This window comes from Canis lupus, chromosome 13, assembly GCF_003254725.2.
Source record: "Canis lupus dingo isolate Sandy chromosome 13, ASM325472v2, whole genome shotgun sequence".
Lineage (NCBI taxonomy): Eukaryota > Metazoa > Chordata > Mammalia > Carnivora > Canidae > Canis > Canis lupus.
The window spans coordinates 37,204,966-37,272,597 of record NC_064255.1 but is presented as its reverse complement, the minus strand read 5'-3'; the positions used below and the strand labels follow the sequence as shown (position 1 = coordinate 37,272,597).

The following is a 67,632-nucleotide window of genomic DNA, read 5'->3' as shown; positions in this document are numbered from 1 at the left end:
GTGGGAAGGCCTTGTGCCTCAATCACCAGATGGAGGGACCTGCCTGGGTGCCACGCAGGGGACGATGGGAAGCGTTGGAAAACGGGGCTTTGTTATAAGGACATTTATCTGTCGTGTGCCCTGTGGGTCTCCGAACCGTCCACGTGTCTCCTGACTGTGGGTCTGGCCAGGGACAGGGGTTCCCGGGCTCCCCAACACCCCCAGGGCTGGGTGTGAGCTGGGCCGGGGCTGGGGGGATTCTCTGTGGGCCGTGGGGATAGGGTTCAGGCTGGGGGTGCTCAGCCACACTCCTGCCCCTTCTTGGGGGGTCACCAGCGTCTCCCACCCTCCAGGAGGCTCATGCGTTAGTGAGAACACTTCTCCACATTTTTGACCCAAATTCACCGTAAAAAACACATCTGACCTTCTGATCAGTGTATATAAATCCTTACTGTGGTACTCGGGGATTTCTATGCCATCCACTCGTGTCTCGCTCCATTCTACGTTTTACAAGATTTCATTTGAGAGCAGCAGCGTGTGCACATGCAAGTGGGAGCAGGGCAGAGGGAGACCCCGCTGAGCAGGGAGCCCCACTCGGGGCTCAGCCCCGGGACCCCGGGATTATAGCCCAGCTGAAAGCAGCTTAGCTTGACCCACTGAGCCACCCAGGCACCCCCTCCACTCTATTTTTTATTTAAAAAATCTAATCAGCAGCCACTATGCTGTCTTCACCAGCAGTCGGGGGCACCAGAAAGCCCCTAGTGACCCACACTTAATTTTCAGAGGGTTTATTAGGACTTTCTTACAGAAAATAATTACCTAAGTAATTATTTAATAATAATTAATTTTAAAAATAATTATTATTTAATAATAATTACCTAAGTAACAAAACCATGTTCAGGAAAGAAATGGAATGTTAAATGCAGATGAACTTGGTTTGAGCTGTGGGAGCGATGCCTGTCACCCCCTCACCCTGGCCCGTGAAGTGAGGGTGCCCTCACTGATCCCCCACAGCCTGATGGGGGGGTCCGCAGGCACCACCCACCCCCGGGGACCCTCCCGTGTTCACCACTGTGCCCTGGAGCAGGGAGGGTGGTCACAGAGCACCCGGGGTGGGGGTGGGGGTGGGGGTGTAGCAGGGAGCCCCTGAGACACCCCGAGCCTCAGCCCTCCCCAGCTCCTGGCCAGCAGGAGACCGTCGCCCCGCTAGGGGAGCCCAGAGCACTGCTGGCGCACTGACCAGTGTCCACCCAAGATGGGCAGCTGGGGGGTCAGCTCTGGCCAAGAGCGGTCCAGGTCTGCGGCAGGTTGGGGTGGGGAGCCTCATGGAGGGGCGCAGTGAGGCGGGCAGAGGCGAATCCAGGAGGAAGGGGAGTCCAGTGGTGCTGGGGTTGTCCCCCAAGGCAGCAGACCCTGCGGAGTGCGGGGCAGGGGTGGCTGGGCAGCAGGTGCCTGGAGCCGCTGGTAGGGTCTGGCCAGAGGAGCTGGTGACCTGGGGACTGCGGGTGTGCCGCTCCACACCCCCCCAGTGGCCAAGGACAGAGTATCCATCTGGCCCCCCGCCCCTGAGCCTGCATACTGCCCAGGGACAGGTACCCTGCACTTTGCCGTCAACCCCCACCCCGGGCCTGCCGTGGGTGGGGCGCCCAGGACCCGTTGGCCCTGAGCCGTGGGGTGGCCTGCACCCTGGGCAGCGCTCGCGGGGCGGCCTTCTGGGTGGGCCACAGGATTTGGTTCCATGTTTCCCAGGGTGGCTGTTGACCTGGGGGCTGGGTGAGAGCTGCGCGGGAGGCACTAACCTCGGTTCCTGGGGGTCCGGCTCCTACACACGCGCTGGCACCTTCTCCCCGCCCCCCTCCCCCCCACCCCACCCCCGTGCCCCGGGGCCCCGTCCTGCCTGAGTCCGGAGGCCTCTCCTGGGGGAGCCTGGTGCCCCTGTGGGGTCCAGGCCCAGCCAGAGGGGACGTTGGGGGTGGGGGGAGCTTCATCAACCCCCCCCTCCCTGCCCTCAGCCTTAGGCCGGGCAGGGGCAGCTCGTTCAGGAAGGGTGGGCTCCGGCCAGGCCCCCCAAGACCTTGAGGGCTGAGTTCCTGCATTGTTCCTGCAGGGGCTCTCCGGTCCTGGCAGAGATTTTATCTCCTGGCTGGGAAGCCTCCTCCCTGGTGGTGGCGGGAATGGCCAGGGAGGCGGGGGAGGCCTTTAGCCTCTTGGGGTGGGAGCCTGGGGGGCCACCCCTCTGCACGTGGGACACCCAGCTCCTCGTCCTGCTGCCTTCCCGCTGTAGGGGCCCGGAGGGGGTGTGGACAGGGGATTCCTGCCTCATTCCTCCAGGAAGCTGACTGTCAAGTCGATGCCTCGCTGGAGAGAAAAACAACCTTAGCTTGACAATGGCCGGCCTCCGCCTCCTGGCCTCCTGTGAATCTTCTTTAGCAGGAAAGTCCTTTTAAAACCCACCCTTGTTCTTACTTCCCCAACCCCCACCCCTCACGGTCCTGGGGCAGCTGCTCTTCCTGCCCTCAAGTCCTGTCCCCGTGCTTTAATAAAACCAGCATTTTGCACCAAAGACATCTCAAGAATTCTTTCTGGGTCGTTGGGTCCGGACCTCACCCCAGCAAACCTCGCCTAGATTCCAAAGCTACGTCATGACCAGCGGCTGGGCCAGGGAGGCCCGTGAGCCCACCCGCCCATTGCACAGAAAGGGGCGCAGGTGCCAGAAGCGCACCTGTTCTTAATTGTGCAGGAAGTCCAGGCAGGACAGACACAGATTCCAGACAGACAGATGCACTTTGACCCAAGTCAGCCGGCTTTCCTGGGGCCCCTGCCATGCGAGCTCATGCCGCTGGCCTCCCTCCTGCTGGGAACATGCCCGCGTGCACGGGAGGGTGGAGTGGGTGGGGGGCAATGGGGTCGGACCGTGACCTCAGTCTGTGTGGCACCCAGAGGCCCTGGGCATTTCCAGGTCGCACACAGGCAGGGAAGGCCATGTCCGTGTTGACGAGAGCAGGACTAGTTATGATTTATTAAGGTCTCAGATGGAGCTGGAGGGAACACCCTGGAAGTGACCAGGAAAGGCAGGGGAGCGGCCCAGGGCGCGGGCTCCAGGACTAGCCTCTGGCCCCAGAGAGTCCATGTGCTGTCCGCGGCGTGGGCCTTGGCACGGGGGCCGCAGTGCAGATCTGGGAGCGTCGGCACCAACGCTGATTTCCTGCCTTTGACCTTGGTTATGTAAGAAGTTAATGTGGGGTGACGCCGAGTGGAGGGAATAGAGGAACTCGGTGCTATTTTTGAAACTTCTTTGTAAGTGTGAACTGATTTCAGAATGAAGAGCTGAAATGTTTTCAAAGCAGCATGGAGTAGGCTCAGTGGGAGATAAGTGAGTGTGGGGAGCTGCCCCCCCTTTGTCCGCCGCTCCCACCAGCCCTGCCGCAGGTGTTGGGGTGACCCAGGGGCGCAGGGGGCCTGTGGAGTCAGAGAAGGATGAATTCTGCCCCAGACTGTGTTTGGTCTTTGGGTCAGGGGCTGGGGTGTCATGAAGAAAATATTTCCGATGGATCAAAACTCAAATTGGAGGATTTAGGCAGCCTGGGTGGCTCAGCGGTTGAGCGTCTGCCTTGGGCCCGGGGCATGACCCCGGGGTCCCGGGATCGAGTCCCCACAGGGAGCCTACTTCTCCCTCTGCCTGTGTCTCTGCCCCTCTCTGTGCCTCTCATGAATAAATAAATAAAATCTTTAAAAAAAAAAGGAAATGGAGGACTTAGCAATTTTAAGAAGAATATAAGAAAATCTCTTCATATGTTGACAGAAAATATGTTTAGGTAACCCACTAGGACATTTAAGAATATTAACAATGAAAAGAAGTTTGCCCGTTACCATGTTACGATACAGCAATCAAAAAGATAAGACACACGCTAGAGTACCTCAGAGCCTCGTACCGCTCCCCAACATGGGCGGACTATGAAGCCCAAGGAGACGAGTGGCGGTGCGACCCGGGCCGGTGGCTCCGGCTGCTGCCTAGAGCGGCCCCGGGCGGACAGGACCCGCGGAACCCCTTTGGCCTGTGGCCTGCGCACTCGGGAGGGCCTGGTCACCACACAGCGAATTCGCCGGGCAGGCCAGCGGACGTGGGCCCTAGCCCGGGTCCCCCCGGGAGCCAGCATGCTGAGGTCAGGAGGCGGGGGACTGGCCTACCAGCCATGGTTCTTCAAACCCCTGTGCCCACCAAGCCCCCTGCCCCCCCCACATACCCTCACCCTCCAGGAGCCCTCCCCCACACAGGGCATAGTTGGGGTGTGTAGAGTCAGGATGCATGGGATGCACCGCACGAGGGGGGGGGGCGAGTTGGGAGATGCTGGGAGGAGGGGTGGTGGGAAGAGGCTTCGGATTTCCAGACCTCAGAGGCCCTGCTCTGCCCCGGGGCCCTGTCCCTGTGGGCCCCACCTCCCTTCCCCAGGCCCTGTGCTTCCTCCAGCACCCCCAGCCTGGGGAACGGCCACCCCCTTGTTTGGGGGTGAAGCTGGATCTGCCAGTCCTTTCCGCTCGGTAGGTAGTGAGAGGACTCAAGGGAGAACTCACTGGGTCTGCTCCGTGGAGGTGGAAGTCACATGTGAGCCAGTCAACTAACTGATGGGCCAGGGCACCACTTCTGGCTCTCTGTCTTTGCCACAGACTGGCATGAGGCTCCCGGTGCCTCAGTTTCCTTGCTTGTGAAGGGAAGACCCTACCCTGAGAGTCCCGTGGAGTCCTGGAGCCACACTCAGGGGGTTGCTGCACCAGGCAGGGAAGGAGGGGGCTTTTCTTCCTGAAGATGTGACTGGGGGCAACTAGGCAGGAGATGAAGCTCTGGGCTCCATGCCAGGGGGAGGAGCGGGGTCCTGTGGGCTGGGGATCCTGGGGTCGCCTGGGGCGCGGGGGCTCAGAGGGGAAGAATGCATGAAAGATGAACTGGCCCAGACCCTGTCTTCCACTGCTGCGGGCCTCTGCTGAAGCCCCCCCCCAGCACATCAGCCACCTACAGAGGGTGCAGGGCTGGCTCCCGGGAGGGACTTGGGGAGCAGGGAGTGTGCACCGGGGGATATGCTTCATGGGGACGAGGGGGAGCTACCACCCTACTGTGCCTCGCGGGAGGGGGGGGCTCCAGAATTGACCACTGCTCCTAGACCCTGGGGCCATGGGCGCCCCCCCTGGCTGAGGGAAAACCAAGAGGTAGGGAAGTCCCCCTCCCAGGCAGGCCCCAGGCGCCACCCACCCTCCCCTCGTGGGGCAGAACTGCAAGCCAAGAACAGGACGATGTCGAAAGTGTTTATTCTCTCCGGCCCCGGCTGGCACAGTGTTGGCCGTCCCCGGGCTGGGCTGTGGGCTTTGCTGTCCTAGAGGTCACGTCTGGTCAGGGCCAGGGCGCGACAGGCTCTGCATCTTGGGTCAGTGGTTAACTGATGGTGTCTGCAAAGGGGGACAGGCCTGTTGGCCTAGCAGGGCACTGGGTGCCAGGGAGGTTGGGCGGGAGCGGCTGAGGGTCTACAGGGTCTGCAGTGTCCGCGTGTGCGCTTGCGAGTGCGTGAGTGTGCGGGGCAGCGAGCTTGCTTCGTGTGCACGCTGCGTGGAAGTCTGCCCTCTGTGCTGGGGTCAGGGCTGCTCACAGCAGGGCCCAGAGGGAGGCGGGTGCTAGGCTGAGCAGCAGCCCCCCGCAGGGGCCCAGGGCCTGCGCCCCCCTATTACAGAGGTCCTTTTCACAGCACGTCAAACTCTGCAGTTCAGACTTGGGTAGGCTGGGGTCCAGCTGGTCCAGCTGGTCCAGGCTACTCATCCGGAAAATCCACTGCAGGGTCTCCTTAGCTTCCTTGCAGGAGGGAGCACACCCCTTGTACTTTGACCTCACCTGCATTCCTGTGGGCAAGGAGCCCCGGTGTGAGAGGTGCCCTCCCACCCTCCTGGAGTCATCCTGGGTCACCCACTCCCTGGGGCGCATGGCCCCCCAATCCTCTGTGCAGTCCCATCGGCTCCCCAGGAAGGCCAGCCCCTCTGCGTGGATGGGGACACTGAGGCAGGCGGGACCCTAGCCCCTGCCAAACCCACACTCCTCTGATTGGCTGGGGGAGCCTCAAGCACAGCTCCCCGAGCTGCCCCCGGGCTCTGGGTGCTGGGGACTCACCACCGCTCGAGGTCGTGGTTATGTTACTGTCGAAGCAGATGCCAGGCCTCAGGCACTGGGTGGGCGGGCACAGGCTGTCGCTGGGCGCCCCGGGGCAGGTGTAGCACAGCAGGCTCCGCGCTGGGCCGTGGGGAGGGCTGCAGTTAGAGGAGGCCGAAGCCCGCTCCCCCCCCCCCCCCCCCCCCCCCCCCCCCCCCCCGCACAGGTCCCGGCTCACCTCGCTCCTGGCACAGCAGGACGGCCAGCCACAGGACAGGCGCGGCTCTCATGGCTCCTGGGGATGGTGGCCCTGCGGGGTGCCCCAGCCTCAGTCTCTGGCCTGCCCTCCCCAGCCCCTGCCCTCTGAGGCCGACCCCTTTGGTGCCTCCCCGGCCTGGTCCCCCCTCACTCACCCACTAGCGTCAGGTTTCCCTCAGCGAGGTGACATCTGGAGCCACTAACCCCATGGCCACCAGATTCTCCCCCTGCATCCTGTGACCACCGGGCGGGCGGGGGGAGCTGGGGCCGGGCTCTTCTGGCTCCACCCTTTTCCGGGAGTTCTGGCTGTCAGACCCTCAGTGGGATCCTGAATCCCAGGCCGGGAGGGGGGGTCACCTCGCCATCCAGCAGTGGCTTTGGGGAAATGTCAGGAGGAAGCTGGGCGCCCCCAGGTCCTGGCTCCCCCGCGGAGGTCTCTCTGAGGCTGTGGGGCCCTCCCCAGCTGTAGAGCTGAGCCCTGTCAACCTGCTTCCTCCCCTCCTGGCCCCCAGCGCAGTCCCATAAGCCTGTCCTATCCTCCATGCCTTCTCTCCAAAAAGTACCCTCCAACAAGCACAAAAAACAGAAAAAAAAATTTTTTTGAATGTCAAGTTCATCGTTTTTCTGCTGCACTTGACATAAGTAGTCATGAGTACCGAGCAGTAGACTTCTATGGCATCTTCACCTTGTACACCTTCTCAGGCTGAATTTATAGCTTTTATAATCTTAGACATCCGGTAGACGTAACAGTGGCTTATTTGAGTTTGACTAGCAAACTCAAATATAATAAAGATGTGTGCTCTGATTATACTTAATGCTGATAACTCAGGAGACACAGTTGTTTTTATTAAATCAACAGTTTTTTTTTTTTAAGTTTTTTTTTTTTAATTTTTATTTATTTATGATAGTCACACAGAGAGAGAGAGAGAGAGGCAGAGACACAGGCAGAGGGAGAAGCAGGCTCCATGCACCGAGAGCCCGATGTGGGATTCGATCCCGGGTCTCCAGGATTGCGCCCTGGGCCAAAGGCAGGCGCCAAACCGCTGCGCCACCCAGGGATCCCAAATCAACAGTTTTTAAAAAAGATTTTATTCATTTATTCATGAGACACACACAGAGAGAGAGAGAGAGAGAGAGAGAGAGGCAGAGACACAGGAAGTGGGAGAAGCAGGTGCCTCGCAGGAAGCCTGATGCGGGACTCGATCCCAGGACCCTGGATCACCGCCTGGGCTGAAGGCAGACACTCATGCGCTGTGCCACTCATGTGTCCCTAAACCAACAATATTAAACTAGGCTTATTTACCAAAGATTTACCCAAGTCAAATAAACTGGAACAGCATTTGGTTAACTTCTATATTTATAAGAGTGTTAGGGATATTTTACGTGAGCACTGATTTATGGGTAAGTAAATCAGAACAGTCTTCTCTATGGGATTTTATAAGTTGATTTGATAATATTAGCCAGAGGTAGGAGAATGTCCTATATACATAGCTTGGTGCATACACGAACTCCAGAAGGGTCCATGTAGGTACCCTATAGTTTTATTCCAAAATCCTAGCCGGAGGCAGGCAGAAACATGGTAATACAAAATTCCCTAGTTTATAGAAACCAGTTGGTTCTCACTTTTGCCCCAATTTCTATTTTTATCTGAATTTTTCCTGCAGATAAGGCCATGTGACATCACCTGCTGTGCAGGAGGGTGAATGCTTCCCCTCACTGTTTATGGGGGAGACCGCAGGCTCTTCTCTTGCCCTGGTGTGTAGCCTCATGGGGGCTGTGCACCAAGGTCCGGTTGGGGTGCCAGGGTGTGGCCCGCAGCCATCTGGGTGGAAGCTCACCTGAGTGGACAAAACAATGTTTCCAGTGAGCCTCTCGGCCTCAGGGGTGGCTGCCAGGGTCCCCATGTCCCTGGGACGCCGGCCACCACCAGAAGCAGGAGAGGCAGGGCCTGAGCCCCTCGCAGGTTCCACCTGGAGCACAGCTGTGCTGACGTTGATTTTGGATTCAGAGGGATTAAGTCTGGGCTCCCCCCTCCTCGCTCCCTCCAGAGAAGCCCTGAGGCAGGGTTAACCAGGGCCCTGCAAGTTCGGGGCCCAGGTGTGGCAGAGCCGTGGGACTCCTGCACCAGCCCACCCACAGGTAAGCTCCACAAGATGGGACCCCCGGAGCGTGCCAGTGTGTACACTCGTGGGGGAGTGGAGGCAGAGGCCCCAGAAGGCGGCCCAGTCCTGCGGGCTCCGGAAGGTGGAGGGTGTCCATGCCGGAGAGCGGCTTCTCCACCCCCCAACCCCTGCACCTGCTAGGTGGGAGGCCAGCTGCTGGGGGCAGAGGGGAGGGGCTGGGCAGGAGAAAGAGGCCTGGGATTAGGGGAGAGCCAACTGCCCCTTGCCCCTCCAAGAGAACCCCTGTGTGCAAGGTGGGTTGGGGGGGTGAGGGACGGCGTTGCCCAGGGCGGGGGTTGGGGGGTGGTTTCGCTGTCCTCCTGGGACTTCTATAATTAAAATGGGCAAGGAGGGAGAGGGAGGGTATCCTTCAAGCTCAGTAGTGACAATATAAAGGAATTTGAAAAAAAGAAAAGAGTAACAGAAACTAGAAAAATCTGCCTCTCGTAGCCCCAGTAATTACAATCCAGGGATGTTACCTTGGGCGGGTCGCCTCTGCACACCCCATTCGTGCACTTCCTGTTTATTTAGCGCCTGTTCCTAACACGCTGTGCCAGCTACTGGCAGTGCATCAGCGAAAAAAGAATCATTTTATTTATTTATTTGAGAGAGAGAGAGAGAGACAGAGACACAGGCAGCAGGAGAAGCAGGCTCCATGCAGGGAGCTCCATGCGGGGAGTCCAACCCGGGATTCGATCCCAGGACCCTGGGATCATGCCCCAGGCCAAGGCAGGCTCTAAGCCGCTGAGCCACCCGGGGGTCCTGAAAAAAGAAATGTCTTTGCCTTAATGAAACTTGGATTATTATGCACAGTTAAGAAGTGACTTGCCGGGCCTTAAGGTTGCTGGACAGGAAGGGCATCCTGGGGCGGGGACTTTAGTCTGGAGCAATTTTAATTTGGCAGGTTCAAGCTGGAAAAGGCGAGATTTAAGCAAAGACAGAAAAGGGAGAGAGAGCAGTTAGTGGGCCGGCGCCTGGAGTGCTCCCGGAACAGCCCGGGGAGGCGGCGAGGAGGGGCGCAGGCCAGGGTCTGGGGGAGGTAGCCGTGAGCCGAGCAGAGGTCTGCTCTGGGGGCAGAACCCGTGGGATTTCTTTGTGAACAACCGAGAAACTTTGTGAAGGAGGAACAGGACTTCACTGGGGAAGTTCTCAGTTATACAAACAATGGACTATTTTGCACTGGATAAATTATGTGAGAGGTGGTTCCCACTGAGGGGATGAAGTCTCTGCCCTACTCCGTGGGGAGAGTCCTTAGTGCACACACCCGCGTGTCTGTGATGGTGAGACTTTGCAGGTCCGTTTCCCTTGGGGGCTTAGTATTTTTTTCTTTTCTTTTTTTTTTTTTTTTTTAAGATTTTATTTATTCATGAGAGACACAGAGAGAGAGGCAGAGACACAGGCAGAGGGAGAAGCAGGCTTCCTGCGGGGAGCCCAAGGTGGGACTCGATCCTAGGACCCTGGGCTCAAGGCAGGTGCTCAGCCACTGAGCCACCCAGGGATCCCCCCTTTTTCTTTTAAGATTTTTATTTATATATGTAATTTCCATGCCCAGGGAGAGACTTGAACTCACAACCCTGAGACCAAGAATCTTGAGCTGCACGGACTGAGCCCCAGTGTGTGGGGGGCAGTACCTATGAGGGTTAGCTTTTTGAGTCCTCCTGATTGCTGCAGGGTTTGGGGTCTTTCACTCCCTCCAGGGTGACTGAGCCCCCTGCCCGGGAGGAGCCCAGGTGCCCTTAGGTGGGGGAGGGAACTTCCTCTCCAGCTTCCAACTGTAACTGGCCCTAGGGACAGGTGAAGCTCCAGCTGGAGTAGATGCATCATCCCTGGAGAGTAAGGAGGGCTACAGGCCTGCAAAGCCAGGGTCAGGAAACCTTACCTCACCTGGAGACGCTGGGAGCCTGCGACACAAAATGAACAAACCTTTTAGAATCTCTAAAAGTAGGGAAGAGTTTTATTCGAGCCCAAGTTAGGACAACTGCCCTGTAACGTGCTGTTCACAGGAAAGAAAGTGTGATGGTGGGAGACAAAGGCAAGAGAACAATTATTAAATTATTAATAAGTATAAAACTCCCTCCAGCCCACTGATGTCCTGGAAACAGAGTGACCTTCCCCTAGGTTCTCAGCTGCCTCGGTGTTAACACTGCGCGATGGCAACAGGCAATTCCAGCCCGACCCCAGGACCCTGGGGGTCTACTTGAACATACAAAAATTCGTTTAAAAATTTCCTCTAGTCACGCCTGGGGGCTCAGCAGTAGAGCATCTACCTTCGGCCCAGGGCGTGATTGGGGTCCTGGGATCGAGTCTCATGTTGGGCTCCCCGCAGGGAGCCTGCTTCTCCCTCTGCCTGTGTCTCTGTCTCTCTCTGTGTCTCTCAGGAATAAATAAATAAAATCTTTTAAAAAAATGAATAAAATATTTAAAAAAAAAGAAACTTCCTTTATCTCTAAACCCCAAGATACGTGTTGGTGATCCTCCCCCAGCACACGGCCCACGGATACACACCCCAAGGGTCTCCTGACTCAGGCTAACAAAGAGCTTCTCCCAACAACAGGCAGCCCCCTCGGGGCCGGAGACCTTGCTTCCAAAGCACCTGGGAGGCCTGTGCTGGCCCTCACCCCGCCCCAGCCTGAGAGTCCGTGATGGGCGCTCCGGGACCCCCGGAGCAGCCCTTCCCGCCCTCGGGTCCTGCTTCTGCGCTTTAATAAAACCATCTTTTTGCACCAAAGACGCCTCATGAATTTTTTGAGGGGCCTTGGGCTCTGGACCTCACCAACAGTTCAAAACTACAAATGCTCTGGAAAGTGAGCAGTTTTTACAGGGTTTTATATTTTTTTACATCTTGTAAAAGCCCAAAAGATGAAAAATTAACATATAGGCAGGAATCATAAGTTTAATGTCAAGGAATGCAGGCAATAGAATTGGTCCATATGTTAAGGACAAGGTGGTTTTACTTTATTTTTTTTTTAAAAGATTTTATTTATTGATTCATGAGAGACACAGAGAGAGGCAGAGACCCAGGCAGAAGGAGAAGCAGGCTCCCTGCGGGGAGCCCGATGTGGGACTCGATCCCAGAACCCCGGGATCACACCCTGAGCTGAAGGCAGACGCTCAACCACTGAGCCACCCGGGCGTCCCCAAGATGGTGTTACTTTAGACAACTCATTGACAAAGCAGGCGCCCAATGTATGTTTGGTGAGCCATAAATCAGGCTTTTGGTTTAAATAAAATTTCTTTATGGTCATACTTGAGTGAGCAGAAGGCCAGCTGAGGACCAAGCAGGAGCTGACACACACCCAACCCCACCTCCACCTCCACCTCCACCTCCACGGTGCCAGGTGGGGTGTGTGGGACGTGCCTCAGACTCCTGGCTGCCCTAAAGTTAAGGGAGGGAAAAACAAATATTAACTTAGGTCACAGTTCTGCAAGAACGGAGTCTCCCTCAGTTTACAAATGTCTTTGTGATTTACAAGAGCAAAACATTCTTATCAATAATTTAGCTTCGGGCAGCCCGGGTGGGTGGCTCGGTGGTTTAGCGCCGCCTTCAGCCCGGGATCCTGGAGACACAGGATGGAGTCCCACGTCGGGCTCCCTGCATGGAGCCTGCTCCTCCCTCTGCCTGTGTGTCTGCCCCACTCTCTGTGTGTCTCTCATGAATAAATAAATAAATAAAATCTTAAAAAAACCCCAAAACAATAACTTAGCTTCCCCAAGGAAATGTAGATGCAATTAAATTTCCCTACAACCTGCAGCCCACAGACAGAAATCCTCCTCCAGGAAGCTCCCTACTGTGCTAACTTTCAGGCCTGACTAGAGGGAAAAACAGCCTTACCCTGACAATGGCAAGGCCTCCAGCATCCTGCGAGTCTCCTTTAGCAGGAAAGTCCTTCTGAAAGCCTCGGTTTTCCTTACGTCCCCCAGCTCTCAGGTCACCCCTCACTGTGAGCAGGTCTTCCTGCCCTCGGGTCCTGCTCCCAGGCTTTTTTAAAAAAAGTTTATTTATTCATGAGAGACACGGAGAGGGAGAGACACAGGCAGAGGGAGAAGTAGGCTCCCAGCGGGGAGCCCGAGGTGGAACTGGATCCCAGGACCCTGGGGTCACGCCCTGGGCGGAAGGCAGACGCCAAACCGCTGAGCCACCCAGGCGTCCCCTCTCCCCTGGTCGGTCTCTTTAATAAAACCACTATTTTTCACCAAAGACATCTCAAGAATTCTTTTTTGGTGTCAGCTGCGGACCTTACCTATATTCCAAGACTACATCAATACTGACTTGGGAAGTATTGTAAAGTGGCCTCCTTGCATCCCGGGTCTTTAGAGAGCTGCTTTCACCAGCGTCCCAGGCAGGGGCCGCAGCAGTGGGGGACCCTCTGGCACCCAACGCTCTATTCCTGCTGGTAGTAACCCAGGCATCCTCGAGCACCTGCGCTCTCCAGGTGACAGTGCTGCGCCCTTACCCTCCTACACCTACACTCCGACGCGTAACGCTTATCCCCGAGCCGGGCCTTGGCGCCACTCGCCCAGCGCTCCCCCTGCTCCGGGTGGAAGGGCCGAGTGCCCGGAGCCCTGGGCTGGAGGCTGGCGGCCCCCGGCAGATGGGAGGCGGGGAGGCCGGGGGAGGGTGCAGGCTGCGCCCCGGGGCAGAGGGAGGCTGGGTGGGGCTGGGGAGAGGGGGGCGGAGGGGGAGGAGGAGGAGCCCAGGGCCCTGAGTTTCCATTTCCTGCGGCGTGGGGAGCGCAGGTGCGGCGGGGCGGGCGGAAGGGGCCTGGCCGGGGCTGCGCCCCCAGACTCTGGCTCCGCCCTGGCACCTGCCCAGGCTGCCGAGGGGCCAGGCCCCCTAGGTCAGGAGCCCGGACTCCCCGGTCTCAGCGCCAGGTGCCCGGGTGCTGTCGCCTTTCTCAGTGGCCAAAGTCAGCTCTGCGTCCTGGCTCGGGTCTCCGGCCTCCACCCGCGGAGGGGGTCTCCCTCTGGGGAGGGAGTGGGCGTGGGGGGCCCCTGCCCCTGGCCTGCGCCTCCCAGGCTGCTGGGTCTGCCGGGGTCCCGCGGGCCGGGGAGGGAGAAGCCATCCCGCCCCAGGTCTGGGGTCCTGGCAGGGCACTCCTCCAGGTGCTCCTCCCGGTGTCGGGGTGCTCCTCCCGTGGTGCCCGAGGCGCAGGCCGGGCGGGGCCGGCGGGGCTTCGCGTCTCATCCTGGTCCAGAGGAAAAGATCAACTAAGGAGTGACACTGAGGAACACGTGGCTTCTTGACTGCAACTAGGGAAGTTAAGGAAGAAAAAGTAGATAAGGACCTGGAGCCCTCAGTGCAGCCTCGAAAGTATCAGAATAGAATGGCCCGTGGACCCTCCTCCGACAACAGCCCTGAGGGCTCCTCCCCGCTCCGCGCTTTAGCAAAGTGGGAAGTGCTCCTCAGCCAGAAGGAAGTTGATACCCCTTGGGCGTGAGGGATCCAGGAATGAAGAAAGTACAGGAATACGTGGTAAATCGAAAAGCACACTGATTTTATAAGAGGATTAGTGTGTCTTGTGGGAGGCGCCTTTATAGAGCGAGAATTGAAATTCCGGGCACAGAGCTGAACCCGGATCCAGCCCCGGGTTGCGCCCTGCGGGGCGGGGGCGGGGGCGGGGGCTCCCAGCCCGCGACATCTCCGCCTGCCCCATCCCTCTCCGCAGCAGCCCCGCTGGCGTCCAAAGAGAGTCTCAACTTTCAATCTAGTAGAGGGAATGGTGAAAAATACTCAAAATCACCAAGAAAGGGGGCAAGGAGAGAAAGAGAAAGAAGGATCATAGATGCATCAGAGATAGACCATAAATAAAAAATCATAGTTATATGGTAGCTTAAAACCCAAGTGTATCCCTGTAATTTTATTAAATGTAAATGGATTTAATATTCCAATTAAAGATCAAAGTGTGTCTGAGCAGTTTTTAAATACTGGGTAGATGCTGTTCACAGAGATACACTGAACCGTAAGACTAAGTAAAGTTTGAAGCAGAAACAATGGAACGTGGCAGGCCATGAAATCTTCAAAAAAATCTATCTTATGTAATTACATTGTTAACAGACAAATCAGAAATCATACAATGTAGCTTCTCCAATCACCATGCAAATATCTAGAAACTATTAACAAAAATGTAGAAAACTGTCCTCTATTTGGAAATAAAGGAATATTTTTACAAAGGACTCTTAGGTCACAGGAGAAATTAAAATGGGAATCAAAAAAAATTAAAGAAAAATAAAATGGGAATCAGCGGGCGTGCCAACTAAATGATCACAGATGTTGGATGTATCAGGACACATGCAAACATGCGAGCGCACCTGGCGTGAGCTCTCTGGTTTTACCTTCCTACACCAAAAACAAGAAAAGATCCAACATTAATGAATGAAACATACGTGAAAAGTAGTTATAGAACGAAGGGCAAAATGAGTCTCCAACAAATAGAAGAAAAGAGGAAGAAAAGAAAGGAGAAGGAAAACTAATAAAAGAGCAGAAATTAACCGCAGAGAAGCCGAGCCTGCGGTCGCCGGGTTGCCGAGAACAGCGAGTTGTTTGGAAACACTGATGTCAAGGATGGGGGCGGTGCTGGGCCTGGGGAGGCTGGTCAGGACCCAAAGGGGGGATCTCGCAGACTCTGAAATGGGAAGAACCGCTGTGCCGCCGTCCAGTCCTGCCCCGCAGCCTGACCCTCGCTGTCATCCGAGTCCTGAGCTGACTCGAGAATGGGCCTAGAGTCCTTACACAGCCTAGGACAGCATCAACGGGGGTTTAAAACATGACATAGCATTTTTTTTTTTAAGATTTATTTATTTATTCATTCAGAGAGAGCGAGAGAGAGGCAGAGACACAGGCAGAGGGAGAAGCAGGCTCCCTGCAAGGAGCCCGATGTGGGACTCGATCCTGGGTCTCCAGGGTCACACCCCGGGCTGCAGGCGGCGCTAAACCGCTGAGCCACCTGGGCCGCCCGACACAGCATTTCACTAACACCTTTAACACACACACACACACAATTGGAAAATTTAAGTGAATGAGGTAAATAAATTATTCAAAACTAATAAAACCATTATAAGAAACAACAGAACACAAAAAGCTTAGAAACGTCTTTTTAACATTTTACTTAGACAGAACTGTGCACCCACAGGAGGCTGCAGAGCGGCAGGAGGCGGGGGCCCTGGGCTCAGGCGCCCGCAGTGGCCCAGCCCTGGGAGGGAGGGCGTGCGGCCGGGCGTGGGGGGCGCGGGGGACACCGGGGCTGGTGCAGCTCTGGCCTCCTCCGTGCCCCGCTGCACCAGGACCCCTGCGGCCCTGGGCAGGGGCTCCCACTGCGCCCCGCAGGACTAAGCCCTCTGCTCGCCCCCCTCCAGCTCCCGCAGCTGCTCAGCGGCTCCCTGCCCTGCAAATAGGTCACTCTGAGAGGGGTGCTTGGTGCACCCTCATGTGTTTTGCTCTCCTGCGGTTCCATGGAGACGTGACCCACGTGCAGAGGGGGCCAAGCCAGCGTTGGGTGGGCCATGAGCTGACCTCGTCACGTCCGTGGGAACCCACGGCCTTGGCAGGCTCTCGACAGGTGCGAGAGAAGTGTCTTCTCCTCCTCGCTGTCGCCGTGAGAACTCAGGAGCTACTCTCTGGTCGACACCCAGAGGAGCCTCCCAGGCGGGAAGACTGTCCTTGGGACGCCTCTCCCTCCCCCCACCTCCCAACTTCTGGAAAACCCAGATTTGGTCTCTTTTTCCATGAGTATACTTTTTGTTGTCTTTCTTTCTTCTTTCTCTTTTTTTAGGTTCCACATATAAGTGAGATCATAGTGTCTTTGGCAGCCTCTGTCTTTGACTTCTCTCACCAGGTCCATCCACGGTTCCGCGTGGCAGCATTTCCTTCTTCTTCCCCGGGAGTAAGGCTCCGCTGTGTGTACGCCCCGTGTCCTTCATCCACTCGTCCATCCGTGGACACTGAAGTTGCTTCTGGGTCTTGGCTACTGCGATGACACTGCTATGAACGTGGGTGCAGGACGACGTTAGTTAACAAAAGCTGCAGAGCATCATGTCTTGGGGAACCCAGAGGTCGTTCTCCTGAGCCCTTCCTGATGTGGGTTCATCACGAACTGTAACCCTCGGCGAGGGGCAGCTGGATTGTTGCCACTTTTGGGGGTGCTATAGACAAAGCTGCCACCGAACAATCATGAACCGCATTTCCCTCCTCCTGTGTCACAGGACTGTGTCCCCAAATTCACCTGTTGGAGTCCTGACACCCATCACCCTCGAGGGCGACTGTGCTTGGAGATGGGTCCTTGCAGAGGTGATTAGGGTAGAGGAGGTCCCTGGGGGCCCTGGTCCACGCAGACATGCACACCGAGATGCCCACGTGAGGACATGGGGAGGGGACGGTCATCCACAGGCCGGGAGGACCAGCTCTCCCCATGGCTGGAGCCCAGACTTCCAGCCTCCAGGACCAGGAGACAAGGGGTCTCTGTTGCTTGAGCTGCCCCATCTGTGGAGTTGGTTATGGCGATGCTGGCAAACAGCCCAGCCCCAGTGACAAGTGGGGGTCCCACTTCTCTGCGACCTGTCACGGATGCCTGCTGGGTGAGGGGAGGGGTGAGGGGTGGAGGAGGATGAGTGTGAGGGGCCCCGGGGTAGGGGGGCCCAGGCAGCTGCAGGCACTCGGGGAGCAGGGGGGTTCCTTGCTTTGACCACACCTCAGGGGATGAGGCACCTGGGATGGGGAATCGGGAGCGAGGAGGGCTCTAACTGCCCACCCCGGTCACAACTGGATGGAGGCCCTGATTCGGGCCAAGCTTGCCTGCCCACCCGTGTCTGCTCCTGCTGGCTTGGCCAGCTGAGCCGTTGGACGTCCTTGCTCTGGGTCCCCTGGGGTTCCTGGCTGCCCTCCTGGGGCTGCGGGCTGACCTGCTGAAAGGGTCCCTTGCTGCCCAGAGGGGGCAGCGAGGGCACAGAAAGGAAAGGACTTGCGGGAGGCCGCACATCCAATGCAGCAGGCACCCCAGCTCTGCTTCTAGCGCCGACACCCCTACACCCTTCTGCCTGTCTCTAATTCATCCAGAGGTGTCGCTGGGCCGACTGGTGCTTTTGCAGCCCCTGGGGAGTCGCCCTCCATCAGGCTAGCTGCCGTCCCCAGAGATACTGGGAGGGGCCTCCGCCCGCTTAGACTCCCCCTTGGGGGTTTGTGGAACCCTCCCAGGAAGCAGCCACAGACTCTGCAACTCAGTGGCTTCCTGCTTTGAGCCTATGGGTGCGTCCCTGGGAGGCGATGCTCACATGGTCCCCTGAAGGGGGGCGGGAGATGGTCTGGCCGCCTGGTGCTTCCCGGGGAGGGGGAGTGGGTGTGGGCGGCTGCGGCTGAGGAAGGGAGGCAGGCTGGGTAGGGAGAGAGAGGCAGGGGGCTCTGGGATCAGAAATCCCAGAATGCGGAGAGGTAAGGAAACCACAGATAGGGGAACAAACTGGAACACTTGCCCTCGGTGTGGGTGGGGAGGGTTTTTTTTTTTTTTTATGACCGTCTCCTGTGACCAACAAACAATAACCAGACCCAAAAGGGAGCCGTTAAAGATGTTCTCACCAGCTCTCACTCAAACCAAGACGTCACGAGAAGGCCGCAGGTCAGGGGTCAGGTCCGTGGAGCCCGCGTGGGCAGCCCTGTCCAGCCCCTCGCACTCCTGAGAGCTTCTCCGTCTCCTCACTTAATAAAACACTATTGCTTCACTCACTCACTTGCAACGGCAGATTCATCCTTCCCCTCCAGGAGGCAAGAACCTTGCTCTCCCGCTTCCTGCCAGGCTCAGGCCAGGCCCTTGTGAGCGACGGGGTCAGAGGGCAGGGCGGGAGCCACGCTTGACTCTGGCCGTGTCCTCAGCCCCGGAGCTGAGGTATTATGAGCGCTCCTGGGTGACCAGTGTGGCACTTCCAGCCCACATCTTGCAGAGAGAACGCCTCGGCGGGGGCGCCTGGGTGGCACAGTCTGTGAAGCGGGCTGTGGGCCTGGAGGCGGATGGGGGCCTTCGGCTCAGCTCATGATCCTGGGGTCCTGGGATCGAGCTCTGCATCGAGCTCCCTGCTCCGCGAGAAGCCTGCTTCTCCCTCTGCCTCTGCCTCTCGTCCCGCTCATGCACTCCCTCCCATGCCCTCTCTCTCAAATAAATAAAATCTTAAAAAAAAAAAAGAGAGAGAGTGAGAGAATGACAGAGAGAGAGAACACCTGGTCCCCAGACCACATGGACCAGTGAGCACTGCCCCGGTGGAGGGTAAGTAGGCTGGGCGGTGCGGGGTGGAGCACACAGGTCCTCCCGCAGGAGGCTGTGGAGCAGCTGGTGACATTAGAAGAGTCTTTCTTTGCTTTCTTACATTTCTTCCTTCCTTTCTTTCTTCTTCTTCTTCTTTTTTTTAAGCAATCTCTACACCCAAGGTGGGGTTCAACCTTGCAACCTTGAGGTCAAGAGTTGCAGCTTCCCCCGACTGAGCCAGCCTGGCACCCTAAGAAGACCGGTTCCTAATCCAAGTACACGTTTGCCAGGCAAACGGTGTAACTGCTCTAGTCCTCAACCTTTGCTTTCCAAAATGGGAATGAGGCTGCTGTCTCCATCCCAAGGCCCCTAGGATGACTGAAGGAGATGGTCCACGTGGGACACTTCACACAGCATGTAGCACAGGACGTGCTCAGTTTATAAGATATTATTAATTATTGAACAGAGGGTACAGGCTGCACATAAAGGAAGAAGGAGAAGTATGGGGGAGTAGGTGTAAGACTTGACCCTGGTCACCCCTGGGCCCTGACCCTGGTCACACCCTGACCGCTGACCCTGGTCACACCCTGAGCCCTGACCCTGGTCACACCCTGAGTCCTGATCCTGGCCACACTCTGAGCCCTGACCCTGGTCACACCCTGAGCCTTGACCCTGGTCACACCCTTAGCCCTGACCCTGGTCATACTCTGAGCCCTGATCATGGTCACTCTCTGGGTCCTGACCCTGGTCACTCTCTGGGTCCTGACCCTGGTCACACTCTGATCCCTGACCCTGGTCACACCCTGAGCCCTGATCTTGGTCACACACTGAGCCCTGACCCTGGTCACACTCTGAGCCCTGATCCTGGTCACACTCTGAGCCCTGACCCTGGTCATACTCTGATCCCTGACCCTGGTCACACCCTGAGCCCTGATCCTGGTCACACCCTGAGCCCTGACCCTGGTCACATTCTGATCCCTGACCCTGGTCACACCCTGAGCCCTGATCCTGGTCACACTCTGACCCCTGATCCTGGTCACACCCTGACCCTGGTCACACTCTGATCCCTGATCCTGGTCACACACTGAGCCCTGACCCTGGTCACACCCTGAGCCCTGACCCTGGTCACACTCTGATCCCTGACCCTGGTCACACACTGAGCCCTGACCCTGGTCACATTCTGAGCCCTGACCCTGGTCACACTCTGACCCCTGACCCTGGTCACACCGTGAGCCTTGACCCTGGTCACACTCTGACCCCTGATCCTGGTCACACCCTGACCCTGGTCACACTCTGATCCCTGATCCTGGTCACACACTGAGCCCTGACCCTGGTCACACCCTGAGCCCTGATCCTGGTCATACTCTGAGCTCTGACCCTGGGTGCATGCAGAGCCATGACTTCATCTGCCTTTTCCTGTGCATTCCCATAGAATGGGACAGTAATCTGGAAGGGTCAGAACAGGCCATTGGGAGGCCTGGGTTTACTCAGGGGGGTGAGGAGTACGTGCCACGGGTCTCAATCAATAGCCCTCTGTCCTGTGTGTCCCAGGTTCCCCAGGACAGGAAATGATAGCCATAAAATCATGTACTTCCACCTGCCCTGGATTCAAGAGTCTGGTTTTCTCCAAGGCCTCCCATTGGAACACAGCTCTCTGCAACAGTGCGCTGAGCTGTAGCAGCAGCGGGGACGGCTGGCCCTGTGCCCTAGCGTGCACCTCAATAGCTAAGCAGTGGGGCCAGCCTCAGGAATGCTCTAGAGAGGGGCACCTGGGTGGCTCAGTGGCTGAGCATCTGCCTTTTGCTCAGGGCGTGACCCCGGGGTCCTGGGATCAAGTCCCACGTCGGGCTCCCTGCGTGGAGCCTGCTTCTCCCTCTGCTTCTCTCTCTGTGTCTCTGCCTCCCTCTCTGTGTCTCTCATGAATAAATATATAAATAAAATCTTTAAAAAAAAAAAAAAAGGAGTGCTCAACGAGATGTAATAGTAGGAGTCTGGAGCCATTCCCGTTGTATAGCTGACATGCTGTGTGACCTCAGGCATGACACTCCCTGTCTCAGGGCCCCACCTGTGTGCCCAGTTCCTGGCCTGCCCCTGTGTCACCCAGCCCGGCACCTCCATCCTTCAGATTCCAAGAGAGAATGGACACAAACGTGGGACATTACAGGCACCTGTGTGTGTCTGTGTGGGGTCCTTGCTGCTGTCCAGGGTGCGGCTCGGGAACTTGGCCACTGCTGGCCTCCCAGGGCTCCTGTGCTGAGGCCCCCATCCGCCTCCAGGCCCACAGCCCGCGTCAGTCTCCCAATCCTCTGAGAAATGGTTGCCTCTTCTCTGTCCCGCCCTACTCTCTTGTGCTGATTCCTTCCTGCCTTTTCAGATATGAATAATACAGTCATAAACACACATCACATTTTTTATTATTGCCTTTCAATAACTTTCTTTTTTTTTTTTTTTTTTTTTTTTTTAAAGATTTTTATTTTTAATTTATTTATTTATGATAGTCACAGAGAGAGAGAGAGGCAGAGACACAGGCAGAGGGAGAAACAGGCTCCATGCACTGGGAGCCTGATGTGGGATTCGATCCCGGGTCTCCAGGATCGCGCCCTGGGCCAAAGGCAGGCGCCAAACCGCTGCGCCACCCAGGGATCCCTCAATAACTTTCTTAAATTGGGGTGACGAAGTCAGAGGCAGGGAACCATCTGAAGCTTTGGGCACAGATTAGCCTACTTACCACCTTCTGGAAGAAACCACAGCTGTGTGCAGTCTTCCTCAGGGCTCGCTCCTAACTCTGCATCACACTGGGTTTTATGATTGAAAATCAAATAAAACAGCGGAAGCCATGGGCTGAGTGAGACAGGGCCTCATTGTGTGACATTTTTACTGCCAGTGAGGCTGAGCGTTGGCTTCGGTCCCTTTGCTTGGGAGTCGCCAGCCCCTCCTTCCTGTTGTTGGCCTGCACCGCAATTTTAACCATTGCTGATGAATTCAAGATAAAAATCTCCTGTTGTGCATTTTTCACAGCTTTCTATATACTTTCAGTTTCTGTTTGTGCATAAGATGGACATTTTCTTTTTTTTTTTTTTTTTTTTTTTAAAGATTTTATTTATTTATTCATGAGAGACACAGAGAGAGAGAGAGAGAGAGGCAGAGACACAGGCAGAGGGAGAAGCAGGCTCCATGCAGGGAGCCTGACGTGGGACTCGATCCCGGGTCTCCAGGGTCACACCCCGGGCTGAAGGCGGCGCTAAACCGCTGAGCCACCCGGGCTGCCCAGATGGACATTTTCTATCACGGAAACTCTAAAACCTTCCCGTTGTGGCTCAGGACGTCTCTCCCACAACAAAGGCAGAGCTCTCTGAATTGAGTAGTTTCCTCTGAACTTTGATCGGTTTGGGGCCCAATGACATTTGGCACAGGGCCAGTTGTGACAGAGTGAGGGGCCTCCTCTGGGCCCACAGGCAGCGGGGAGGCGAGTGGAAGGCCACAGAACGCGTGGAGTGTCGGGTTTCCCTGCTGTGGACAGGGCTTCTCTGACTTGGAATCCCCTCCTTCCTCTATGCTCCTGATGCTCGGTGAGGGGGTGACAGGGTCCCTGGCCCTGTAGCTCACAGACGGAGGCAGGTCCACACTTTCCTTTATTTTTGTTTTTTAAATTTCTATCTATCTATCTATCTATCTATCTATCTATCTATCTATTTATTTATTGGCCCTCACTTTCCAATCAGCAGCTTGATGCACCTTGCATGTGACATGAAATTGGAAAGATGGGTCCTTATTTATTATTATTTTTATTTTTTAAAGATTTTATTTATTTATTCATGAGAGAGAGAGAAGCAGAGACAGAGGCAGAGGGAGAATCAGCCTCCAAGCAGGGACCCTGATGTGGGACTCCATCCCAGGACCCTGGGATCATGCCCTGAGCCGAAGGCAGACGCTAAACTGCTGAGCCACCCAGGAATCCCCAGGACAGATGAGTCCCTAGAACAAAAGGCTAGAACATGTGAACAGGTACCGACGTAAAAGGATGTGCTCTTGGCACGAACCCTGACTATTCTTTTTTTTTTTTTTAAAGATTTTATTTTTTTATTTATTCATGAGAGGCACACAGAGAGAAAGGGAGGCAGAGACACAAGCAGAGGGAGAAGCAGGCTCCATGCAGGGAGCCCGACGTGGGACTCGATCCCGGGTCTCCAGGATCACACCCTGGGCTGAAGGCGGCACTAAACTGCTGAGCCACCAGGGCTGCCCAAACCTTGACTATTCTGATTGCTGTAAATTTGGTTTAAGTTCTTTTTTTTTTTTTAAGATTTTATTTATTTATTCATGAGACACACACAGAGAGAGAGAGAGAGAGAGAGAGGCAGAGACACAGGCAGAGGGAGAAGCAGGCTCCCTGCAGGGAGCCCGATGCGGGGTTCGATCCCAGGACCCTGGGGTCATGCTCAGGGCCTGAGGCAGACCCTCAACCACTGAGCCACCCAGGTGCTCCCTGATTGCTGTAGATTTGGCAAGCTGGATTTTTCCAATCAATCCACCATCATTTCCTTTCCTAGAACCTGACCGCCAGCCCTACCTGCTGGTGGACCGGAAGGACAGGACCGCTCTGCCCTTGGGAACAGGCACAAGTGGAGGTTGAAGACGTGCCCAGTTTCTGCCCCTGCCCCGACCGGCAGACCTACTTCCACCCGTTCGCACGTTACTCAGTGAAGTCAATGGGGGTTGCGATGTGCCTTGATTTTAAAAATTAACAACACGGCTTAGAGGTGCTTTAATTTCAGGACCAAAAATACATCCGGTTCTTTAAAGGTTGTGACCGGGACTGCGGCTCATCTGCTTCTCCCTCAGTTGGTATTTAACGTGCTGCCAGCTTTTTGTCATCACAGCTCAATGGATCGTCTACATACCCCTTCGCTCCCAAATCAGCATTTCTGTTGGATGATTCCTAAGAGAGCAATTTCTGGAAAAAGGAGAAATGCCTGCATGTTTGAAATTTCGGTTCTACTAACGAATTGCTGCCTTCCCCTTCTCCCAAAGGTTGCATCAGCTCATATGGTGGCATAAGCTCATTTCTCCACAAACACAAACTTTCAGCCAGCATGGACATCTTTGCCACTTTCCAGAATATTCTGGAGATGAGCGGCTTTTCACTCACTCAGTGGTCAGATGCATTTTCTCACCTGTAAACTGCCTCCTCATGTCCTTTGCTCTTTTATATGTTAGGATGTGTCTATTTCATATTAATTTGAAGACATTATAGATCCTAGATATTAACTGTTGCTTGTTACACTATTGTAAATATTTCCTCCTTTTTATCATTTGCTGTTTTTACGTTTTATTCTCAGTTCATGTTTGCTATGCAAATATTTTTACTTTCAAAGAATTTAAGATCTATAAATATTTGTCCAAGCCAGCCTATTCTAAGGGTACCTACAAGAACCTCTTATCTTCTCTAAATTGTTTTAAAATTTCTTTCTCTTGCCCCGCTCTCGGGTCCACCTGCCTCTGTGTGGCTCTCTCTGCCTGTCCCTGCGGATCCCTCTCTTCATGTTCCAAATGGGTAAGATATTGTCCCCACGCTGCAGATTTGGGGCACTGGCTTGAAACCTCATACTTATCCTTGCATTACATCCACACACACACTGGCATCTGTCTTCTGTTTGTCTGTTTGTCCTGCTGCCGGCACTACAAGGTGGAAGTATCTCCAGCATTACTCTAGTTTGGATGCCTGCCGAAGTTCCTTGCTTATTTTCCTTTTCTCTTTTTTCCCTAGGATTACACATTTAATCATCCAGGTGAGTGGGGCCTGCACATAAATCCTGCTGGGAAAGTATTTGGAATGTCTTTCAATTCAAAGGCTGGGGACACGGACAAGTCTGCTGCCAAAAGAACACGCTTGTCATGCAGAAGCTTGAGTGATCGCTTGTTTTTATTTGTCAGGCTCTTCATTAAATGTCATAACGAGTTATTCTAAATAAATCACAACTATTTCTAGCATGACTGGGATTTAAAAGTCTTAGTGTTCAAGTGCTTATTGCTGGTCAGAGGAAAGCTTGGGATTTTTGTTTGCTGTTCCTACTAAGTGAACATGAGGTATACGTTTGGATGACTCTACACCTGTGCGGGTGTCCGGATGCAGATAAGTGCATACGTAGGAATGCACACACGTATGTCTGTGTGTATGCGTGTTTCTGAACAGGAGAGGCTCGGGCACGTTTGCAAGTCAGTGGGAGTTCTCCAGCCCCAGAGGCCAGGGTTAAGTGCACGGGGCATGTTTGCAGCTGTGGAGACCCCGGGAGGCCACACGGCAGGGCAACCTCGCGTCCTTGCGGGCCAGATGGGACTTGGGCTGAATTGCTGAATTGTAGGGTTTGCGGGATTCCAATGGCTACGTCTCACTTACAGAGAGTGTTTCTTGGACTCTTTAATTTTTCAGAGTTCATTGTTCAGAGTTGTAGGTCAGGTAATTAATTTTCAGCTCCCTGAGGGCAAGGTCCACGAGGGAATGAGGCCGTCAGTGGGCTCAGGGCTCTGGAGTGGGATGGGACACTCTCCACTTTCTTTGTTGTTACTTTTACATTCCATTCAGTCTCCAGGTGCATGGTGACAGGCATTCTCCATCTTACTGGCCCTTCACATCCATCTAAGGGAGGTGGACACTAGCTTTATTGCACTATGAAGTTAGGAAGCAGTGCCCGAGACCCCTTGGGGCTCGCTGATTCTCTAGAAGGGCCCCCGGAGCTCACGGAGCCGTCGTGCTCAGGGTGACGACGTACCGCAGGGAGAGGACCCAGACCCCCAGCACCCAGGGGAAGGGCGCCCCGGGGAGAGCTCTGCAGGGTCCGGACCGCCCTCTCCCCGCGGAGTCGTGGGCAGCTTGGGCTCCCCTGGCGGCGCGGTGGCAGTGCGCACCAGTGTGGCCACCCGGGGAGCCCCCAGCCCTGGTGTCCCAGGTCTTTGTGGGGCTTCCCTCACGTGGACCTGGTCGGCTGCCTGCGTGGCTGACCTCAGCGTCCAGCCCCTCGGGAGGCCGAGCCCATGCCGTGCAGCCCAGAGCCCCAGGAAAGCAAGGACACTGGACTCAGGGTGTTCACGGGCTCGGCGGCGACCCCCCCGCAGCCGAGGGCAGAGGCCGGGCCTCCCTGGGACAAGATTAATTTTTTTACTCGCAGGACTGGGCCTTCCTGCTCCTGCCGAGCATAAGCAGCCCCTCGTCCTCATTCTGGCACAGGTGCCCATGAGAACCTGGCAAGTCTTCGCTTGGAGTTCATTGAGACAGTCACTCCTCCTGTATGACGGCCTGGATGTGTCCTTCCCAAATTCAGATACCGAAGTACTAACCCTCAGGACGTCAGAAGCTGACTGTATTTGGAGATGGGCCTTTAAAGAGATGATTACGGTAACTGGGGTCCTATGGGTGGCCCAAACCTATATAATTGGTGTCCTTACAAGAAGGGAAAATGAAAGCACAGACACAGCCAGGAGGACGGCCACATGAGGACATGGGAGGAGACACCAGCCACACATGAGGGAGAGGCCTCGGGGTGCCTCGGACTTTCAGCCTCCAGAACCAGGAGACCATAAATCCGTGTGCAAGCTGCCTGGTCGGCGGTGCTTTGTCACAGCAGCCTGAGCAGACCAGCACTCAGACTCTCCCCGGGTCCCTTCAGCACACAGGACAGTAACAGCGGTGGCTGATTTGCAGAGGCTGTTCCAGGATCAAAGGAGAAAAGGAGGCGAGACCTCCCCTTCCCCATCCCCTGGCTGAGTGACTTCTCCCCCCATGGTTAGTAAGGTCCCTGGGAAGAGCCCCGGCTCTCCTTGCTGTGCAGGGGGCCGTGAAGGATACCCTCCTGCCTCCACAGCCACCCTCTCTGCCGGCCCGACTCTGGGGCCTGGGGACGCAATGTGCCTGGGATTGCAGGTGCTCCCACTGGCTGCCAAGAAACTGCAGCCAAAGCCCTGGGACTTCACCCCCACTGGCTCGAAAGGAGGAGGAGGAGGAGGAGGAGGAGGAGGAGGAGGAGGAGGAGGAGGCTACCAGGCCACTGGGCTCTGGCTGGCCCAAATCCTGGCTCCCTGGACCGTGGCCTTCTTGTCTCCAGAGGGTACAAGTCACTCCTGGCTGAGCCTCCCAAGCACTTCCTGTCTGCCTGCCTTGGTACCACACAAATTGCACACTTTTTGGTTTTGTTTAATGGTTTCATAAGGCGGAAGGAGTTACCCGCCCAGAGACCTTGGAACCCCAGCACAGAAGACACTTCTCCTCCTGTGCTCCGAGGTCGTGGTGGGGCCCGCAGCTGGGTTTCAGGTTTGGTTCCCTTGAAGCAGACGCTGAGGCAGGACTGACATGCATGAACTTTATTCCAGAGCTACTCCTGGGGAAGCGGGGGGCGTGGGCAGGGGGTCGGACAGGGATAAGCAGTGCCGCAGGAAGGGGATGCTGCGGGTGGAGCCCCAGCCTGGCCAGTGGCTCTGGGCTGGAAGACAGGCCTTGGGTTCACACTCCACCCAGGGTGACGGAAAGTCTCTGCACAGCTGGGGGAGCAGCTCCCCGAGGACCGTGGTAGGTCTGGCACCGATGGCTGAAGGCCCCGGGCAGGATACCCAGAAAAAGCCAAAGACTCCAGGAGGTTCTCTGCGTCGGTGTGCTGGGGTGGGGTGCCTCTGTTGGCCTTGAAGATCTGGGGCAAATGGGCGTGGTCCTCTGTGACCACCCCACCAGGCCCTCCACCTCCTCTGTACTCTGTCCTCAATTTACGAGCTCACAGACGGCCTGATGGGGACAGGGGCTTAGGGGTCTGGGTGTCCTGGGTTGTGCTGCCTCACTCATGTCCCACACCTCTGGGTCACAGGGAGGCCCCTAAGAGGGTGACAAGGACACTGGCCACAAGCATCAGGCCCACGGTGGTGGCCCCTGGCCCTTGGCCCCCAGCTCGGTTACACAGGTTGGTGCTGCAACAGTAGATGGAGGCATGTAGATCGCTGACTGAAGCTCTGGATGAAGCACGGGATGGCATGGGATTGAGGGTCTCGCACGATTGCACACAGGTCTTGGCTGCCAGGGCCACCGTCTGGTCTGGCAGTTTGATATCTGTCACATGGAAGAAACATCCAGAAGCTGTGGGTCACTGACTGTGACTGGAACCTTCCTCCTGACCCCAGAATGGACTTATCTTAGAGTCCTGAGAGCCCATGGACCTCTCCGCCTTGGCATCTACCCCAGCAGTGCCCAGGGAACCGTGCTGGCTGCAGCGCCCCTGGCTGGAGCCCTTGCGGCCAGGGTCTGGCTCACACTGTGAAGCCACACTTGGATTCACAGGAAATCCCCCTGGGGATTTTTTCTAACTTCAGGCTTTTTGTGTAGAGTGAGACTTGTCACACCTCTTGGGCTGTGGTAGTAGCCCACCTGTCCTTCGCCCCCACCCCTGCCGAGGTCTTCGAATCCCACTGCACCCTCTTAACTTCTAGGAAGACAGAGCCTGGACTCACTCAGCACTTGTGAAGCGCAGGCGTTCGCGTAGCTGGGGCAGTCTACAGGTCCTGAGCAGGTGTTCCCTTTATCGTTCGTGCAGTTGTGGCATCTTATGGCCCAGGCTGGGGAGGGTAAGAGGTCCGCGTCAGCCCCCGAGTGTGCCGAAGCCCCAGGGCCAGGCCGTGGCAGGAAGGGAGGCAGGTCCCAATCTGCCGTTCGGGGCCCGGGAGCCAGGAGACACTTGGGTGCAGAATCAAGGTGCTCCAGGGAGGAGGGGCAGGTGAGGGAGAGCCAGGGAGGTCAGGAGAGGCCCCTGGAGGAGGAAATTGGGTGGGCCAAGGAAGCGGTCAGAAAGTGAAGCAGAAGACACACGGCAGGGGGTGGGAAAGACAAGGCCGGGAAGAGGTGTGCCCCCCGGCCCCCCGGGTCTCACCTCCACCTGAGCACAGCAGTACCACCAGCAGAGCAGCAGCCTTCATCCTGGCACCTGGCACCTCCCAGAGAGCTCCGGGCTGGGCTGGGCTGGCCCTTATGTAGCTGGCACTCTCCTCAGTGGGCTCCAGCCCGCCTCCCCCTCCCCCGGCCAGTCAGTCACCTCTGTCCTGGACACGCCTCCCAGCTCCCCCTGCCAGCTGCACCCACACCCGAGGAGGCTCAGACAAGTCATGTAGGGAGCACCCGGAGGGCCCCTCAAGTCTCCCACCAAGGGCAGAGGCAAGGGGGCCTGGACTCACTAGGTCCTTCTGGGGTCTTTGGGGCAAAGGTGGTTGAGAGGAGGCAGCAGCCCCGAGCGCCTCTCGGAACGTGGAGGGCGCGAAGTCTCCGTGTTGATCTTACCCCGACAGTCCCACGTCTGTCCAAGAGAAGCACCTGCCGTAGAGCGGGCTCGAGTACGGGTGCTCAGAGAGGTTGCACCCCGCTCTTCGGTGGCTTCGGAGACCAGGGCCCCTTAGGCAGACACCCCGGAGCTCTTGAGGAGCAGAGGCGCCCACGGGGCCTGGGCGCGGAGCTGCCAAGGGGACAGGGCGGAGTGAGGGGGCAGGACCCTCAGGGACGTGGGGCTTCTGGCCCGTGGGCAAATGGAGGGAGCAGCAAGGGGAAGCCGCAGAATGGCAGGTGGCTGCGCGGGGAGAGACGAGCATGCGGAGCATGCCACACCCACTGGGACGACAGCCGAAGGGGATTGAGAGTGACCCTGGGCCCCCGGCAGGGGGCCAGGCTGGAGGTGAGAGCAGCAGAGCAGAGGGACCCCAGGAGAGGCGATTGGGGTAGATTGGCTGATTTTTTTGGCTTAAGAGCCATGAGAGGAAAAAGTGGAGGGGCCACCGTGGGGGCCGCAGGCCAGAGGGCTTTGTTCAAGGACACCTGTGTAATAAGGCCATAACTTGTGTTTATGGAGGCCTCACCTCTGAATATCCTCCTTGTATCTTAAAAAAAAATCATGCTAAAATATACAGGGCGCTTGGGTGGCTCCGCCCACGAAGTGTCTGCCTTGGACTCAGGTCATATGACCCCAGGGTCCTGGGATTGAGGCGCAATCCGGGCTCCTGGCGGGTGGGAGCCTGCTCCTCCCTCCTGCTCTCCCTGTGTCCACAGCTCCCCCTGCTGGTGCTTGCTTGCTCTCTTTCTCTCTCTGTCAAATTAATAAATAAAATCTTTTAAAAAATCGTGTTAAAATACACATAACGTAAAATTGACCATTTTAAGCATTTTGAAGTATGTGGTCTCGGGGCACTAAGCCCATTCACACTGCCGAGCGCCCTTTTCCCTGGCACACCTCCGGACCCTCCCGTCTTGGGCACTGTCCCTCTGTCTCCCTCAAGCACGAACTCCTTGCCCCCCACCCCCAGCCCCTGGCTCCCCTCGTCCACTTTCTGTCCGCCTCTGTGAACGGGACGACAGCTGGTGCTTCACGGAGTGGACTCCTGGAGGATTTGTTTTGTGGTGGATGGCTTATTTTCATTTATTTTTTCAAGGTTCATTCATGTTGAGGCAGGTGTCAGCGTTTCCTTCCTTTATTTAAAAAAATATTTTATTTACTTATCCATGAAAGACACGGGGAGACAGGCAGAGACACAGACAGAGGGAGAAGCAGGCTCCCTGCGGGGAGCCCGATGCGGGACTCGATCCGGGATCATAGGATCAGGACCTGAGCCCAAGACAGATGCCCAACCGCTGAGCCACCCAGGTGTCCTTCCACTTCCTTCCTTTTTAAGGCTGAAGAGTGTCTACGAAATGCACAGACCCCATTTTGCTCCACCATCCGTAGGCCCTGGGGTTGCTTCCGAGTTCGGCTAGGCCGTCGGTGTGCAAATCTCTCTTGGAGACCCCGCTTTCGGCTGTTTCGGGTATGTGCCTGGAAGAGGAATTACTGCAACCTAAGGTCATTCTGTGTCTGATTTTCTTTTCATTTCTTTTATTTTTGTGTGTGTGTGTGTGCGTGTGTCTAGTTTTCTTGAGGAGCCTCCATAGGGTTGTCCACAGCTGCGGGATGGTTTCTCATCCCCACCAGCCCCGCCCTTGGGGCCTGGTTTCTCCACATCCTCGCCAGCACTTGTTATTTTATTTAAGGGCAGCCATCCCAATGGGTGTGGCCGGTCCCTCTTCCTAGCTTGATAGCTCTCCACGCTGTGGGGCGCCTTGTCCCGTGGACTTTAGAAAACTACACTTCCCAGTCCCCCTGCTGCGGTGGGTTGGCCAGGTGACCCTGTTCCACTAGTCAGAAGTGCCGGGTGGGACCTGGACGGAGACGGGGCACCCAAGCCAGCTCCAGGCTGGCTCCAGACGAGAGTGGCGTGCGGCTTTGTCCGAGAGCCCCAAGGGCGCCTGCACATTGTTTCTCGAGACCCCCCGAAGAGCAGCACGGTGACGCAGCCGCACTGAATTTCCTTTGAAAGCAGCCCACGCAGGTTAACCGTGTGCAGTGAAAGGCCGTGGTCTGCGCATGTTTGTCCCGGAGCGGCGCTCAGACCTCCGGGGCCGCCTCTGCTCCCCTCTCCTTCCTGGCTGTGCCGTGTCGCCTCTGGGGACAGGGACAGGCCTGGCTCCCTGTCTTCACAGCTGGCCTCGGGGGCGGTGGAAGTGGGACGCCGTGCCGCGGAGGATGAGCCCTCACTGCCTCTGCCCCCCTGCGCGGCTTCAGAGCTGTCCCAGCAGGAAGTGTGTGCTGGGCTGGGCCTTACCGTCAGCTTCCACTCCATTCCGGAACCTTTCCAGGTGTGTTATATAAAATGACACCTAATTAAGGCTTAATTACCTCATTCTTCTGTACCCGAGGGTGTAGATGTAGATGAGGCCAGTGACTTGCTCAAGATATAAAACCTAATGGTGATAAAGGATTGAACTTTGGGACAATGGCTGACTCATTAACCCCCCCCCCCCCAGGTGAGGTGTGGGTGGGGTCGGGTCTGGAAGGTCAGTCAGGATCCGGTAGGGAGAAAACAATAAAACAAGACAAAACCCAGGGGGCCCAAAGGCTGAACGTGGCTCTGTGGGTGGCATGGGGTGGGGGGCCTAGAGAGATGACGGGGCTTCCTGAGGGCAAGTGGGGTTTGGGGTTTGGGAGAAAAAGATCGGCAGATGGCAGGTTCCCAGATGAGGTCTCCGGACGGGGTTGCTGGATCCCAGCGGAGGGGAGACCATCAGATGAGGTCAGGACCTGGGTGGTGGGGGCCGAGGCTCCTGGGGAAGAGCGATCAGGTGGGAACGCAGTGCACCTGTAGGATGGCACATGCAGGAGCTTCCGGGCGAGGGCTGCCCGTGAGGAGCCTGTCACACGCCTGTATGGACAGCAGCGCGTGACTCCTGTGCCACTGCCTCACTGTGTCAGCCGGAAGCAAAGCACCATCCCACGGGCTCTCGGGCCCCCCAGCTCCTCCCACTGCCCACTAGCCAGATGGCTCCCGTAGAAGTCCCAGAAGCCGAGGGAGTCCCTGAAGCTCCACTCTTCCCGGTTTCCCTGTCCTTGAGGCCCTGAGGGAGGGTGGGTGGGGTGCCCGCCAGGGCTGGTCAGGCAGGCAGGGCCCTTGCCAGCTCTGAGAAGCGAAGTTCTTGCTCCCTCACAAAGGCCGTGCCACAAAGGTCACTGATTATGCCCCGCCCCCCGTTGCTCCAGGTGGGACCCGTGGCCAGCTTCCCACTCCCCACCAGCACCCGGCCCCTCTCGTCTGCCCAAGGACGCTTCTGGAATCTCTCCTCTCTCTCCTGCACCGGCAGCTGCCCCCTTGGTAGAGCATTGCCCCCACTGGCGGATCAACGTGCTGGATGACGCCCTTCTTTTCCTGATCTTTCATATCCTGTCCAGCTATCCCTCCACCCGCCTGTTTGTCTACTTCCTTTTAGAGCAAAATGCCAGAGAATCTTCTCTACTGTTGCTACATCTTCTCCTCTTGAAGCTGCTCTAGAAGAGTTTGCAGCCCATCATGGTTCATGTTCGCCTGTGACTTCCCAGGGGTCCATTTCAAGTCTCAGTCCCCACTGCGCTTCCTTCCTAACCTCACTCAGTGCCCCATCCCTCCCTCCTTCTTGGAGACCCCCTCCCACCTCCCCACCCCCGCTCCGAGTGCCCCTTGGCTTGGTTTACGGGCCCTCCATCATCTGTCACTGAATTCCTGGGTGGCTCCTCTGTCTGTGGCTTCACGTGTCTTTGTAAAAATATATTTCCATCTCCTGCTTCCTTGTTAAGGAAAAAAAAAATCAAAACTTGGAAATTGAGTGAGAAGATGGTGACTTGATCTGGGAGAGGCTCGTTGACATCCTCAGCTGAGCTAGCGCGCCCTGTGCTCCCGGGCGCCACACGGCCCTCGGCGCACACACCCCCGGACGCATCCCTTGCCCGGTCATCAGTGTGCTGGCGCTCTGACTAGCACGTAAACTCCATGCAGAAAAGGTCTGCTTCGGAATCTGCTCTGTACCCAAACCTACAGGAATACTTGGTGAATGGTAGGTGCTCAGTAAATGCATATTCAGTGCTGAGATGAGCTGCTTTTTGTGCAGCTTCTAAAACACCATCAGTGGTGACGTCCTTTGGAGAATAGCGTGTGCAAGAGGCCTCAGACAGAGTCAGCAGGAAACTCAACAGAGCAGCTGAGCTGAGGCTCCTTGGGCCTGGTGCTGCTGATCTCGTGGGTCCAAGGCATTGTCCCGTATTGGCTCTTGTCTCCATAAAGAAAAAGTAACAATGAATTTAATTAATTTTTTTAAACCAAGGCTCAGGGACTTTCGCTTATTATTATTATTTTTAAAGATTTTATTTATGTGACAGAGAGAGCAAGAGGGAGAGCATGAGCAGGGGCAGCGGCAGAGGCGGAGGGAGAAGCCGACTTCCCCCTGATCAGGGAGCCCAGGGTGGGACTGGATCCCAGGACCCCAGGATCATGACCTGAGCCAAAGGTAGATGCTCCACTGACTGAGCCACCCCCACCCCCACACTGCTTGTTTTATGACTGCAACACTACTGCAGGTTGGATTTATTACATTTGCGTGATATATTGCATGACATAATATAATAATACGTTATTATATGTATTATTATATTTACCTTATTATTACAACTCTTTGTCATTAAAAAATTAAAATGAAAACATTTCATTCAAATGAAAACATTGGATCCCAAAAGGTAACTCAGAGCATGGACCTCATGCCTCCTTTACCTGCTGGAGAAGTCGTCCTGGGGATGCTGGACTCCAGAAGCATGATTGAGCGGTTCAGATGAAGACCAGGGGACAGGGGAGGAGTGGGGCGGGTGCTGTGTGCGGCCGCAGGGCAAGGAGGTCGCCTGGGCGCTCAGTCCTCCTCTGTCCTCTGGGTCAGCCAAGGGGGCGCTCCCACAGCTGAGCTCCTCTGCGAGGGTGGGGTCTGTGTTCATGGAGGGCACCCAGCTCTCCACTCTGCGTCTGCTGCCTCCTTGCCCAGCCAGCAGCCCCCTCGGCCTTGCGGGCCCAGCCCTGTGGCGGTCAGGCCAGGTGTGGCACAGTGGACCCGTGCTTTCTCTGGTGGCCAAGGATGTGAGCCTGGGCTCCCTCCTCGAACCGCAGGTCCCTCCATGGCTGCCTGTGTCAGGCGAGTGGCATCACTCTGAGCCCAGGATGCCCCCCCCTAAACTGGAGACAGGTGGTGCTTCTGAAGAGGGATGAGTCGGACTCTGCAACCCGCTCAAAGCCACCTCTGGCACAGCAGGCATGTCTGTGCATCTCCTGACCGGTCAGTGAGAAGCTAAGTGTCTGGCTAGGGAAGGCTCTCCTGTCAGGGCCTGGTGTGGGGTGAGAGGGACACACTTTGAGACTTTCAGCGTCTTTGCTGCCCTGGATCCTAACCCAAAGTACACAGAGTGGTGTCCGGCAGGGGTGAGGTCCCCAGAAGCTCCTATGGAACCTCTCCTGTCATGCCTGATGCCTGGCTCAGTGGGAACAAGCCCTTTCTGTCTTCCCCCAGATATGGGTCATTTCCTGGAAGACTGTGGGACATCCTGCCGTCCTGGGGAGTGAGACCTGTACCCGGTGTGGGCCACTCTGGAACCCCAGGGCTTCCTGTGATTGGGCTCACTGCTGCGCAGATGGACCCCTGACTTAAGAGTGCCATTCCCTCTTGCCTCTTAAGGAACCAGCCTTACTCCTGCTGGGGTCTTTGGTGGTGCCCAGGTGACCGTAGGCACATCACCCCAGCAGAGACCAGGCCAGTGGCTCCCTTCGTCGCATCTGCCACAAGGGATTGTGCACACCCTCCCGGAGCCTTGAGCCTTCCAGGGTGTACTGGCTGGCTTCCTGTAAATGCCGAGCCTTCCAGGCAGCCCTCGCCTTCTGTGCTGGCGGCTCTCCCAGATCTCACCTGGAAGGAGGGACAGAGGTACTCCTCCCTTATCTTCATAAGGATATAGAGCCTCTGAGCGGAAACAGATAAGGATTTTGTTTAAATAAGGGAAAGGCAATCTCACCTGATAGCAGTTAGGAGAAGGGGGGCCGTAAAGTTTGCATGCCTGAGCACCAGACCCTGGACCTTTGGAGGCTCCACCTGGGTGAGAAGCCACGGGGACACCAGAAGGTGGGAGGGCCTGAGTGCCCTCTCTGTTACAGCTCCGCCCGGACAGAGCCCGGCCACCCTGGGGGCGTGTGTAGGGCCTGAGCGCAGCTCTCCCCACGTCGTGGGTACCCGGTGGCGTCCCTCTATGGGAAGCTGTGCTAGCCTAGTCTGCTGGGGGCGAGGGGGCTGCATGATTCCTATTTAACTGCTGAGGCATGGAGGGAATGCAGGACCCCGGGCCTCGCAGACCCCACTGAATGCTGGAACTGGTTCCAGGGAGACCTGGAGTGCTTCGGGCCGCCCAGCTGGGGTCCGCGTCCCTGGAGTGGCTCGGCTTCATGCCCCCTGCCCCCTGCCCCCTGCTGGCAGGGACGCCTCCCGTTGCCTGGCTTTGTGGAGGCGGACCCTGGGCCCCGTCACAGGGACAAGGCTTCCAATCCCCACTGTCCCACTCAGTAGCCTTGTACCCTCAGGCAAAGATCTTCATGTTTGGGCTCCGGTTTGCTGATGGATACGGTGGGAAGAATGACAGATTCCCGTCGTGGCTATAAACTGTGGAACGGGTACCACGGGAGTGCTTGAAGCCGCTAGTGGCTGGTATGTTAAAGCACTCTCATAGCTACTGGGGTTATGATGCCTTCAGTATTGTTTAGCAGATTAAGGAAACATCTGGAAGAGAGAAGTTAAACCACCTGTCCAGGCTCACAGAGCAGGAACTAAAGCCACAGCTCAGGCCTCCCGGGCTTCCCGGAGGGGTGCCCTCGGTGGGCCGGCAGGGAGCTCTTGGGGTTGCCCAAGGTCGCCTGGCACCGCCCAGGAGCCCGGTGGGGTGGGCTGTGGACAGAAGGCCGCGGCCCAACACAGCGTCCTTGGCCTACACCGGAGCCGCATCACAGCCGGGAGTCATCGCTTCCGGGCCGCAGGCGGGGGCTCTCGGGCCCCGCGGTCCGGACGGTTAGTGCGTCCACATCCTGCAGCCGCTGCCCCAGGCCTGGATCCTGCAGCATAGCTCAGCTCGCGTTCCTTTTTCTTCCCTTCCTTACAAGTAAGCTCTACACCCAACGCGGGGCTGGAACTCGCAAGCCCGCCAGGCGTCAAGTTCCTCTTCTTGAAGCAAATTCAGAATAATTCCTCCAGCGACGTTCTGAGGAGCTCGTGGCTCCTCGTGGCTCATCCCCACCCGGTGGTCCTTCCCCTGTGCATCGTGAACGCGTTGCTCTCATGTCCGACATCTAATGCTGTCGTCATCACAGATGCAGCTGACATTTGTCTATGATTTCTATTTTTTAAGATTATTTATTTGAGAGAGAGAGAGAGAGCACAAGAGGGGGGTGGGGTGGGCAGAGGGAGAAGCAGACTTTTTTTTTTTTAAGATTTTATTTATTTATTCATGAGAGACACACACAGAGAGGCAGAGACACAGGCAGAGGGAGAAGCAGGCTCCATGCAGGGAGCCCGATGCGGGACTCCATCCCAGGAACCTGGAATCATGACCTGAGCCAAAGTCCAGAGTCAGAGGCTGAGACCACTGAGCCACCAGGCACCCTTGTCTATGATTTCTAGAAGAATTTATTTATTTATATTTAAAAAATATTTTATTTATTTATTCATGAGAGACAGAGACAGAGAGAGACAGAGAGACAGGCAGAGACACAGGCAGAGGTAAAAGCAGGCTCCATGCAGTGACCCTGATGTGGGACTTGATCCCAGAACCCCAGGGTCATGACCTGAGCCGAAGGCAGATGCTCAACCGCTGAGCCACCCAGGTGTCCCTCTAGAGGTTTTAGATTGTTCTCTTCACTATTAACATTCTGCTTCAAATACAGTATAATATACCTGTGTACATGTGGTATATGAGTGTGTGGAGTGGAGGAAGGTATTTGCAAGAAGGTGTGAAACCGTGTGCACACCAGTATAATTGTGACCTGACTGGTTAATACGAAGAGAACATCATTGTTACAAACACATATATGGAACTTCATTTTCTTCTTTGGTTTCTTACTGGCTGGCGCTGCAAAGAAGGGACACACCAAAAATTGCCAAATCTTTTCTTTTTTAAAGATTTTATATTATTCATGAGACACACACACACACACACAGAGGCAGAGACACAGGCAGAGGAAGAAGCAGGCTCCATGCAGGGAGCCCGAAGTGGGACTCGATCCTGGGACTCCGGATTCTCGCCTTGGGCTGAAGGCGGTGCTAAACCGCTGAGCCACCTGGGCTGCCCGCCAAACATTTTCTTGAAAGCAAACAATGTTGTGTGTATTTCTGATATTAGCAAAAATAGTGAAATAAATATGTTAGCACCCGTTTCTGTACATTAGTCTCAGTGCCGTATCCAGTGGGCAAGGACTGGATTTCTCATGGCTAACAGCCCTTGACAAGTGAAAAATGCCCCATAAGTAGGTGCTAACTGGTGGGATAAAAAATTGTGCATAGCCATGTGACATTTTGGCAGGCACTCTCCTTGCGGTCCAATAACTACTACATGCAAAAGACTGACAGCCAGCCACTCTGGACCTCTCTTACTAGTAGGCGGGCAAATATTTCTGCAAGAAAGTGAAAAAACATCTACACACAGAGCGTGATGGCACAATGCAGGCGGGAGGCTTCGGCACATGGTGTGTGCCCCTTGCTCCCTCAGGGCACCAGGACGGCGTGTGACACGGATCCTCCACCCCCCAGCCCCGCCTCCAGCCCGGGTATTCAGGTTCTGGCCCGGTCATGAGGCCGATGAGTCTGTTTCAGTCCTTCCCCTCCTAGAAAGTATAAATCCGCACAAACATGTAGAAAAGAATTGCCCGGCGTGGCTGGCACAAAGGGCAGGACATCTTCAAACTGGAAAACGGGTAGAATGACGGGCAAGGGCGCAGCGGGCACAGCAGCCCCCGGGGGTCGGGAGGGTGGGTCCCGATATCTGGGGGAGAGGACGTGAGGTGTAGGACCCGACGGGGTGAGAGGTTGCTTTGGGACCCCACGGAACAGGGACTTTGGAAGGCCATGGCCGAGGTGAAGGTGGAGCGCCGCGTCCTGTGCAGCAGGAGCGGGAGAAGCCGAGGAAGCCGAACCCCGCGAGGCTGGGGATTCCCGTCCCAGGCGTCTTCCGGGGACCCCCAGGCCGGGCAATGAACACCACACCCGGCCCTGGGCACGGAGGGGCGCCGTGCGCGGGTAAGCGGAAGAAGCCACAGAAGGGTAGGACCCTCGTAGGACGGTCCTACTTGGTGTCCGTCCCCGGAATGGCAGGAATGCTGGAAATAGGCGCGGCTCGGGGCCAAGACCCCCTTTAATGGCAGGGCGATTCCACGCTGCGCAGGTCTCCCTCACCCCAAGGTCCTTCGGTGGGGGTGGGGGTCGGGGAGGGCACGGGAGGCGGGGCGGGCCCACCCGATCGGGCGGCTCCTCTGCCCTGGACGGGCCACGAGGCCGGGCCGAGCTCAGTGCTCCCTGCCAGGGCCGCTGGAAGAGGGGCAGAGCCGTGCACCCCGCTGCACAGAGCGACACACGCACACTCCCTGCGGGGGAGCGGCCATCCCAGGCCTGCCGGCCACCGCGCGCCACCACGGAGCAGGGCCTCCGATAAAGCAGCGACTGTCGGGCGGCGGGAGAAGGAAGCCATCCCTGTCCAGCCAGTGACCACGGAGCTTGTGCCACCTTGCCAGGTCCTCCCCGGGGCCTGTGAGCTGGGCGTCCTCGCGCGGTGAGGGGGATGAAGGGACGGGCTCCCCGCTCGTCTCCGTGGCTCCCCGTCCCCCTCGCCCAGGGGAAGAGCACGCCGCGGGCAGCAGCCCTCCTCCAGGGCGACGGCGTGCCGAGGGCGCCAGGTCTCTTCTTCCTCCGGGGACTCGCGCAGGGACAGATGCCGCCGAGGGGCCCCTGGGCACGGGCAGGGCTGGCACAGCCTGGGGGTGCCCTTCCTCCCGCTGCCCGGCTGGGCGCCGAGTGCCGGCTCTCCCAGGGGCCAGGGACACCGAGCAGAGCGGCCCCCGCCCGGCCTTGCCTCAGCCCCTTCCAGCCGGGGGTGTCCCCTGCGCCGGGCCGCCTGGGACAGGCTGCTCGCTGCTGCCAGCTAGGAGACCCCAGCCGGCTCTCCGCCGTTCAAAGCCCCTTCCTGCCACCGGGTCAGGCCCGAGGGGCCGCTGTGACAGGGCGGGCGGCCACGGCACACAGAGGCCCTCTCTCAAGGGAGCGTGTGGCTGTGCCTGGCTGAGGGCGCCCCAAGCCTGCTTCTAGAGGTTTCTCCGAGGTCATCCCGCGGCTAGCCAGAGACTTCACCATCCTCCCTGCTTGGCGAGTCATCTCCACGGCCCATCGTCCCCGTGAGCTCCTGGGTGGCTGTTCTAGTCAACGCGACCCTGACCTGGTCGTGCAGGCCCTCGGCTGGGGGCTTTCGCCATAAGCCCAGAGCCTCGCAGGGCCAGGAGAAGCCCAAGTGGACTGAGCACAACGGGTGGGGGTGGGGCTGGGGCTGGGGTGGGGCAACTACCGGCCACGCTTGCAGCTCTAGGCTGGGCACAGAGTATGGCCCTTGAGATGGCACCGAGCAGGACGAGGACCCGAGATTGGCAGCTCCTCAGGGGGCAGAGGGCACAGGGGCTAACAGATTGGACAGCGAGGCGAGGCGGGGGGTGGGGTGTGCACATCCGAAGCCCCAGGGGCTAGTGTCGGGGCGACAGGGCCTCAAAGGCCCCCGGAGGGTGCTCGCTGCCCGGGAGGGTGCTGGCGGCACCGGGCACACACCAGGGCCTGCCGCCAGGCATCCTCCCGTTGACCCTCTGTGCAAGGTGCCGGCTGCACTGTGTGGCTCAGGAAGCAGGGCCCAAGGGGACAAACAGGGCTGGCCGGGGTCAGGCAGTGGGCTGGCGGCGTGGGGGCCCGACAGCGGGGCGACACCCTAGTGGATGGCCCGGAAGGTGAGCAGGGGGAGGGTGGAGGGCATCATTATGAAGCGGTAGACCATCTTGACGTCCTCGTGGGTGAGGGTCTCCACCAGGAAGTTGTTGAGCACCTAGGACAGAGGCGCGGGTGTCCCCGGACAGCCTGTCACCCCAGGGTCCTGGCCCAGGCTGCGCGGCCTGCCTGGCCCCCAGCTGTGGGCCGGCTGTAGCCCAGGGGAAGCCAGTGGCTCCCAGCAGGCCGTCCTGCACGCCAGCCCCCACCCCAGGCCGGGCTCCGCCGCGTGGCGCCTCCCGGGGCCGCTCACGTGGTGCAGCAGCAGCAGCATCTCGGTCTCGGCCAGGCGCCGCCCCAGGCACTGGCGCACGCCAAAGCCGAAGGCCAGGCTGGGGGCCCTGGTGCCGGAGCCCCGGCCGTCCAGCCAGCGCTGGGGATGATAGCGCTCGGGCCTCTCGAACACGGAGGGGTTTCGACCCAGGGAGTAGAGCTGCACCTTGACCAAGGTCTGTGGACGGGGGAGGGGCAGTGTCGGCGGCGCCGGGCGGCCACGAGTCAGCCAGGCTTGCCGTCAGCTGGAGGGGCTGTGGGGCCCCACTCACCCCCGCCGGGATGTGGTAGTTCTGCAGCACCACGTCCGAGCCCACCTGGCGGTCCACCGAGATACCCACGGGGTACAGCCTGTGGACAGGGGTATCCCACAGGGTCGTCCGCTGTGTCCGCAGGAGCCCTGGCTTCCCTCCCACGGCCCTCCTGGCGCAAGGGCGCTGGCCCAGGGGAGCTCCCCGCCACCCTTTCGGGTCCCTTCTGGCTCCCGGAGGCCCGGGTCACGAGCAGCTCGTCCCTGGCACCTCCTGAGCTCAGATGAAGCTCCGCCACCCTGCGCAGCCCTGGGAGGAGGACACGGCCGAGCATGGCTCCCAGGGGGGCACTGAGGTGGCATCACGGAGCCAGAAGCGCCCCCATCCCTTCGGGGAGAGGAAGAGGAGGTACCGGGGATGCATGGTGGGCAAAGCTGCTCCTCGGCCCCAGGATCGGAGCACCGCTCCCCAGACAGCGGGGCCCAGGCAGCCGGAGGGGGTTGGGGGGTTCGGGGTGGGGGGGGCTGGGCAGGCCTGCCACACCCACCTCAGGGTCTCCTTGAGGGCGGCCCGCAGCAGGGGCAGCTCTGTGACTGCTGTCTGGGGATTCTCGGCGATGCCGGCCTGGGCCCCCCGGCTCTCCTGGCGCAGGGCGTGCTGCACATCAGGGTTGCGAGCCAGCTCGAACAGAGTCATCCACAAGGGGTAGGCCGTCTGCAGGAGCCACAAGTGTGGGTGCCTCCGCCCGGACCACCCCCCAGGACGGCGGTCTGCCCCGGGCATGTGCCTCTCCCCCTCCACCCTGGGGAGGACGGATCCCAGGGATCTGACACCTCAAGATCTAAAGCCCGCCTCATCCCCCGCCCTCGCATCCCCGGGGAAGCTCTGTCCAAGTTCAGAGAAGATCCAGGCCTCCTCCTCCACCCACTTGAGGGCCTGCCTCTCACCCTCCTCGGGGGCTCCATCTGCTCAGGGGCGCGCGTGCGTGTGCCAGGGGGAGGCTGCTCCTCGGCCCCAGGGCTGTGGCACGTCAGCACCCATGCAGTGATCTTCCCTGGGCACCGAGGGGCAGGTCAGCCCTGACCCCGTGGCCTCAACACCAACGGGCCACCCTGGGCCCTAAGTCTGGCTGGGCCTTGGGCTCCGCTCAGCTAGTTTCTCCCCCCGCAGGGTCGGTGCCTCTGCTCAGGAGCCGGGGTGCCCGGGCCAGGGCAGCACCTCGGGACGCGGGCCGAGGAAGGCTGGGTCTGCTTCCCCCACCGCCACCGCCACCGCTACCGCCACCCCCATCGCCCTGCTGGGTTGCCATTTGCTGGCTGTGCCACCAGCTGCAGCCCAGAGCTGCCCTTTCTGTCCTGAGCCTGTCCCCCGCAGGGCAAGTCCCAGGAGAGCCACATGTCCCTGTTCTCAGGAGAGGCCCCTCATGTGCACACCACCCTCCCCTTGGTCAGGCCCCAGACATCTGCGTGAGGTGTGTGCCACCGCAGGGCACTGGAGCCCCCGGGCTCCACACGGGGCGGGCTCGGCTCCCCAGTGGGGCAGAGGCCGAGCTCTCCCCTTGGAGGGGCGGCCCCCGCGCCCTCCCCTGCCCTCAGATCAGAGCCTTCCATCGCCTAAGAACAGGGGCGAGTGGGGGCCACTCTGTGCGGGGGGGGAGGGACGCGTCGCCTGGAGCCCGGGCGTCCGTGTCCTGGGGCAGGGCTGGTCCGGCCTGACCGTGTCCACGCTCCCGGCGGTGAGCTCGATGCAGTTGGCCCTGACGGCCTCCGGGCTCAGGTCCGCGCGCAGCAGCAGCTCCCCTACGATGCCGCTGTAGTGCTGCGGGCGGCCGAGGGCCAGCTCCTGGTAGATCCTCTGGATGGCTTCGTTGGCTGTGGGCCGGAGACGCAGGGGCCTGGGCCCGGGGCCGGGGGGCTCTCCACCTCAGCCCTGCGCCACGGCCCGCCGCACCGCCTCGCCCGCCCGCTCCTGCCCGGTGCTCGGGCCCAGCGCAGCCTGGCCCGGCCTCCCCGCCTGCTCCTGGGGGCCTCCAAGGTGCCCCGAGCGCCCCGCTGGGGCCGCAGCCCTCCCCCAGCCTCAGGGAGCTGGAACGGCAGCCCTGGGTCCCTGTGCCGCGGCACTGCCGGCGTCAGGTCCTCACCGTACTGGACGATGTAGTCCCAGGACTCAAAGTGCTCCTTCCACACCCTGGCACTCGTCCAGCGCGACAGGCCCCGCGGCAGGTACAGGAGCTGGGCCGTGGACCTCAGCATGGCCTCCAGGGCCTGGAGAAAGTGCAGGCTGGCAGGACTTGGGCTGGGGCCCAGCAGGCCCAGCCGCTCCCCGAACAGGGCCAAACTGCTGGCTGTGGACAAGGCACGCTGCTGAGCGCAGGGCAGCCGCGGGCCCCGAGGGCAGCCGAGGGCCCCGGATGGTCCCAGCCAGGGCCCGGCCCGCCCTGGCGCCAGCCAGCCCGGCACCTGCACACCTTCTACGGTGTAGTACAAGATGCTGGGCCGGATGTCCAGGGTCAGACTCCCGCGGGCATTCTGCAGCACTCTCGCCCTCAGGGCCTGTGAGAAGTCCCTGGCCACCCCGTCCACCATGGGGATGTACTTCTGGACGGCCTGTAGCGACAGCACGTCCGGGTTCAGCTTCAGTCGGTTCAGGCGCCACTCGGGCCCGTTTCTGTAGAGCAGACACAGGAGCTGCAGGGGAGGCAGATCAGCGCCGGGCCGGGCCGGGCCCGCACCTCCCCCCATCGTCCTGGTCTCCAAGGGGAAGGGGTGGGGCGGGGGGCTGCCTGCAGGGCCCGAGGGGCGGGCTGCCCTCCCTTGGACCCCAGGGAGAACCCTTTCTCCCACGGAGGCCTTGAGTGCCGTGCCCAGATACCCTCCATGTCCTCCCCCCCCCCCGTGCTCCCCTTGAGGTGAGGCCGAGCCCCACACATGCATCTGTGCCTGGCTGTGCCCCGAGGGTCCCCGGGTTTGTGGCTGCACACCCACGGGGCTCTTCTGGCTCCTCCCTCTCCCAGGAAGGAGGAGGGAGCCCAGGCTCTTGTCAAGCTCTGCCACCCTGCTCACGCCATGCCCCGGGGTGAGAGGCCCGTGGCCCCCTTCACCTCCACCCTTCCTGTTGCTGAGCCTGCTGCCCCTGTGCCGGTCATACCCGGGCCTGTCCCCGCGTGGCTTCCGCTCCTCCAGGGCAGGAGCCAAACCGCAACTTGCGTGATACACTCAAAAAAGACTCCAGGGTTTAAAGCCTTCCTTTCCAATTCGCGTGCCTTTTATTTCTTATTTGTATCCGGCTGCTATGACTAGGACCTCAATGGGTAAGGAAGAAGTAATGACACGTCCTCCCCACCTGCACGTGGCATGATACCGCAGACAGAAAACCCCTAAAGGCGCCAGCCCCGCCCTCCCCCCAAGAAGGCCAGAACTGGTAACTGAGTTCACAGGGTCTGAGAATACACAATGAATATACCGAGACCTGATGCATATCTGTATGCTAAGGATGAAGTAGCACGAAAGGGAATGAAGGAAACAATCCCATTTCCATTGCACCCAAAATAAGACAACACTTAGGAACAACCTTAACGGAGGACACGAAAACCCGGTACTCTGACAAGCGTAACACAGGTGAAAGAAGCTGCAGACGACACAGAGAAATGGGAAGGGAGCCCACGCTCATGCATTGGAAGGACCGATCCTGTTATCTGTCCACGCTACCCAAAGCGAGCTACACAGTCCGTGGAATCCTTATCTAGATACCAACAGCATTTTTCGCGGAATGAGAACAAATAACGCTAAAACGTGTATGGAACCCCGGAAGACCTTGAAAGCCAAAGCGACCCCGAGAACGAACCACAGAGCTGCAGGTCCCACAATCCCAGGTGTGAGGCTACACTACCGAGCGTAGTGATCGGTCCAGCCTGGTGCCGGCACAGAAGCAGGCGCACAGACCAAGGAGAGCTGAGCGGAAGCCCAGAGGAGGCCACGACTGAGCGGTCCATGGATCTCTACGAAGGAGGTGGAATATCCAACGGGCAGAGGACAGTCTCTTCAACAGGCGGTGCCCGGACATCCGGACAGCGCCCGGCAGAACGACGACACCGGCTGGCTTCCTACACCACATGCACAACTACCCTCGGAATGGATGAGAGAGCTCCGTGCGAGACCCGAAACCATACACCTCCCAGAAGACAGCACTGCCAGGGCCGTGTCTGACGTGGGCCGTCAAGGCATCTCTCTGGATGCGGTCCCCTCAGGCACGGGGAGGAAGAGCAAAATTAAACTATCAGAATTTCACCCACGGGGAAGTGTTTGCCCAGCGAAGGACACCGTCAACAGAAGCAGGAGAGCAAGCTCCTGAGGCGGAGAAGACTTTGGCAAAGGACGCGTCCATGAGCTCAATATCCAAACATTTAAGGAACTCATGCAACCGCACCCTGGAAAACACACAATCCCATGAAAAACGGCAGAAGGCCCGGATGGACATTTTCCCAAGGAAGACACAGCGATGGCCCACAGACACAGGCAGATGCTCCTCATCACCCATCGGCAGGGAAACACAGATCCCAACTACAGTGAGACAGCCCCTCACACCCATCAGCACGGCCACCGCCCCAAACCGCAAGAAATGACAGATGTTGGTGAGGCTGTGGAGAAAGGGGAGCCCTCGGGCACTGCTGGTGGGAATGCAGCCTGGGCAGCCGCCCTGCAGGACGGTAGGAAGGGTCCTCAAAGAGCCAAGAGTGGGGGATCCCTGGAGCTCAGCAGTTTAGTGCCCGCCTTCGGCCCAGGACGTGATCCTGGAGTCCCCGGTCAGGTCCCACATCGGCTCCTTGTGTGGAGCCTGCTTCTCCCTCTGCCTGTGTCTCTGCCTCTCTCTCCCTGTGTCTCTCATGAGTAAATATATAAAATCTTAAAAAAAAAAAAGTGAAACATCGTTCCACTACTGGCTGTTTCCCCAAGGAAAATGAAAACACACAGCGGAAAAGATATGTGCACGCTGAGGTTTCCTGCAGCCCTGTTTATGATGGGCAAGCTAGAGAGAGAGGCAGACATTTATATACGATGGAATATTACTCAGCCACGAAAATGAATGAGATCTCGCCATTTGCAACAACATGATGGATCTAGAGGGTATGATGCTAAGTGCCAATAGTCAGAGAAAGACAGATTACCATAAGATTCCGGTCGTTTGTGGAATTTAAGAGGCAAAGCCAATGCATTAACACAAAAGAGAGAAAGAAAGAAACAAAGAAAGAAAGAAAAAGAAAGGAAGAGAAAGAGAAAGAGACAGACAAAATTCCGAGTCTTAAGCAGAGAGAACACCCTGCTGGTTGGCAGGGGGAGGGGGCCGGGGTCGGGGAAACTGGGCTGGGGACCCAGAGTACACTTGTCGTGATGAGCCCTGAGCAGCATATGGCCGTGTGGAGTCCTTATGTTGTCTGCCTGAAACTAATGTAACAGTATCATGGAAGTATGCTTTGATTAGGAAGAAGAGGAAGATGATGTGAAAGAAGAAGATGATGAAGAAGGAGAAGGAGGAGGAGGAAAAGAAGAGGATGAGGAAGGAGGAGGAGAGGTTGAGGAAGCAGAAGTGGGTACCGAATGAGAAGAGGAGGAGGAGGAGGTGTCAGAGGAGGAGAGGAAGAGAAGCAGAAGGAGAAGAGGAAGAGGAGGAGGAGAAGAGGAAGAGGAGGAGAAGGAGGAAGAGAGGAAGGAGGACAGGGAGGAGGAAGAGGAGGAGGAGGAAGAGGAGGACAAGGAGGAGGAGGAGGAAGAGGAGAGGAGAAAAAGGAGGAGACGGAAAAGTAGGTGCAGGGGGATGCGGAGGAGCAGGAGTCGGGGCAGGAGGAGGAGAGGCAGAGGGGGAGGAGGAGGAGGTAAGAGGAAGCAAAGGAGGAGGAGGAGGAGGAGGAGGAGGAGGAGGAGGAGAGCGTTCTGGCCAAGTGGGTGCTGAGCAGTAATTAGAGCAGATGGTCTCCGGGGAAACCAGGGTCCCGAGCCCATCAGCACGGCCGGCTCCAGGGCGCTGTCCGTCTGTCAGTCCGTCAGTCCGTCAGTCCGTCCGTCCGGCGGATGGTGGAGGGAGCTGCCTTCTCAGGCACACGAGAGCACAAGCAGCGTTTCCACGGCTGGCTGCCTGCACATAGAGACGAGGATCGTGTGCGCTCACGGGCGCCCAGAGAGATGCACACGCCACACGGGCCCCGGGCAGACACGCACGCTGACACAGACGACATGCGTGAGCACACCCACAATGCCCACCTGCACATGCACACGACACACCTGGATGCTCAAAACTGGGCACACATGTGCAGATGACACACTCTTAGGCATGCAGGCCGGTACCAAAACGCACACGCACGTGTGCACAAAGAGCAGAAGTGCGCACACATGCCAACACGGGGAGACACCGCTCAAGCACGCACACCACGGCATGAGCACAAGCCAAAGGCAGCCATCGTGGGCAAACACACACGTATTCACATGCCTAAAACAGCACCGACCAGTGAGCGTAATTGTGGGCCCACTCACACTCCTGGGCAGACACCCACCACACACACACGCACCCAAGGGTGCATACGCGGGCTCATAGCCTCCTAGGCTCTAGGTGGGAGGCCTAGAGTTCAGCTTCTGAACAAAGGCCCCTCCCTCTGCCGCCCGCCCTCCTCCCACCCTGGCCTCGCCCTCCGGAGCCTCCTGTGCTCAACCCCAGGGCCCACGGGGCAGGGGCCGAGGGCTGCCAACCCAGGGGGCCCCAAGGCCCCAGCACACACTCCCAGGGGCACCTGGCTGTGACTCCAGTCCCCCAGGCCTGGGCCTCCTGACCTGTAGGAAGGGAGAAGGCCACCCTGCCTGGGCGGGCCAACTACAAAGGCCTGGGTGGAATGGGTGCTCCCTCGTGGAAGCGGCCATCCTGCTCTGCTGACCTGTGGCCCTGCTGCCCCTCTCCAGGCCCGGGAAATGCGGGCCTCCCCACCCCTCACTGGCCTCGGGCCGGGGTGCTCAGGGGCTGCCCGCTCCCTCCCACGCCTCCCCCCCCCCTCGCGCTCACAGCAGGAACACGCCGCATTTGTGCCCACGATGCTGTCGGTAGGCCAGCCAGGGGTCCAGGGGCGGCCGCCAGGGCTGAGGGCTCTCCACTCGCTGCAACCTCTCCACGTCCTCGGGCAGCATCACGTGCACCATGTGTGTCCCTCCCACGTCATACCTGAGGGACAGAGCTCAGAGCCCTGCTGGGGGGCCGGGGCCTCCCTGGGGCTCCCCGTGCAGAGCCACCGGCCTGGCTCCCGTTGGCCTCTCCGTCCTCCTGGGCCGTGGACGGGGCTCGAGCTCGGGCTCCTACGCCGTCTAACCGGGGAAGCCTCTCCCTCTCGGCCGTCCGCCCTCGGCCGTCTGCCCTCTGCCTCTCGGGTCACCGTCCGGGGAGCCCTGCAGCCTCACAAGAGCCCCGGCGGGTGTCCGGGGTCAAGGGCACGGAGCAGCCACTGCTCAGCCCCCAGGCGGCCGCTGGGGACGCGCAGCGCCCTGCACCCGCAGGGACTCGGAGCCGGGAGGGACAGCCGGGCAGGGTGCTCCCAGCGAGGCGGGCAGGAAGGCTTTACCTGAAAATGGGCCCCAGCTCCTGGAAGGTGCGGTGCATCTCCAGGTGGAGGCTCTCAGAGCCCTGCTGCCTCCAGATCTGCAGCACTCGCATCCACTTGTTGCCGGGACAGCGGGGCACGGCTTCGAAGGGCAGCACCGCCCTGGGGGCCGGAGCGGCTCGGGTGCCCAGTGTGGGTGCCCTGCTCAAGGCCAGCCAGGGCCCGGCCCGCCACCCTCGCGCCTGTGTCCTGAAGGCCATTCCGATGCTCCCTCCGTCCCCTGTCAGCACAGTCCTTTTATCTCGCCCTGAGGCCTGGAGCGACGACTCGATCGCGTCATGGGAGAAGCTGTCCCTGGACGAGGCCAGGAAACCCGGCTCAGGGGTCAGGGCCGGCGGAGGAGGAGGAGGAGGAGGAGGAGGAGGAGGAGGAGGAGGAGGCCGAAAGAGATGGATGGGCGCCTCACTCCCACTTGCGCAAGGCCTGCTGGTGGCCGGGCGTTGAGAGCAGGTGCGGGGTGTGGCCCGGGGGCCCAGGTGGCTTGGCCAGGGTAGGGCCCTCGCCCCCTCCCGGGTGGGGGAAGGAGCAAGATGGATGGGTCCTTATCTTTTCAAGAGATGACAGGGGCCTGGGCTACTTTCCTCTCCCTCTACGAGGACCAGGGCAGGAAGGAGCGGAGCGCGTCATCCCATCGACCCACAGGCCTTCTTGGACTGCTCTCCCCCTGGCCTCAGGCTGGGTGCAGGAGACCCTGACACTAACCTTAAGCTGGCTCGTCCCACCAATGAGCGCTTTTGGTCCTGGGGCCGGAGCCGGGGCATGGGGGCTGAAGGGGGGGGCAACGGGGGAAATCCAGAGAGCCAACTGAGGGTGGCACTGATGGGGCCGAGGCCCTATATGCCTGTCTGGCCTGCAGGCTCAGTTCAGGAGTAGCCAGTGGCCAGGACACGAGGGTCACTGATAGGATGCCCGGCAAGCCCCTCCTCGGCAGGGAAGCAGGGGGGCACAGCTGGCGTGGCCCACGCGTGGCCTGTGGGCCTGGGCCTGTGCTCAGTGCCTACGCCCTCCTCTCTCATCTGCACGCGTGCTCTCGGGGCTGCAGGCTGTGAGCTCAGGCCAGGCGGGAAAGGATGGATTCTATGATGGGGTGTGTGCTCGGGCTCCCGACCCTTGGAGGGTGGATCCACAGTTCGGGGTGCCAGGGCATCTTCCTGACACCTGGCGGCATTCCCACAAGGTGGCTATCGCTGTCACGGTTCCCATTTTCAGAGAGGGGACAGAGGCCCGGCCACTGCCACTTCCCACAGGCCCTGGTTCCTCGCAACCCCCCGACCCCCGCGTCAGATGCCACTCCTCCCCTGCCCTGGCTCCTCTGTGCTCCCCTGCTGTGCCTGCAGCCCCGACCCTCATTTGGGGAGCGGACGATGGGGGCAGCCGCCCCAGCTCAGACTGGAGGCAGGTTGGAGGGCGCGTGAGGGTTTTAGCAGGGACGGTGGGATCTGAGTCTGTTTTCCAATTGGCCTCAAGGCAGCGGCTCCCTGCTCCTGACCCTCCCTGAGGGAGTCCCCGGGTGGGGCGGCCGAGGAGTCAGAAGTGCCAGGCCCCCCGGCTGCAAGCCGAGGCGTGCTGTGCCTCACCCCGGAGGGTGCACGGGCATGTGTCCTCGGGCGACAGAGGCAGGCGGGAGCCACACCGGCCCGGGCCCAGGCCATGCGGGACACTCCCGCTGCCCGACCTGCCCTGTGATCCCCTCCCCACCACCCGGGGCACTTGTGGCCTCTGCAGGGCTGTTCTCTGCCCCGGGCCAGCTTTCCTGTCCCCACACAGTCTGCCTCCAGGGATGCGAGCTGCCCAGGGAACCACGGAGCGGCTCCCACAGGGAGATGCCGGCAGAGGACGCCTCCTGGCTGGTGTGCACGCAGGCGGCTGTCGGGGCTGCTGTTCCCTGTGACCACCGCCCTGGCAGGCCCTTCCTGGAGGCCTCCTCTGGGGAAGGCAGGCCTTGGGGGGTGTCCTCTGAGCCAGTGCTGGGGGTGGGGTGGGAGGAAGGGGCCATCCCGGCCGAGGCCCGACTGGCCCGAGAACGACATCGCCAGCCCGGGCCCTCCCGGGGCCAGCTGAAGCCACGCCAGCTGCAGAGGTAGGACGAATGCTCGGGCGTGACCCTGTGAGCCCACACACCAGTGCCGCTTGCCGGTCAGGTCCAGGTCCGTTGTATGGAATTCCCTATGTTCCGTCTCCTGGAGTCCGGGTGGGGGAGCTGGGTGTGAGCAGCTGTGGGGGTGCCGCCATCAGAGGAGGGCTGTCCCGGGATGATGGCCCCACCCCATGCCGGGGACTCCTTCCCTCCTGGGGCTCTCACGCCCACATCATCCAGTCTTCCTGGCCCTGGGCCCTCCCAAGGAAGCCCAGAAGCATGCGACTACTACTCTTTACAGGGGACACTCGGGCTCCCCTCCTCCAGCACTGACGCCCTCAAAGGCCAAGACGAGGAAAGAGGGTCAGAAATCAAAAGTGACAAGGCTGGTGTTCCCAGAGACACACTCGTCAGCGGGATCACTGTCAGAGGGTTTGGACTCACCCCAAGGCAGGCTGTGGGCTCTGGCCAACTGGGTGTGGGCCCCGCCTCCCGTCCTAAGGCCCCTCAGAGGCAGACGGTGAGTCAGTGGGCGGAAAACAAGTTTAATGCCACAGGTTCCAAGCATGAGCAGCGAGTCCACGTCATCTGTGCCACCTGCAGAAGGTGGGCCCGAGCCATGCTCTGTGGGTCACGGCAACCTGAGGCCCGCGAGCCCCGGGGACAGCATGAGGAGGGGCACCAGCCAGGCACTGCTGCTCCTCACGTTGCTTGCGCTCCTGCTTTCTCTGTAATAATTTGCTTCGGTCTCATTGAGCTCTGGAGAGTCAGTATTACACAAGGCCCTCACGCAGCATCTCACGTAGAGGAACGGTGTGGGCTTCAGAAGAACGAATGACCTTTCTTTGGCAGGATTCGATGAACTCATTGGGCAATAACGAACACACTGCTTCGACACGTAGTAGTATCGGGCAAACATTCCTAACAACAATAAAGAGAGAAATGAATGCCGTGAATCGAAAGCAGGTCCCCCAGAGCACCTCCTGCCTGTACCCACCCAGCCCTGACCCACTCGGGGTGCCCCCGCTCAGAGGCTCTGGTTAAAGAGGCCCCTCCATCCAGGGGGGAGTCTGGAGCCACCGTCCAGGCAGATCGGCTCAGGCCTCTGTGATCAGAGTGCTTCCGGGGGGCGGGGGAGGCTTGGCTGCAGAGTGGCCTCGAGAGGTGCCCCCACCCCCGGCCTGTCCACGCCCACCGGGAGCCTGGGCCTGGGCTCTCCCTTTGGGACCTTACCGGCTCCTGGGCCTCAGCTTCTCACTACCAGGTGCACGGGCCTCTGAAACCCCGGGCGCACGTTCGAGCTCGGACTCTTGCCCGTCCTCGCCACTGCCCGGGGCTCAGCGCTGGCCTCTGGACGAGCCGCCACCCAGGGCCCGGGAGCCAGCGCTGTCGCCGTGCACCTGCACGGGCAGCAGGGTCGGCACTGTCCGCGGGGCCCTCTTCTGGCTTCACCTCATCGGCAGTTCCTCGTGCTCATCGCGTCCCCCCAGGAGCCTGTGAGGTCTGCGCGGGGCATGTGCGCGGGCCCTCCCGAAGCGGCTGCCAGACTGCCTCTGATCTGGGGAGCCCTGACCTGGCCACGCCCTGGGGTGTCGGCCTCCAGACTCCTCTTTGGGGGGAAGGGCTTCGTGTGGCCAGAGGCTCTTGGGGGATTCACACGCGACTGAGTGATGGTCTCCACACATCTTCCAGCACACGCATTCCTTCCAGAACATACGGCAGCCCACGGCCCTACTCGGTGGCTCTCACGTAAAAGCTACTCTCCGAGGGACAGGGGACATCGTTAACACATCGTTCATTCAAAAATGAGTACAGGTCAGGCCGCCTGGCGGCTCAGACTGTTGAGCGTCTGACTCTGTTTCGACTCAGCTCCTGATCTCGGCGTCGAGAGGTCGGGCCCCGTGTTGGGCTCCAGGCTCAGCAGAGTCGGCTTGGGACTCTCTCTCCCTGTGCCCCTGCCCAGGTGCATGCACCACCTGAGCTTCCTCTCCCTCTCCTTCTCCCTCTCCCTCTCTCGGGTACTTAAGTAAATGCTTAGCAAAATAAAAATGGACACAAATACACCTCTGCTGCTTTCTTCCTCCACCCACTATTTCCTCTTTCCCACTCTTGGGGGTCGACCCCGGGGTGGCACTGGTCCTCCGCAAGCTGGTCTCCTCGGCCACCTGCTTCCTTCCAGTCCTGGTCACAGGATCTTGTTCTCCAATTGTTTTTTTTTTTAATCCAATTTTTTTTAAACGTGACTTTTGATTAGTTATTCCTTGAGAAGAAAAACATGACATACCCTAGTTCCTGCAGGTTATTACTGATCTGCCAGCAAACCCCAAAATGAACTGAGATACTCACTCAGGGCAATAGAGGCACACAAGTGTATTCCCTCCGGACATTCTGTTGGATTCTGGCATTTGAAACTATGCTCCTTCTCACAAACATGACACCTCAGCAGGCCTGAAAGGGGAAATGAACACGAAGTGGAACGTTCCAGTCTCCAATCCTACGAGGTGAACGCCCACCATCCCCTCCCTCCTCCACGTGACCACAACCAGTGGGTCCGAGTCCTCGGTCTTCTCTCCTGGGGTTCCCTCCGCCTCCCCCAGGCTAACCCACACCCAGACACCATGCACGGCCACACACACACGCACACACACACAGCACTGCACCCGCACAGCCTCACCGCAGCCTGCGCACGCACGCCTTCCCGCACAAGCATGCTCCCCACACTCACAGGCCTGGCGTCTCATGCTCAGCGGCTCGCGAGACTGGCCGTCTGCTCTCGCGGGCCCTCCCCACTGGCCTCCCGGCCCAGCTAACCGCCTCCAGCACCCGCTGCACCCTCCTCGACCCCCGGGGCCTGCACCCTGGCCCCCATGCCGTTGCCTACTGTTGGGTCACTATGAGGACAGTTACCCACTCCCAGGAGAGAGCCGGTCAACCTCTCGCGGCGGTGCCAGTCCTCCGAGACAACGCTGGAGGGTCCCAGAAGGACCAGGTGGGCTTGGCTCCCCCGATGGCTCCCAGGAAGACAGTGTGAGGGGACACCGCGGGGACCACGGGGTGCTGGGGAGGACACCGGGATTCCGGCCATGACTACGCCTGCCCCCCCTTGGCGGGGGGCCCAACACTAAGAGGCTGCCCCATCAGGCGTCCCTATCTGTGGGCCACTCTCCTGACGCTGTCCTGCTCCCAGCTGCCTGTGCTCTTCCCGTCCAGAACCAGCTGGGGCTGTGGGGGCGACTGGCCGGGTGGCCACCCTGTGTCCCAGACTCATCATGGCCTGCCTCCTCACAGCAGGAGGCCGAGGGACCCAGCCTTACCCTGTGTTCCTGACACGGTGACATTTGTCTCCACCCTCAGCAGGTCCACGAGCAGGAGCAAAGCAAGGAGGATCATCATTTCCCGCGGTGCCTGGGCCTGGACGCAAGGAGCGGGCACACGTGGTCAGCTCTGGGGTCCCAGGGTTACTACGCTTGGCTGCCTCTGTGTCCACCCCAGGGCCACGGGTGGCCGGGTGGTCTTCCTGGGACGGCGGGCACCTCCTGGCGCATCCCCTGGGCTGGCAAGCTGGTATATGCCCGACCGTCCATGCCAACCAGATCCCGGATCCGGCCCCAACCCGACCACTCCCAGCCCTGCCCCCTGACACCACCCCCGCCCCCAGCACAGCAGCCACCCAGGCCCGGCCCCACGTGCCCAACCGCGGCACCAGAAAGTGAAGCCACTGACTTTCCTCAAAGGATGGGTCCTTTGTTTTCGACTCCCTCAGGGACACTCTCCACGTTGGGGTTCTCACCCTACTGATCCTAATACAAGCAGTGGCTGGGTATGTGAGTGACGCGCTGCCCCTGCTCTTTTATTTTATTTTTTTTAAGATTTTATTTATCTATTCGTGAGAGACACAGAGAAGCAGAAACACAGGCAGGGGGAGAAGCAGGTCCTGCAGGGAGCCCGACGCGGGCCTCGATCCCCAGACCTGGGATCACGACCTGAGCCTAAGGCAGGATGTCCAACCGAAGAGCCACCCAGGCGTCCCTGTCCCTGTTCTTTTGAACGTTTCTTTTGATAGCTCAATTCTGTACTTTTGGTGCGGTTTTACCTTCACACGTAGATCTTTTGAAGCAACTTTCCTTCTCCCTGTTGCCCGACTGACTCTACTCCCCGTTTGTCACTTCCCCATGGAGCCGTATCCTTCCTGGTCACCCAATGAATCATGGCCGTTTGCAGGCAGTGAGCCTGTCCCCCTCTCCTGTCTCCGGGTCCCTTCCTTACTTCCATGATCTCCCCCCCCCCCCGCCCCCCAGGAGGCGGCAGCCGGAAGCATGGAGCCCTACCCGTTGGGAGCTGGGCACCATCGTTCCCAGAAGAAAACACTGGCCGAACCGAAAACCAAACACAGCTCTAGGCCCCTCGGAGAACTGGGGTCACAGAACTGACAGCGCCCAATCCCGTGAGCGAGGTGCAGCCCGCGACGAGCCCCGAAAGCCCCTTACCTGCAGCAGAAGCTGCCGGAGCCTGAGGCCGGGAGCAGCGCTCACATGCAATTGTGCCCAAGTGCTGGAGGCGGGCTGTGAACAGCAGTGCCCGGGAGTCCCCCGCGCCCAAGAGCCCACGACCAGCCTCGGGCACTTGGCCACCAAGCCCTTTCTTCTTCTTTTGAAAGGACAGCAGCTGCGAGTGCCACAGAACACACCCTCCGTCCTGGGAGCGAGGCCTGGGGAAGATGTGAGCCGAAACCGGACGCACAAACCGGCTCGCTCAGGGACGTGACACCTAAGGGCACTAGAGCTACAGCTGACATCCCACAGAGTCCCGGTCCCAGGGCCCGGCACGCGAAGCCTCACGCTCAGGGCCCGTCTCCCCCACGGCCTATTAACGCCCACCGCGGGCCCACTGTCAGCCGGAAGACCAGGCGAGCCCGGAGCCAAGGAAACAGCTTCCAGAGGCCAAGGCAGCGGGAGGACAAGACCTCTACAACAGAGACGTCCCCGTCACGGGACAAGCGACGGGAAGGGACCAGGATCGGGACCCGCAGAGCGCCAAAGAAAAGAAAGCAGACGATGCGTGAGAACCCGTGTACCGTGGGTGTGCAGACGGAAGGTCTGCGAGTCACAGCGAGGTCTGGAGCCCACAACCACCGTGGCGGACACGAGCAACGCTGCCCACGGCGCCTCAGTGGACTCACAGCCACGGGGACCCGGGGAGCCTGAAGCCACGTCACAGCCATCTCCCCAGAGCGACCCCAAGACGGAAATTGAGAACACAGATCACCCCACGCGTGCGGGCCCGTGCTCCTGAGCAACACAGGGCCGTTGCAAGGCCCGGGGAGGAGCAGAGAAGGGCCCAGAAGAACCCCCTGTAGTCCTAGCGGCACGTCAACCGCCAAGGGCTTTCCAGCGCTCCTCCTGAGCGACACGACCCTGACGACGGTGGAAGCCGAGCCACCACGCCGGGTGCCGCGGCCGAAACCGACACCGAGAGGCCCGCACACGCGCCGGCACCCAGCCCGGCACGTGCACACGGCAGCGAGTCGAGGTGCAAACGTGAAGGAACGCGGCGCCCAGACCCAGGCAGAGGACGGCGAGGACCCGGGAAGGGGAGCCGCGCTGCCCCTCGCGTCAGGCAGCCCGCAAGCCCCGGCGCGGTGACCCGCGGCGAGGCTCGTAGCCAAGGCGTGCGCCCCTGGAACCTGCACCTGCAGGAACGGACCCTCCACGCGCCGCACGACGGGGTCTGGGCAGCGCCGCCCGGGCGGGATGGCGGCCCCGCGGTCGTGCGTGTCCCCAGCCCGGGCGGGACGGCGGCCCCGCGGTCGTGCGTGTCCCCAGCCCGGGCGGGACGGCGGCCCCGCCTTCCTAGCAGAGCCCGGCGGAGGCGGCGCAGGGGCGGCCCCGGGAGCGGGCGCACAGCACGGCCCGGAGCGCGAGCGCCACGGCCCAGAGCACGACACGCGGAAGCAGGCCAGGGCCGGGGGCGGGTGCACGCCGCCGCGGAGCCCCGCCCACGCCAGAACCTTCTGGAACCCGCGGCCGCGCCGCCCGCACCGCACCTGCTGTCAGGGACGTCGCGCTGCCAGCCCCGGGGGCTCAGCCCAGGACCTCCGGGAACCTTCTGGAACGGAACCTGCCGGGGGCGGGGGCGGGGGCGGGGGCGGGGCGTCCTGCCCGCGGACCCTTCTAGAAGGCCTCGGCCCAGGGCGCGTGCGCAGCGGCGCAGGGCCTGGCGGGACTCGAGCGGCCGGAGACCCCGAGGGGACGCGCCGCCGGGGGAGCGCAGTGTGGGCCTGAGCGTCGTCGCGCTCGCGGGTGGCGGCCGAGCCTCCGAAGGTTCTGGAAGGTCGCCTTGGGGCCGCGTGTGCGCGGGAGGAGCAGGGGCTGCGGGGGGCGGGGGGGACGGCGGGACGGTCTTGAGGGTCCACGGAGCGCGCCAACCTACCGGGCGCCCTCCCCCGACGGCCCCACCCCCGGGTCCCCTCCCCACCCCCCGGTCCCCTCCCCCGACGGCCCCACCCCCGGGTCCCCTCCCCACTCCCCGGTCCCCTCCGACGGCCCCACTCCCGGTCCCCGAGCCCGACGGCCCCACCCCCGGGTCCCCTCCCCACCCCCCGGTCCCCTCCCCCGACGGCCCCACCCCTCGGGTCGCCTCCCCCGACGGCCCCACCCCCGGGTCCCCTCCCCACTCCCCGGTCCCCTCCTCCGACGGCCCCACTCCCGGTCCCCGAGCCCGACGGCCCCACCCCCGGGTCCCCTCCCCACCCCCCGGTCCCCTCCCCCGACGGCCCCACCCCCGGGTCCCCTCCCCCCGACGGGCCCCACCCCTCGGGGCCCCTCCCCCGACGGCCCCACCCCCGGGTCCCCTCCCCACTCCCCGGTCCCCTCCTCCGACGGCCCCACTCCCGGTCCCCGAGCCCGACGGCCCCACCCCCGGGTCCCCTCCCCACCCCCCGGTCCCCTCCCCCGACGGCCCCACCCCCGGGTCCCCTCCCCACTCCCCGGTCCCCTCCGACGGCCCCACTCCCGGTCCCCGAGCCCGACGGCCCCACCCCCGGGTCCCCTCCCCACTCCCCGGTCCCCTCCTCCGACGGCCCCACTCCCGGTCCCCGGGCCCGACGGCCCAACCCCCCGGGTCCCCTCCACTGACTGGCCCCACCCCGAGGGTCGCCTCCCCCGACTGGCCCCACCCCCCGGGTCGCCTCCCCCGTCGGCCCCACCCCCCGGTACCCTCCCCCGACGGGCCCGACCCCCGTACCCTCCCCCGATGGCCCCACCCCCTGGTCCCCTCCCCCCGACGGGCCCCACCCCCCGGAGCCCCTCCCCCGACGGCCCCACCCCCGGGTCGCCTCCCCCCACCGCCCCACCCCCCGGTACCCTCCCCCGACGGGCCCCAACCCACGGGTGGACTCCCACGACGGGCCCCAACGCCCGGGTCGCCTCCCACGACCGGACCCCACCCCCCGTGTCGCCTCCCCCGACGGGCCCCACCTCCCAGTTCTGGCTCCCATACCCCGACGGGCCCCACCCCCCTGTGCCCTCCCCTGATGGGCCCCAGCTGCCGGGCGCCCTCCTCCGATGGGCAGGTCCTAACCTAGTCACGTGCCCCCACATGACTCAGGGTCACTCCCAGAGACTTAGGCCCCCCCCCCCCCCCCCCCCCCCCCCCCCCGCTGGAGGTCAGTGATTCCCGACCAGCACCCTTGCCCCTGAGGCTCTGCTGTGGGGGCTCAGCCGTCCCCAATGTGCACCTCGGGGTCCGCTGATCGTGTGCAGGCACTGGAGTGGCAGGAGGTTCCCGGGGCGCACTGCTGATCCTATGCAAGTGAGGCCTGCGCTGTCCACGCTGCACTCACCTCCCGTCCCTTGGGTGTGCGCATGCTGGCAGAACAGGAAATAGCTGGGTGCACGGCGCCCCGCCGGTGCCCATGGTGCTCCCGAGGGTGACGGGACAGAAGGGGAATCATCGGGGGCCTCAGGGAGCCCGGGGCAGGGGCAGCACCAGAAGCGGGCTGCGTGGGCTCAGCTCTGCGGGTGGAGGGGAGGGGGCGTCCCCTGGAGGGCCCGGCAGTGGGGAGAGGCAGTGCTGTGGGTCTGCAGGGAGGCAGGTGCAGGTGGGGAGGCGGCGGAGAGCTGCGCGCAGGTGGCTGGTGCTGCTGCCGGCTGCTGACCCTCCCGGGAGCCCTGCACCCTGCACCCTGCACACACGCACCCCGGGAGGTGCTCTCGGCCCCCGCGGAGCTGCCCACACGTGCACTGTCTCCTCGTCGTAGGTTCCAGTCCCTGCAGGAAACGATGCTCTTCTGGACCTTGCTCCTCGCCGTCGGGTTGCCCTTGGTCAGCAATCAAAACGAATCCGTGTCCGCTTGTGAGTGTCAGAGCCTCTTGCGGGGTTGGAGGCGACAAGAATTTAGTGTCCTCCAGAGTCAGGGAAAGGATTCGAGAGGACCTTGTCACCTTAGCCAGCAGGGAGGTCCTTCGTCATGCCCTCGGTGGCACGGGGTGGACTGAGTGCCCCTGAGCTCCAGAGGGTCAGGGGGGCGATTCTAGCCAGAGCCGGCGGAGGTGGCTGAGTCCAGGCACATGGGGGGCTGGGGGCACACGGCCTCTTGTGACTGTCAGGCCTCCTGGGACAGACGAAGCCTGTGTGCAGAGCACAGGGTTGCGTGTCCCGGCCTCTGGGGACAGGAACACCGCCTGGCCCCTGCTGGAAGCTAATCCCTGCCAGAGCAGACGTCCTCTCAGGCAGGGGGTAGGGGTCCGGGGTACGGGGTCCGGGGCCCGGGGTTGGGGTCGGGGGAAGTTGTACGTGGAGCCTGAGCCTGATGCTGCTGAGTCTCTTCCAGGGACCTATAGTTTGAAATGCCACGATTGCTGGGATATCAACAATTTCAACTGTCCTCAAATTAGGACGTGTCCCTATCACATCCGGCGCTGTTTGACCATCTCTATCCGTAAGTACTGCTTTCTCACGCCTTCTGATTTTGTCAGTTTGAGCCCCGGGAACCAATCGGTTCTGTCTCTGCACCGGGCCTAGAGGCCTAGTGTGTGGCCCTGCTCAGGGCGTGTCCCCAGGCCCTGTGCCCCCCAGCGTCCCTCCACATCATCCCCTGCCCTTCTGTGTCCCGAGCCTCCTGCAGAACAGTCCTCTTGCTGCTCCCTCAGGGTTGTGCCAACTGCCGTACCTCGCGGGCATCTGCCCACTGGGGACTCAGGTAGGAGCTCGAATCCGGCCTCTGTCCCTGCACCGGGCACCTGTCCTGTGCGGGTCTCGGCCTGTGAATGGGTGGTGACGTGGCCGGAACGGCCCCATGGTTCTTAACGGGATTGCAGGGCGCCCTCAGCGGGGGCCATCGGGAAACCTCGGAACGCTAGGGCCCGGCGCTTACAAGTCCTAGAGCTGGCAGGGCGGCCTGGAGGCGCACGTCCAAGTCCTGGGGAGCAGAGGAACCGCACGGGCTTGGGGTTCTGCTTTTCTTGGGGTCGAGGCGGGGGACCTAGGGATTCTCGGGCACATCATTCACCGGCGCAGCTAAACCAGAAGGAGAGGAGTTGAGAACGCGGGAGAGGAAAACCAGGAGACCCGAGTGATCACCTCCGGACCCAACCAAGATCTCGAAAGCAGAGGAGCCTCGGGTGGCGTGGGTGTGTGGGTGCTGGCTCTTCACCTGGTCAGCGCCTGGGGGTTGGTTTACTCCGGGTAAAAGTAAACTGGCTTTGCAGCAGGGGGCTTGGCACCCACGGCTTGTCAGGCCCTTGCATCACAGAAGGAGAAGGACCACCACCAGGGCCGCGCTACGGCGGCCTGTCTGGGAGACCCGGGGAGTCGTGCGTGGCCGAGGTGGGATGACTGCTCCCGGGGGCTGGGGACTCTCTTTCCCCGCACCTCACCCTCTATGGCTCTGGGGTATGCTTGGCCCAGAGAGAGCTCGCCTGAGGCCGGCAGGGCTCAGGGAAGAGAGGCCGATGCTCTGGGAGCTCGTTGTGGTCTCACGCAGTGGTGGACGCCAGGGGACTCCAGCCTTCCTCGCTTCGTCCTGCTCCGTATCCAGCCCACCATCCCCGTTGCTGGGCCTCTAGACCAGGAGCGGTTCCTAAGAGCGCGGTAGTTGCTTGGCTGCTGGCCTGCATAGGCGACAGGTGTGTGGACGAGCACTTCAGAGAGTCTCCAGAGGAGTTCCTCTGGGTGGGCCGGAACGGGAGGGCAGAGAAGCGTGGCGTCCGTATTTTCCTGCCCCGTGGGCTCTTTCCCTCGCCCCCCAGCCTGAGCTTTGGGTAGACCTGGTTCCGGACTGGCCTTCTGATCACCAGCCTGCCGTTGAGACTCGTCCGTCTCTCAGCTCCTCCCGCACTCATGGAAGCTAAAACACCTGCGTTTAATAACTCATCCCCGAGGGCTTCGGGGGCTCGCTCGTCCTACGTGACCCTGGTGGACGCCAACGCAGAGAATTTACGAGAGCCTTCAGAGGGCTGCAACGCTCGGATATTTTCTCCTTCATGTGACTTTCTGACTTCGGGGTTGTGCAAGTAAACCAAAGACCTCTACAGAACACTTCCGAACCTCAGACACTGAGATGGCCCCACACTCAGACTCATCGGTGTATCCGTGGCTGGAATGACCAGTCTACAGAACCCAACCGAGAGACCCCAGAACGAGTTCCACACAGATTTACCCACATGATATCGCGCAACGACGCAGACACGGATGCTGGGGAAATAGAGCCTTTCAGCTCGATCTGGCAAAAGTGAACCTTGCCCTAAATCTCAAATCATACAACAAATACCTCAAAGGGCTGCATGAGCTAAATGTAAAATGCAGATATCTAAAACCACAAGAAAAAGACAGCGCATAGGAGAGAACCTTTGGCCTCTCCGGCTACTCAAAGCGTGGGTAACCTTGATGCAAAGGATGACCTACAAACAGGGACCTGGGGACGTGAGATGTCACCAACTGTAGATACTTCTGTGTGGAAGGAGGTCCTGTTCAGAGGAGGGAAAGGCAAAGCTACGGACCGGGAGGGAAAGTATGCAAACGACGTACCTGACGAAACACAGGTCTTGGGTGTATACAGAAGTCTCACAACTCAACAGCAGAAATGCAGACAGCCTCCCGAGAGCAAGGGCAAAGAGATGAAGAGACGTTTCACCGACGTGGGTTCGCGCGTCGCAGATGAACCCACGAGCAGGGTTTCAACATCTTTGGCCGGTAGGGAGATGACCATTGAAAACCACAATTCGAGGTTGGGCATCAGAGTGGCCAAAGTGAAAAATAGTGACCACAGCAAATGCTGGCCAGGGTGGTAAAGAAACGTGGTTTTCATACATTGCCAGTGGCAGTGAAAAATGGGGCAGCCAAGGTGGGGAGCGCAGTCTTGTTTCTTAAAAACTAAATCTGCAGCTCCATACATTCTCCCAGGTTGCACTTCTGAGTATTTTCCCCGGAGTAATTAAATAAAACAACACATGGTTTCTCGCAACTGCTTTATCGGTAACATGTCACCCCTGGAAACATCCTGGCTGCTCTTCAGTGCCTAAAGGGTAAAGAAACCATGGTACATCCACCCCGAGGGTGTTCCTCGGCAGTAAAAAGCGGGTATCGATCCATCAACCTGAATGCGTGTCTGGAGGATGACACTGAAGGAGAAGCAGCCACCTACAGAGGTGACAATCCATGTTCCCTGTTAGAGACCATTCTAGAAATGACCAACTGAGACCAGCGTCTTGTGCACGTGGGTAGGGGAGTCCCTGGCGGGGCATCTTGCTGGGAAAGACGTCAGTGCGTTCATATGAGGGACGAGTGTGGTGATAAAACGGTCTTTTTTCTTTACTATTTTGGAAGCCAGTGTCCTGCTTGGGATACTGCACTGTGGTCTTGCAAGATGTTACCATGGAAGTGACTGAGTAAAGCTACACGGGATCTTTAGGTATTTCCTGCAAGTGCTAGGAATCTACATTATCAAAAGTATAATGTTGAATGGAAAAGCAATTTAGAATCTAACCTGTTATTATTTATGTTAATAATAAAATAGATACAATTAAAAACCCAAGAGTTTCAGAATCAGCAAAAGATATTCTGCTTCATACAGATGTGCTTTTAGAAAAATATTTTATTTTTTCATGACAGAGAGAGAGAGGAGGAGACACAGGCAGAGGGAAAAAGCAGGCTCCATGCAGGGAGCCCGACGTGGGACTCGATCCCGGGTCTCCAGGATCACGCCCTGGGCTGAAGGCAGCGCCAAACCGCTGAGCCACCCGGGCTGCCCCTAGAGATGTACTTTAAAATGAGAATGTAAAAAAGTTTGCAAAACATATATAAACACAGTGTACAACTTAAATATTGGCAGGGGAAAGCTCTTAAGCCCACACAGAAGCAAGGCGAACATTAATACGAGAGCGTTACAGGTGTGATAGGCAACACTGCACAGAGAGGAAGGGGTAAGAAAACCTGGATAAAACCTCTGTGTAGATGCACACGTGCCCCGTAACAGGATGAAGTAACAGAAAATCCTCCATAGGATTTGGGAACTGTAAGTAGATCTGTAAGTAGATCCACAGTCACAGTGTGATTGTCCTTAACACATCTCTCGCCATAGAGTCTAGGTGCTGCAGCAAAGTGACAAAGCTTGCTACAGCTCTACACCCGAGCTGGACGAAGTCTCTGTAAAGGATCAGAGAGCAAACGTGTCAGCTTGGAAAGCCACCTGGTCTTCGTTGCAAGTACCCAGCACTGCCTCTGAGGCCATGGAAGCAGCCAGAGAGGACGAGTAAACATACCCATGGTTCCTTTGTTCCAACAAATCTTTACTGATAGATACAGCTGGTGGACTGGGTTGTCCTGCGGGCTCTTGTTTGTGAACTCTGCTACAGAAGATATGCATAAAGCCGTTCACAAACGAGGAATGGGGGCCCCCTGGGTGGCTCAGCAGTTTGGCGTGTGCCAGGATCGAGTCCCACGTCAGGCTCTCTGCATGGAGCCTCCTTCTCCCTCTGCCTGTCTCTCTCTCTCTCTCTCTCTCTCTCTCTCTCTCTGTGCCTCTCATGAATAACTAAATAAAATCTTAAAAAAAAAAAAAAAAAAAAAGGGATTCCCTGGGTGGCGCAGCGGTTTAGCGCCTGCCTTTGGCCCAGGGCGCGATCCTGGAGACCCGGGATCGAATCCCACGTCGGGCTCCCGGCGCATGGAGCCTGCTTCTCCCTCTGCCTGTGTCTCTGCCTCTCTTTCTCTCTCTCTCGCTTTGTAGATCTCCACGTAAAACTCAAAAGAACAAGGGGCTACTAGGTACCTACTTGCGCAAAGAATACGAACAGTGATTTGAAGGGGCACGTGGACCCCAGTGTTTAGAGCAGCAGTGTCCACAAGACCCGAACTATGGAAAGAGCCCAGATGGGATGGATAAAGAGGATGTGGTCGCTATACAGAGTGGAGTGTTACTCAGCCATCAGAAAGAACGAACTCTTGCCATTGGCCAGGGCGCGGATGCAACTAGAGGGTATCATGCTGAGCGAAATAAGTCCGAGAAAGACAAATGCCATAGGATCTCCTTCATTTGTGGAATTTAAGAAACAAAACACATGAACATAGGGAAAGGGAAGGAAGAACACAATAAGATGAAAACAAAACCATAAGGGACTTTGAATGAAGGAAACAGACCGAGGGTTCTTGCAGGGGAGGAGGGTGGAGACGTGTGCTTACTGGGTCATGGACATTGAGGAGCACGCTTGCTGTAATGAGCACCGGTTGTCACATGCATCTGACGAATCATTGCATTCTATCTCTGAAACCAATCACACGGTATATGTTACCTAAATTGAATTTAAACACCTTTTAAAGATGATAGTTGAGACCACTTTCTAAGGGATCCCTGGGTGGCTCAACGGTTTCACGCCTGCCATCGTCCAGGGCAAGATCCTGGAGACGCGGGATCGAGTCCCACGTCGGGCTCCCCGCATGGAGTCTGCTTCTCCCTCTGCCTGGGTCTCTGCCTCTCGCTCTCTCTGTGTGTGTCTCATGAGTAAATAAAATCTTTTAAAAATAATAATACAATAAATATGTAGATAACAGAAGAGACGGGTTTTTTTTATTCTTTTCAAAGGGAAAGGTAGAATATCTTTGTATCCGTGGGTAATGACAAATTTAAGAAAACTGAACAATTTAGTGGCCGTCACATGTGGGAAGACTTGTAAATGGGATTCCTTAGAAATTCACAACCTCTGCCCCGAGACGATACCGATACGACTGTGAAACTGGAAACGGCAGGTGAAGACCAACCACTTCCCACACTGTGTGCCGAGGGGCTTGTGTTCACTTTATAGAGTGAACTTCATCCTACAAATCAGTAACTGAACTAGCAGATCATTGGGTGGAAATGTGAGCAAAACACTTGAAGGCTGTTTACCAGAAAACGATATCCCAGTGGCTAATAAATATTTGGAAAGATGCCCAACATCGTTGTATCGGTGGAAATGCAACACGAAACCACGACGCAGTAACACCAAAAGGCACCACTGAACATTCACAGGTGACCACTCATGTGGTGGCAAAGGTTTTGAAGTGCACACACTCCTTTGGAGGATAAACAGGTACTAGTGGCCTGGAAAATTCTTCAGCAACATCTGTGAAAGCCAAACATCTGCATCGTAGGACGCCGCGTTACCACCTAGAACTGACGCACTCTCACCTCAAGAGGACAGACTCTTCCCCGCAGTGCTCTCCGGGGGTAGACAACCGCCAGAAAGAGCCCTGATGTCCATCAAGCGTCAAGTGTGGACTATTCGTCAGTAGGCAAGTATACGACTATGAGAGCGAAGCACGCACGACAGTGGGCCACAGCAGGGGGCGATCTCCCAAGCACAGAGTAGAGACAAGAAGCCAGACGCCAAAGCAGACATGCAGGATTTCATATTCACCAAGTTCCAAAGCAGGTAAAACTAACACGGAGGCTTACAAACCCGGACACCACTTCTCTTTGGCCTTGGCTCCTTATGGTGCCTGATGGAGGGACAGAGGCAGGAAACGAGGGTTTTCATCCAGTTCTGTTTCTGGAACTCGATGCTGGTTATACGGTCACGGGCACTTCATGAAAATGCATCCAGCAGTCGCCCTGTGATCATGCGCTCTTCTGTAGAGCGTTGGCCTCTCTAAAGCCTTTGCGTGGCGCGTAAAGCAAAGCAAGTGCCTGGAGCCACATGTTGGTTCCTCCTCTTTAACCCCAGAGCCGTGAACGGATACGTCAACTGTGGCAAGTTCCAGGGAGAAAGAATCGAGTCAACACTGGGGTCACCGGGGGAGCAGGACTCGTGAATGAGGGCGGAGGAATTTCAACTCCAGGCCTCTCAAAGAGGCCTCACGTGGATCCTCACTCAGGTGGCCTTCGTTGGCCGGGGCTGTTGGGTGTGCCCACCAGTGAAGGCGGTCACAGTGGCTGTGCGATCCTGCTTGCGACAGGGCGTCCCGCCTGCGCTGGGGAGCAGGATGGCATTAAGGGTGCATCCACACGTATATTGTGCCAGGAGCCGGGAACACCTGGCTGAGGGGCCCAGGCAGGAGCTCGTCCTCGAGGGGCCGCTGCACATGCAGAAATTCAGGTGAGGGCCACACTTAACGGGGCCACTCCACTTCAGGGACTGCGTGATCCCGTGGGTCATAAGCAATTCTATTTCTAGAGCCCTGGAATTCTTAGGCCAGATAACGAATGGGGAATTCCTGTGTACAGCATGCGCCAAGGTGCCGTCACACTACGTAGGCAGCGCCGGGGCCAGCGATGAGGTGGCGATGTAGACAGAAAAACACCTCCAGGAGAAGTTGTTCACGGACGAACTCGGGTGTTACCAGCGAGGAGTCCCAGGCAACGTAGAAGCGTTTGCAGACGTAGACGGTGGGCAGGGAGGTGGTACTGGGTGGAGGGTGCTTGAATGTTTGCAAGCAGAAACCCTGAAATCAGTGGTTTTCATCTCTACTTTTGTAGGTTTGAATGTTCGGGAACTCTTCGTTTACAAGAACTGTACATACAACTGCACGTTTGTATACCGATCTGAAGAACCTCCTGAAGCCATTAGAATTATGAAAACTAATAGTTTCTATTTTGTTCGTTGTTGTAATGCTATGACTTGCAATGAGGGGGGACCTACCAATTTGGAGAGGGATATCATCCCGGATTACCCAATTGAGGAAGAGTTAGAAGGAGCCGTGCGCTTGGGGGAGTCCACATTTTTCCTGAGCGTTGCTTCCATCCTCGTCAGCAACACACTGACATGAGAGGCCCTCTTGGGGGGGGGGGTCTGGTCTCTCCCCCATTCCTCAGAGCAAGTTCACTCCTCTTCCTCCCTGTGAGCCAGGGACACTGACCCACCGGGCTCCCCGTTGGTGGCTAACCCCTTTCCAGCTTATTTCAAGAAAAGAATAAAGAACATTGTTGTTGGGTGTTGGGTACCGCTCACTGGGAGATTGGGAGATTTCTTGGCGGTTTTAGTATTTGAACAGTTCCTCTATAGACATCGTCTCACAAGTAGACCAAAGCATCCTGTCACTGTAGCAGACAGACATGCAGTCTCCTAATGAACAGCGCGAGAGTGACAGGACAGTGTGCGTGTCAGCTGAAAGAGCAGTCCCAGCTGCGCTCAGGCCCCCGGCACCTGGGCCACCCGGACTCCACGCTTCCCGGCTCAGGTCGGGACGATGGACGCAGGAGAGTGAATTGGCAATAAAGTGGCACCTGGACCAGCAGCGCCTGACGTTAAGGACTGTGCCCAGTGCCTTTGCGTGGGTCAGCCGGACAAGTCCCGTATGAATCGGAATCCTCCCTCAAAGTGGCAACTTCTTCACACCCGTGTGAGAAGGACTCCCCGATGCTGACCTCTGAGGAGGGTAAGGAGCTCAGGGCCACTGCCGAGCACCTTGACGTGACGGAGACTTCTGGGCTGCTGTCACTAAAGAGATGTGAAGGGAACAAAACGTTCTCCTCCTTTTGCCCTCATCTCTCCTCCATTTTTTTTTTAATTTTTATTTATTTATGATAGTCACAGAGAGAGAAAGAGAGAGAGGCAGAGACATAGGCAGAGGGAGAAGCAGGCTCCATGCACCGGGAGCCTGATGTGGGATTCGATCCCGGGTCTCCAGGATCGCGCCCTGGGCCAAAGGCAGGCGCCAAACCGCTGCGCCACCCAGGGATCCCTCTCCTCCATTTTTATACCTGATTCTCACTTACAGAGAATTGACATAACCTA

The 67,632-nt window shown here is 58.8% G+C and overlaps 4 protein-coding genes across 10 annotated transcripts; 1 reads left to right on the top strand and 3 right to left on the bottom strand.

The window, feature by feature from the left end:
- Positions 1–3,272: 3,272 nt before the first annotated feature.
- On the bottom strand, positions 3,273–7,074 carry LOC112662371 (lymphocyte antigen 6H-like). 5 transcript variants are annotated; one of them, XM_035712979.2, is made up of 4 exons: positions 6,520–7,074; positions 6,345–6,416; positions 6,128–6,247; positions 3,273–5,418 (listed from the first exon to the last, which is right to left on the bottom strand). In XM_035712979.2, the coding sequence occupies exon 4, from the start codon at positions 5,059–5,061 to the stop codon at positions 4,144–4,146; it is 918 nt and encodes a 305-aa protein (XP_035568872.2). In that variant the 5' UTR covers positions 5,062–5,418; positions 6,128–6,247; positions 6,345–6,416; positions 6,520–7,074; the 3' UTR covers positions 3,273–4,143. The 5 variants fall into 5 exon arrangements, with proteins under 5 accessions (XP_035568872.2, XP_035568866.2, XP_035568865.2 ...); XM_035712973.2 differs by having other exon boundaries at positions 3,273–5,862; positions 6,345–6,401; positions 6,520–7,060; XM_035712972.2 differs by having other exon boundaries at positions 3,273–5,862; positions 6,520–7,059.
- A 20,018-nt stretch (positions 7,075–27,092) lies between these two features.
- On the bottom strand, positions 27,093–28,814 carry LOC112662405 (lymphocyte antigen 6B-like). The gene is made up of 3 exons (XM_025451006.3): positions 28,655–28,814; positions 28,239–28,343; positions 27,093–27,840 (listed from the first exon to the last, which is right to left on the bottom strand). The coding sequence occupies exons 1-3, from the start codon at positions 28,698–28,700 to the stop codon at positions 27,596–27,598; spliced, it is 396 nt and encodes a 131-aa protein (XP_025306791.3). The 5' UTR covers positions 28,701–28,814; the 3' UTR covers positions 27,093–27,595.
- Positions 28,815–37,284: 8,470 nt separating this feature from the next.
- On the bottom strand, positions 37,285–49,298 carry LOC112662131 (cytochrome P450 11B1, mitochondrial-like). Of its 3 annotated transcripts, XM_035712960.2 has the most exons (9): positions 48,310–49,278; positions 47,760–47,915; positions 43,183–43,382; positions 42,856–43,059; positions 42,432–42,586; positions 41,263–41,429; positions 40,737–40,815; positions 40,445–40,642; positions 37,285–40,249 (listed from the first exon to the last, which is right to left on the bottom strand). In XM_035712960.2, the coding sequence occupies exons 1-9, from the start codon at positions 48,546–48,548 to the stop codon at positions 40,136–40,138; spliced, it is 1,512 nt and encodes a 503-aa protein (XP_035568853.2). In that variant the 5' UTR covers positions 48,549–49,278; the 3' UTR covers positions 37,285–40,135. The 3 variants fall into 3 exon arrangements, with proteins under 3 accessions (XP_035568853.2, XP_035568854.2, XP_035568855.2); XM_035712961.2 differs by lacking the exon at positions 47,760–47,915 and having other exon boundaries at positions 48,310–49,298; XM_035712962.2 differs by lacking the exon at positions 40,445–40,642 and having other exon boundaries at positions 48,310–49,276.
- An 873-nt stretch (positions 49,299–50,171) lies between these two features.
- Positions 50,172–65,282, top strand: LOC125752367 (voltage-dependent P/Q-type calcium channel subunit alpha-1A-like). The gene is made up of 8 exons (XM_049093071.1): positions 50,172–50,428; positions 53,613–53,756; positions 54,724–55,144; positions 55,788–56,755; positions 58,683–58,777; positions 59,256–59,363; positions 59,575–59,624; positions 60,408–65,282. The coding sequence occupies exons 1-8, from the start codon at positions 50,172–50,174 to the stop codon at positions 60,516–60,518; spliced, it is 2,154 nt and encodes a 717-aa protein (XP_048949028.1). The 3' UTR covers positions 60,519–65,282.
- Positions 65,283–67,632: the final 2,350 nt, after the last annotated feature.

Excerpts from the sequence above, each read along its gene's own strand:
- LOC112662371 (XM_035712979.2), bottom strand. The coding sequence starts at position 5,061 with ATGAAGCATATCCCCCGGTGCACACTCCCTGCTCCCCAAGTCCCTCCC.
- LOC112662131 (XM_035712960.2), bottom strand. The coding sequence starts at position 48,548 with ATGGCCTTCAGGACACAGGCGCGAGGGTGGCGGGCCGGGCCCTGGCTG. Across the intron at positions 42,587-42,855 it reads GGACTACATCGTCCAGTACG|CCAACGAAGCCATCCAGAGG; the intron begins GTGAGGACCTGA and ends TCCGGCCCACAG. Across the intron at positions 40,816-41,262 it reads GCCCTCAAGGAGACCCTGAG|GCTGTACCCCGTGGGTATCT; the intron begins GTGGGTGTGGCA and ends CCCTGTCCACAG.
- LOC125752367 (XM_049093071.1), top strand. The coding sequence starts at position 50,172 with ATGCCGGCAGAGGACGCCTCCTGGCTGGTGTGCACGCAGGCGGCTGTC. Across the intron at positions 50,429-53,612 it reads AAGCCACGCCAGCTGCAGAG|CTGCCTGTGCTCTTCCCGTC; the intron begins GTAGGACGAATG and ends TCCTGCTCCCAG. Across the intron at positions 56,756-58,682 it reads GCCTCCGAAGGTTCTGGAAG|GTTCCAGTCCCTGCAGGAAA; the intron begins GTCGCCTTGGGG and ends TCCTCGTCGTAG.
- LOC112662405 (XM_025451006.3), bottom strand. The coding sequence starts at position 28,700 with ATGAAGGCTGCTGCTCTGCTGGTGGTACTGCTGTGCTCAGGTGGAG. Across the intron at positions 28,344-28,654 it reads ACTGCTGTGCTCAGGTGGAG|CCTGGGCCATAAGATGCCAC; the intron begins GTGAGACCCGGG and ends TACCCTCCCCAG. Across the intron at positions 27,841-28,238 it reads CTGCGCTTCACAAGTGCTGA|ATATCAAACTGCCAGACCAG; the intron begins GTGAGTCCAGGC and ends TCCATGTGACAG.